Consider the following 72089-nt stretch of genomic DNA (forward strand, 5'->3'; position numbering starts at 1 on the left):
ACAAGCTCTACTATTTGGTCCTAAATGTGGACTCTAACAGCCAAACAGTGCTGTGGATGACTTTTTTATAAAAACTCGCTTATCACACCATTTTGGATTATAACTCCTCGTAGGCTGCCATCGTATTTGATACTCGTGTAAGATACAGACATGGGGCCGGCCAGGTGGCGCAAGCGGCTGGGTGTGCACTCCGCTTTGGCGGCCCAGGGTTCGAGAGTTTGGATCCCAGGCATGCACCTACGCACTGCTTGTCATGCCATGCCATGACGGCGTCCCATATAAAGTAGAGGAAGATGGGCACAGATGCTAGCTCAGGACCAATCTTCCTCAGCTAAAAAGATGAGGATCAGCATCGGATGTTAGCTCAGGGCTGATATTTCTCGCAAAAAAAAGAAAGAGAAAAGATACATAGATACTATAAACTTAAAAGGAGAAAAGTTAAGATCTCATGTAAGAAACCAAGGGAACATAAATACCTCCTCCAACCCTGTGCTTCGGTGAATCCTCAAATGCAAAATGGAGACAAGTCATACCTCATGGAAAGCTGAGCGGGAGGTGAATTAATACATGTCAAGCACTTAGAAAAGCGCCTGGCATACAGCACTCAACAAATGATAGTTAATACTATTAATCTCTGGGCAAAATGGTGATAAAAATAAAAAGGGGAGGGACACTCATGGTTCAACAGTATGAAAAAACTAAAGGTAGACAAGTGCAGGGTCAAGTGTAGGTCCTGGCTCTGCAAGTTACCAACCTGTCTAGCCTTAGGTAGTCCCACACTTATCCAACAGGAATAACATTAACTGCTTCATGTTTAAGGATTAAGTGAGACGATGTATATAATAATTTTGAAAACTGTAAAGTTCTGATGGATTCAAATTCCTTAATTCTGCAAGAAATTCTATGAAACTTAGTATCCCAATCTTGAAAAATGGGGACAATCATGTCACCTTTCCAATTGAATAAGGATCCAAAAATGTCAAGAATATTTTTTCAAGTGTTCAGGCCAGGTATGTTTAAGAATGTCCCTCAGGGGCCGGCCTCGTGGCTTAGCGGTTAAGTGCGCTCGCTCCGCTGCTGGCGGCCCGGGTTCGGATCCTGGGCGCACACCGACGCACTGCTTCTCCGGCAATGCTAAGGCCGCGTCCCACATACAGTAACTAGAAGGCTGTGCAGCTATGACACACAACTATCTACTGGGGCTTTGGGGGAAAACAATAAATAAAAAAAAAAAAAAAAAAAGAATGTCCCTCAGTAAGTAATGTGTAGGGAGATACTTTTAAGACAACGTAAATATTCTGCTCACCAAACTTGCACTTGCTTTTAGCAAAATGATGCTCTTCTAATGCCTCATTACTTTTACCTTTACTACCTGACATTCTACTTTAAGGAAGAGCTTTCCCTTCTCCCTTTTTTATATCAATATAGGAATCATGGATTCTCATTCGGTGACTCATGTTGCTATCATTATCTTCATAATATATTTGATACAGATCTGGCTAGTGGTTCCTGTGTCCTTTTGACATGTACCCCCTCATTTTTTGAGATTTCCTCTTTCTGACACAATTTTCATCTCGTACTTTCTCTGCCCCAGCCCTGAAGTGAGACATTTCTCCAAGCAGCCATGGTTTCTCAGTAATTAGAAATCAAGACCTGGGTGCTAGGTGTGCTCACTGCTACTGCAGTATTACAGGTTCTAGGCCCTGTAATAGGCCCCAGTGAACACAGCTGGGAAACAAATAAAAACAAATAAAACATTACATATATATATACACACATACACACAAAATAGTAAAGTCATGAAAGACAAAGGGTGAGGAACTGTTCCAAATTAAAAGACACTACACAGACACAACAACTAAGCACAGTGATCCTTGTGATGGATCCTGGATAGAGTGAGAAAAATGTTCTGTACGACACTGGGATAACTGATGAAACTGAACAGATTTAATCACAAAATTATGTCAATATTAAAATGTTCTGATTTTGATAATTGTACCATCATTACTAAGAGCATGTCTTTGTTCTTAGGAATATCTACATTAAAATATTTAGGCGTAAAGGGGGATGATTCTGTCATCTACTCTCAACGGTTAAAAAGTACATGTTTACAGAGCAAATGTGCAAAGGGTAAATGGGGCAAAATGTTAACAACTGAATCTGTGTAAAGCGCATAAGGGGGTTCACTGTACTCTTTGCAATTTTTTGATTCAAATATCAAAATAAAAAGTTAGAAAAAGAGAAAGTTTAAAAAGCACCTTGCAAACTGAAGGACTATATTAAACACAGGTTATTTCTAAGGGTATTGACTCAGGTCACTGAGATGACCTAGTATTAAGCTCTTCGCTTGTCGTGTTTGAACCATGATCTTATTATTTAGTAAATAAATGGGCAACTTGTTTCATCAATGAGACAAGGGAAAAAAGTTTTTTACCTTAACTCTGAGAATGAAGTTAAAACAATATCAAGATTTTTAACGGCATCAAAGAAATGTAGATATAAACACAAATTTTGCTATAGGCAAAGAAAGTTTTTGAGGGTAAAGTTTTTGAGGGTTAGTTACTGAAAGCAGTTTCATACAACTGTTCAATTTCATCTTAATATGGAATGATCTCCTACTTCCTCCAAACGAGAAACACAATCACCAAGTTGGAGAACTGAACTGTACACAAATCCCTCTAAAATCCAACCTGATTCTTGTCACCTTGAGCAAAAATGCTTCAGTATCTCATGATTTTCACAGAATAAGGCATAATCTGCAGATTCCACCCTGTTCCCTTTCCACTACCAATGGATGATTTAATCCTCTCCCACAGCTTTTGTCTATATTCAAGTGAATTCTAAAGGTCTCTTTACTCAAACTCTGAATAGGTCAGCTTCCTATTCAGTCACAGGCTTTCCATCATTTTCCTTTTGCAGAATGATCCTGGATTCCCTGCCTCCGATCTATTCCTCAATAAATTGTGATCCTTCCAAAGGGCACTTCCAATTTTGTCCATCCCTTTAATGGCTCTGCAGTTATTTTATTCTCTACCTGCTGTATTCAGCCCCATCTTTATTTCAAATTTTTCTTTTGCTGCTCCCCATCTAAAAAAACTGCTCCCACATTTGTTTACATTTCTAACTTACTCTTCCCAAAAGACCTGAACAATTCCAAGAGTCAGATGTCCCTGCTAGGTGCTCCCATAACACCCAAATGTTTATTCTTCACCAATAGTTACATTTTGGTATAATAAAACTGCTACCTCCTTTACTACACTGTAAGCTGTTAAAAGGGGATTGTCAGGGCCGGCCCCGTGGCTTAGTGGTTAAGTGCGCACGCTTCACTACTGGCGGCCCGGGTTCGGATCCCGGGCGCGCACCGACCCACGGGTTCTCCGGCCATGCTGAGGCCGCGTCCCACATACAGCAACTAGAAGGATGTGCAGCTATGACATACAACTATCTACTGGGGCTTTGGGGGAAAAAAAGGAGGAGGATTGGCAATAGGTGTTAGCTCAGAGCCGGTTTTCCTCAGCAAAAAGAGGATTAGCATGGATGTTAGCTCAGGGCTGATCTTCCTCACAAAAAAAAAGGGGGGGGGGGCAGATTGTCTTGGTCACTTCTGAATTCCCTGTAGCTGGCATAGTTCCTGACAGTCTAAAATCAATTCGGAATGTGCACTGATGCCAAAACAGCTCATTTCTTCAAACTCTTCAGCATACAAATATTTACATATGAAAAATGTGCACGACTGAAGTGATAAATCGCCAGGTAAAACAAAATCCTGCATTTAAATATCAGGCGATATTTAAATTATACACTCTAGTTGGACTCCTCACTATGAAGGACTTCCATCTATCAGTCTCTTTAAAGACTTTCGCCAACTTCACTTTATTCTACTTATGCAAAAATCGCCTAATTCAGGTGCTTTGACTCAGGTCTTGGGTGGACTGACACCAATTACCTCAACGCAGCTTCCAGTACTTAAAACGATATTACAAATATTTCTTCTTAATTTTGATCCAGATAGATGTACATGGCAGGCAATAGTAGGAGTTCCTCAAAAAAACCTCTTCAAGGGATCTGGTTTGGTAAAAGTAAAAGGTAGAATGAACCAAGTCACCCCACCAGGCTGAAAAGGAGCAGAGACCAAACAAGAATTGTGTGAATTCTCAGGAGGTCTCTCAAACTTGCTGAGTTTGCACTCCCATTGCAGAATTCTAGCCGTTGTGACTCTACAAACTTCAACCAACAGATAATGCATCCGACCAACAATTTGAAACATGTCTTGGACATTAAGCTCTAATAGCTGATACTGCTCAACATCTTCATTATACTTTTGCATTATGTCCTCAAAACTGGCCTGACAAGTCATTTCAGAAAACATATTTTACTCCAACAATGTTTGATGATTAAATACAGAATGCATCACTTGATTAGATCAACTTATACTTGATTCTTCACCACCTCCGGCTGATTCAAAAAACGAGAAGTATACTAAAAACCTTTACCATTATTAAATATATTCCAGAGAAGGAGGGGAATTTTTTTGGGGTGGAGGGGGAAATTCCTAAAGTGTTGTGAGCAATGGTAATGTGAATAAAAAGTAGTGTCTCACAAAATCTCACTTTAAAGGGGACAGCACATCTGAGAGACAAATTCTTTTATCTGTTTCTAATACTTTACTATACCTCACGCAGTCCTACTAACATCTGGGTCACATGGTTATCACTGTTAAAAACTGACAAAGAGAAAATCTAAAATATTGCTACATATCAGTTTGGCTCAGAAACAGTCAACTATCTCACAGACTACTGCTGAATATTCAGGAGCTGAGCTGAATGTCTAGACCACCTCTTCTTAGAATTCATTCATGGTTCATTCAAGTCAAGTTACAAGAACCCATTCTTGACATTTCAGCAAACATTAGGGAAAACTAGCTCATTGACTTGGGTTCTAAAATCCCTTTGTTTGGTATTTTTATTATGATGGAATTAAATTTATAATTATTACAGTATACTCTGCTTGAAACATAATAATATTGCAAAGACTAGTAGAAATAGGAAAATCTCTTAATATTTGTTGATGGGAAATAGCAAAAGCAAACCTCCAAAATCCCATTTGTAGGCCATAGGAGCATGAGCACAACCATATGGGAGGAGATAACCAGTCTCTCCCTTCATATATATTTTTTTATTTTCTTGTTATACCTTCCCAAAACAGAGACATTCAACAGTAGTTAGAATGGCCATCTCCCAACATTTAAAAAAACTGCACCCCCCAATGGGTGAACAAAGTAAAGAGTAGTAACCTAGAGTTCAGCTGAGTAAGCCACTGCGGAGCCTTAAGTGGTGAGGTCTTCCAATTTCAGAGTGATGTGTCTTCAACTTGTATCATCATTTTAGAGGAAAAACATAATTAATTTTGGTGAAATGAGATTCATCTCCCGACAGGATTAGTAACAGCATTCACTGAATTTCACGTTCTTCTTTTGTGAACTGTGAAGAAAATGAATGGTAGCTAGAAGATCAATGGGATTCCAATTCCAGCTGCAGATGGAATGACGATATACCAGGACAAAAACACCTATATTTTGATTTACAAAGCTAACAGCAGTTTTAAATCTGCAACTTAATTACAGACCAACTACACCACAACCTTTTCAAATGGCAAAAATACAAAAAAGTTAAGTGTTACAAAAATATTTCAGAAAAAGTGCATAGTCTAAGTGCATAGTAAATAAAAGCACTGAAAAATATCTTGCTAGAAGAGGGAGTTCAGCTTGGAAAAGTTATTACCAAAGCTAAACATTTTTATTTTACACAAACTATACTCAAAAATAGCTTTATGAGACTGATTTCTGGCTAAAAATATCAAAGGGTTTATTAGTCAAGAAACAAATACCTTAACTGACATGAGTGGATAGAAAAGAAACAAAGAAGCTGCCTACCCCAAAAGTTCATACTCATTAAGATTTCTGCAGTATGATGCTGCTAATATATTCTTTAATGGCAGGATGTGGTAATCATGGAATTAATTATTGCTAAAGTAGTTTTCAAATGAGAAAAGGAAGGAAAACAAATTAAGCTTGACACAATCTGACCAAACACGTGTCAAAGTTATTTTACAAAATACCTACAATTAACAACAGGTTCCTGGCAGCATTTTCAGACAAAAGTTCTTTTAATTTATCCTGACATGCCATAAATGAATAAATTACATTATTTAAACAATTATTGTCAATAGTTTTTCTTTCTCTTGGGTCAGAATGAGAAAATATCCTCATATAAGATTGAGAGAGGAAGCGCCAATAACTTAGAGTTGGGTGGGGGCTGGGGAGGGTCAGCGATCACTTGAACCTCACATGGTGTGATGCTCTCTAAGGTTAAGAGTCAATCTGGTCAAAGCCAATTAACAAGGAATTTAAAGAAAAACTTCATTTTATAGTTAAACCCTTTAACACTTTCATTCTTATTCAAAATCAGTCCAGCTGTTAGTCTGAGGCTGCAGGAGTTACAATACCAAGTCCTGGCAGCTGCAGCACTAGGTATTGTGCCTGCAAGTCATTAAAAAAAGAAAAGTGAAAGAATGCCTTTCCCCTTCAGACCAAAAAAGAAAAAGAAAAAGAAAAAAAAAAAAAAAAAAAAAAAATTAAATTAAAACATTTTAGGAAAAGTTATTAACACTAAATCTAAAATGATTTGGAAAGGAATATTATGTAACAAATGGCTTGAAGTAGTCTATTAAAAAATTGGGGAGATTTTGATTTCATAGTGAGTCAGCAAGGCATTTTTTTGTTTAAAAAAAATCTCATTTCCTTACAGAAACAGTTTTTAGTTTTTAATGAACTTGTAAACAAAAAAGCTCCCATTTCAAAATAAAAACAAAATCCCAGATCATATAGATGTTTACAGTGATTACATTTATCTAAGCAACATACATACATGTTCAGTTGTAAGATGTTAACTAAATTTCTGTGACAAATATGCTTTTTTTTTTTTAATACCAAGAACATTATAGAGTTAATGCAGAGTCCTAAGGATAATCTAGTAGTCACTAAGTTTTTCTTAAGTCTTCACTTTAGATGCTGTTATTTCTAGCACAGGTAAGCAGGCAGAGTCTTTCATATGCTCAAAACACTGGAATCTTTGGTTGCTACCATATCAGCTGGCTTGCAAACAAGAAGCCAACCATTTTAAGAATGTTTTAAGTGAACAACTTGCAAACCCCAGGGATGGATAAACCCTAAGAATGCACAATTGTGAGCATTTACAACCATCACAACTGTGGCTGAAGACTGTTCATGCCGTTCTTCTGAAATGAGATCTCAAAGCAGTATAGTTCAAAATAAAAGATTTTAACAAAAAATTGGCATATGCACAATTTCTCCACCAATTTGCGTGTCAACCATTTAGTTAACTTTTCCACTTGAAAAAATGCAATAGAAAACTGGACACCATGTTTCACTATCTCAGTTAATATTCACAATTACAGCGGCTACAACTCGGGACATAGCATCACCAATGCTGTCCAGAGTCAGTTTATACTGAAATTAAGTTCTTTACAGCAAGTAAATGGTTGTCCACAACCACTGGCTAGTGTACATATGAACTAAAATTTCTAGATTTGGGGAGAAACAAATGCTGCTCCAATCATCTGCACTGCTTCTTCTGTTCCTCGATTCATGCTTAGAAACCTGTTTAAAAAATCAAAACAGAAAAAATAACATTAAAATTCCAAGTTAAAAAAATTTAACTGCACCCAAAATAGGGAAATTGGGTGGAACTGGGCCAATAATTACTTTAGCATGGTGACTCATGTTGTTTTCATCTATTTGAAAATCACTAGCTCAATTTTTTGAGAGAGAAAAACATGAAACTTTCCTGTTCTGGATGCCTCTAGGTAGGAGTGATGTACAGTGAATTAAAATCTCCCAGTCACCATACAATTCTCAAGCTAGAGAACTACTGCTACTTCCAATGAGCCTGTATTGTTTACTTCTGTATTTCTAGTACCTAGAACACATTATGTGTTCGAATATTTGTGAAATGAAAGAAAAACAGATTGCTTGAACAACTAGTTTTAATCATACTATGAGCAGAAACTTTTCTGCACATTATTTCTGATACAAATAAGGAATAAGCTTTAATAATAAATGTATTCAAGGCATAATTATCTGAGTTATTCCACTGAACACAAACCTATTAAGTATATAATTTTTTGTTTTTGTGAGGAAGATTAGCCCTGAGCTAACATCCAATGTCAATCCTCCTCTTTTTGCGGAGGAAGATTGGCCCTGGGCGGACATCCATGCCCATCTTCCTCTACTTTATATGGGATGCTGCCACAGCATGGTTTGACAAGCAGTGTGTCGGTGCACGCCTGGGATCTGAACCTGTGAACCCTGCTTGGGCCGCCAAAGCAGAGCTCATGCACTTAACCGCTGTGCCACTGGGCTGGCCAAATATATAATTTTTATACAGAAATCTTAGGCCTTTAAAAATTCTTTACTTCCATTAGTTATATGAAAAAGGTTAGGTTTTGTTACTGATTTGAAAATGTAAACAAGCGATGCTTTTGGGCTTTATTTACTTTTCAAGCCTTCCCACCCCACATACTCTCCCTTCCTCCCCCACAATCAGACTCTAGGGCTTCCACATAAAGGCAGGCTTGAACAGAAGGCTTCAGGTAATAGAGCTGCATGTTTTATCTCAGCTTAAGGGCAGAGAGGAAATATGCCTCTCAGCAACAACAGAAAAACCCCATCAGCACCTTCTGCTTTCACCTACAGCCCTCCTTTAAGACATCAATGCCCCTTGGCCCGCCGTCTTCCAAACGCTTACAGCCGACCTAATTACAGCTCATTCTAGCCCACTCGGATCTCTCGCTTCTTTAGTACAAACTATGTTTTTGTCAATCATAAACCTCTCCTTTTTTTGTACTTCTCAAACATTTGTTGGACCATCTTCAATGGGCTTTAGTGGGATAAATAAAATACTTCTTTAATTTACTTTTCATGCATGTATGCCTTTGTTTTTTCAAAGATAATAACAAACATTTACATATCATTTCTTGGTAAATATTCTCACTTGTTAACTAGGAGTTTTTTCATTTGAGGGCAGAAAGTCATCTTCATTCATTTAATAAATATATTGTGCTAAGCCTGAGAACAAAGATGTAAGTGCTGTACATCTTTGTCTCTCCATAGTCCGTAACAGAGGAGATGCAACATAGACCTTTGCGGCCTGTTTAAGTACTAAGTTCACACAGCAAATGCCAAGAATGACAGATAATGAAACTTTGTGAAAACGTACTTTACCACAAGGAATATTACCTATTTGATATAAATTATTATATAGGATTTGCTAGGTAAGCATTAAAAAAAGAAGGCTGTCAAATCAAACCTTAATTAAACTAAAAATCTGACCAAATTCTGTAACCTAATTCCAATTTTAAAATACAGAATATTTTAAAGCAAACTAAAACTATGGATAAGCTAAATAGAAGTGACCTTTACCTTGATGAACATTGGGTTTCAAATCCTGCAAGTATTCTTAAATATGATAAAAAGAAAAAAGTCTTTACAACTACTAAAATTGTTGGGTTTTCTTTTATCATAGCTTGCTTATGCAATTACATTCTATTGGATAATTCCATTACTACGCTGAATATCCAAGCAGCTTTAAAACAGAAACCACTGTCACTAACACACTAAAAAGGAAACATTAGTTACATTGTCAGTCAAAAACATCAGAAAACTCTTGTGTCTTTAATAGGGATAAGAATTATATCTGTTCATCTTTTAATCTGATATATGAGGAACTGCTGGGTCAACTGACGACTACAGTGGTTTAGGGATTGGTTAAAGGCTAGGCTAACAATATTCCTGGTAGAATAGAGCAGTCAAATCCAGATTTAACTCTTCAGATTGGCCAACGGTAGGATACTCCACCCAGGGATCAATGTTTCTCAAGTCCTAAGATGTTACTGAAGTTTGTTTAGGAAAAATCTCAACAGGAGCATTCAGCAGGTATTCAACATTCAATCTTCAAGTACTAAGCATTCTTTTCCCCAGCATGCATTAGTCCTTGGTTTTCATCTTGTAGTTTAGGTGGCATCTCCTGGCTTCTAAAAGTCCATAAACCCATCTTCACTGCAACAGTTAAAATAAGGAATGAATGCCTTTGTTCCTAAAAAAGAGGGAGGGGAAAAAAAAAGTTAAAATAGAGTTGGAGGATTAATGTGACGATTTAGGAGTTAATAGCTACATTTAACTTTCTTTTCAAATCTGCAAAAGGAAAAAAAAAAATGTTTATTTTTATATAACTAACCAGGAGATTCTAACCCTCAATCTGAAAAGTATGCATCTGCTACTTGTGAATTAACTTCAGATATCTTTCAATTTTTCAATAGAAGCACAAACTAGTTCAAAGGGATACCTATGTAATAGTAAGGCTTGGAAGTTTGTGATGGGCTTTTGAATATTTAGGATCCTTTCATAGTATGAGATATAACTTTTTAAAAGTAATTTTGAATATAATATTCATATTCACTATGCAATGTCATTTACATTAATTAACTTTTCCTATAACACACTTCTGTGTTTTTGGTCGCACAGAATCAGATTGGCAGTATACAAGTTACAGAAAAACAAAAAATACTACAATAATTCTTCCTCCTCCAAAGAAACTAAAAAAGTATTAAGTTGGGAAAGATAAAGGAAATGGACTTTATTTTTATCACTACAAATAAGATAAATGACAACTTAAGTATAGCAGGTACACATCATCCCTAAAGTGCATTAAAAAAACAGACTGATGATCTGATTTCTTTTGTCTCCCCTATTACAGAATTCATTCTGATACCGATTTCTGAGGTTACTGAATTTTAAAATACCTGTTACAACTGATTCCTTCCCCAGCTGGTAGATGGTCCGCATTGTACACCACCGAGTCACAGCAACACTGTATTCTTCTAGGTCTTCTGACTGTTGTGGTATCATCCAGACACTCTGACAAGTTATAAAGTTTGATAGGTCCAGCCAGTCTTCGAGACATAGGCTTCAGATCACCACAAACTGACTCTTGTATGCTCATCTTCATTTCCTGTTGGGTTCTTCAGTTCTTTCCTCTCCAGCTTTATTATCCATAGTGAAAAAAGCTGACAAAAATTTCAGCAAGCAGATGCAGCTCCCTGGCACTTCTTTGGATTGAGTGTATTCAGAGCAGATCAGTCTCGTCAGATATTTCAAGGTCTTCCCCTGTGATTTGGGTTACGTTGCTGAGTGACCAGCCACGTTCCTAGCAGCAATTGGTGAAGCCAGAAAAAGTTAAGCTAGACATAAATGGTAGGTGAAGCCCAGTAAATACTGGAAGGTAATTCAAGGAAGACCATGGACATGGTAGCATAATGTGATGGAAAAATATTTCTAATCTCTTAAACGTCAACAATTGGACATCCATAAATATCATGATGATAAAACTATGCTTAGTATCGATGGCTGGAGTAGTGAACAGATGGGTTAAAGATGATGAGAATAGTAGAATTATGTGAGGATCCACCTTTGGTTTCACTACCTTCTGAAATTCTCCCCATCTTTGCCCTCAACTAAAGAAATGATGAACTTAATTGAATTCTGAATGTCCTAAAAATATTTCCTTTTCCTGTACTACTTCTTAAATATCTTGAAAAGTACTTTCCTGATAATCACATATATGTTTATTGGATGTGAAGCTTTTATGTTTCTCCTTAACATGTATGAAAACAATAATTATAATTTTGTGGTACTTGTGCACTGAAAACTAGTACAGATCATAGCGGGCAGTAGGAGAAATGCCTTGTTTCTTAGTCTTTTGATGGGCCTTGGAATAGAGTATTTCAAAAGACCTTTTCTTTAGAAAAGTAATTAGGATAGAAGTCTGTTACATCTAATAAAGCCTGTCTTAGCTAAGCCAGGCTTTAAAGAAACTTAGACATTCTTAGTGAACTACTAAAACAACTTATTATAGCTTTCCATGGAAGAAACATTAGATATAAATTTTTCAAAAATAAAGAGAATCATATAAAATATTTTAGTGAATGCCACTGCCTGGGGGATTTTTCCAGGAAATGGATATTCCTGTAATACAGAGATCTACTTGCTGAAGATTCACTTAAGAAACTAAATTCTCTGATGTGAAAACCTCTGGAAATATAAGTCTGTGAATAACAAATGATATGATGTATTAAAAAAGCATCTTCTAAAATTTTAACTAGGAAAATGTAATATGGTGTTTTCATTATCACTGAAAAGATTTCTTGGAATCAATGAATCATTGAGCTGCACGAGCTCTTCCCTGAATGAAAACTATTGTAGTGGACCCTACGTATGCTGTTAAACACCCTTATTACTCAGAGTTTGGAACCAAGAGTAAGTAACCTAGAGCAACTGTTTTCAAACTTCAGACTTCATAGGAGATTTCTTAATGGATTACCCAGATAATGAAGCTGGGGTAGAGGTTAGGTGAATAGGCTCCCTGTACTTATTTCATGCCACCCTCAAACCTGCTATACTTTCATGGCTTTATATATATATAGGGGGTTTCATGTGATATTTGTTTGCAGGCACTAAGTTTTATATCTAAAATAAAACAAATGTTTTCAAGAAGTCAAAGATCAAAAAGAAATTTTGTTGTTTGTATTCTATGGAATGGTACATTTTAGTAGCAAGCAGTATTTTGCTTGGAGTCAAAATATACTGCCTGGAAATGCATCTGTGAAAGTTCATCAGTGAATGATATGTACTATGTTTTACGAAAAGTCCAATTTTTCAAAATTTTGCAAGTCTGTGTTTATGCAATAATTTGTATAATCTCTTTGTGTAATAATGCTGTGAAATTTTTATGATTTTAAGTTGCTTTTATGAAAAATAGCTACAATACAAAATAAGGATTAAACAAGTTTAATCACAATTTTTTCCCAAGGAAAACATACTAACTCAGTGGGTCCAACTTCTCATCTTTAAGACCTGGATAAGGCAGGACAAAAATTCTGCTTGTTTATTGAGTAAGAAACACACAGTAAACTAACAATGGAACTTGCTCAAAATAAGGTAATTCTTTCTGAAGGCTGCTGAATGCCTGAAGTAAAATGTTCTAGGTCAGATGAGATTTCAATCTAATTTTAGTTCTAGAAACTGCAACTCGTGATGATCCTATTATCCCAGCTAGCTTTAGGCAAAAATTGGTTTCACTTTGTGAGAAAAAGTAAATACACTATAGTTGTCAGGTGTTAACAAGTCCTCAGTTTAGAGACTACGTGGTCTTAGGACTATTCCTCAGCAACACTAGCTACCTATCTCATTAAGAACTTCTTGGCACTATGATTAGTTATACAATGATTAAAACACTCAAAAGGGGCAATTAAGTCCCAACTGAGATGCAGAGGCAGAGCAGTGGGCAAGCATTAGTGTTTGCTATCCTGAGCCGAAATTTCATCAAAGAACCCAACTACACTAGACTTCCAACTGTGAATCCTTCCCAAATACAGAAACATGGAAGAGAAGTATCTCAACTTGACTCATAATAGATGAGCTGCTGGGATGAGGATGACATCAGTTAATTACACTTCTTGAAATGTATCCTCAGATTAGTCTATTTTTAAATTACAAAATAGTTTAAATACAACACTAAAAATATGGATCAAAGAAGAACAAGTTCAGACTAGAGCAGTCATTCAGAAATTAAATCATCAGAAACCAAAAACCAAACCTTACCTGCCCACCACGTCCACAAAGTAGGCAGGTACCAGGAGGTAAGCCCCAGAAAGGGGAAAAGGAAAACAAACAAAAAACATGAAACAAATACAGGAGTTGAACTGTATGGCAACAGCAATAAGAAATGGAGCTGTGCCCTAACAGTTCTACTCCTTAGTAGCACTAAGAGTGCCAGAGAAAGACAGAAAGGAAATAGACTAGCAGTTCAATGGCATTTGCCCCAGTTTTTTTCAATATTTAAGGCCTACCTACAGAATTCAATTCCATAATGGACCCCCAGACCCTGAATATTTGCAAGATTTTAAAAAATAAAGCCAAAAACAAAAGAATCATTTTGAAATTAAGAACATACATAGTTAAATAGCAACTAAAGGAGAGATTAATTTTTTTGACTAGCAAAGATGTGTCGAGCTTTTCAGTTATTTGAGCATTTAAGAGAGTAAATGAGATGCTCCGCAACTGAGAAGATAGACACTTTGGGGGCAATGCCAGACTCACCTCTTGAAATTAGATAATGTTCACAATTTTCCATTTTAAATGCTAAAGCAATAACAACATGCAGAAAAAATTCTTAACACTGTTAGTCTGAAAGAAAGTCAAAATACCATGGCTAACCAGACTCATTATTAAAAATCAACAAGTGTTAGGTCTAGGATTTTGGATTGATTTGATTATACCATATTCCCAACACCAAATGTTTATTTTGGAAAGGGTTAATGAATGAGTAAAAAAGATGCAGCTGTTAAAAATGACCCAAAATCCCAAGAGAAATGATATAATATATACACACATATATGTATATACAAATACATATACATATATATATGAACAAGGACATTTGGGTTTAAAGTTAGTAGTCAAATTTTCCAAGGACGTCTTTTTTTAAAAACATAGAGCCAAATTTTTATGTATTTTAAAACCACCTCCTCGATCTAACACTGTTAGAAATGAATGAATTACCCAATTTTGTGTTCAATTTTTTTCCCTGTAACGTCACTTGGTTCTTGGCTACTAACCTTTCATGTTACTCTTGGTTTTGTCAGTTTGCTTGCCTGTGGGGGTTTGGGCCTGCTGACCCTGCCCACTTGAAGAGGCTGCCTGCTGTGCTGCTTTCTGCTTTAACATTGTCCAGTCAAATGTGTAGTCATATTGGTGGTTCAAGGTCCTAGAAAACATAAAGTTCATACATTAACCCTTTAATAAGAGTCCAGTTAAATACTCTACTGAACTTTCAAGAGAGTGAGGGCCTTTTTTTGTAAGAAAAAGAATATCTTCTCTTAAGTGTGGTAGTTTCTAAAAGATTTCTTTTCCTATTGACAATTTATTTTTTTCTAGGATATTTTTTTTTTGGCAGGGAAAGATTCGCCCTGAGCTAACATCTGTTCCCAATCTTCCTCTTTTTCCCCCATTCCTCAAAGCCCCAGCACATAGTTGTATATCCTATTTGTAAGTTGTTCTAGTTCTTCTATGTGAGCCGCCACCACAGCATGGCAACTGACAGGTGGTGCGGTTCTGCGACCGGGAAATGAATCCGGGCCGCTGAAGCAGTCAAGCACCGAACTTGAACCACTAGGCTATCAGGGCTGGCTTGATGATTTTTTATTTTAACTGTTCAGTTAAAATAAATTCCACTTTTTACATGTCACTACTGGAGGAAAATGTTACCACTTTGGTTTGCTGTATTCAATAAGATTAAATCCTCTCCCTTTTCAAAAAGAAGCTGCCTTTAAACTTTCTTTAAAGAGGCAGGAGAATGGGAATGGAAGGCAGCATGAACTGCAAAAATACCGAGTCAAGGTGTCTGTCAATTACCTAGGGAGATATTCATAATACGAGGTACTCCTAAAAACAAATCAGAGCAGGTATGGGACTGTACGTTTGTGAGGGAGAAGTCTATCATGGTGGCTTGGGAAGACTTCTGGGGTTAGAGGATCACTCCCAATTCATATTCTCTGCCAACTAAGATTTCGAGCCATACTACTCTATTTTTCCCCTTTCTTCAAAACCAATTCTGGGTTGCACCTAGACTTGGGGCCTGCCTCCACACTATCACAGACTCCATAACTGTTTGATATTTTAACTGCTTTTCATTTTGGTAGTGAATTGGGCTCTGTACCAAACTTAGAGAGTTCCAAGGGCCATCAACAGTCACTTGTATCTACCGTGAATTGCAATTATGGTGAAAAAGTGAGACTCCACTTTAAGTTTGATTCAACTGATTCTCTATCCCAAACTAAGATAATTTCAAGCACATTTGCACACTGCACAAACGGAAAAATGACAAACTCACAGTTTCTTAAAATTTTATTCATATTGGTTAGATCCACTTTAATTTGGTACTTGTCAGAATAGATATGTTTGATGGATTTAACTCATTTCCTTCACTGGAGTTTACAGTCTTAAAAACACCTTAAAAACTGACCTGAAAAGAATGCGGAATAGCTGCCTCAGATACATGTAATCCGGGGCTTCCTCAAAGCGCAGCCCACGACAATAGTTTAAGTACATGGCAAATTCTGCAGGAAACCCCTAAAGTTTAAGAGTTAAAACACAACGTAAAAAAACAAAAAACTTATTTTAAGATAGAAAAATAAATGTATTTAAATACAAGCAAAAAATGTATTTGAGGAGGGCATTTTAATACTTTGCCAGAAGATCTAAGAACTAAAATAACTATAATATGACTTGGTATCCTCATAAATTTAATAAAATTCCATCATCCTGACCACCTTACTATGTACAATATCTTTTAATATTGGTAGATGAAATATGTACCCTTTTCCTACAGTATTATGTTCTTAAATAATTTAGATATCCCACTTGTTAATTTATTATTTTATCATTGTCTAATAATTTGAAGGCACCAATGAATAAATGGCAAAATAGAGTTCAATAATGCTCTTGCCAGAACAGGACAATGAACAGTACTTTCTCCCTACTCTGAAATTACTTTCTTTTTTATAACACTAGTATATACCTGTAAAAACAAAAAAGTAAAATCACCAAGAGAGTCATCATACAAAGCAACCACTGTTGTGATTACAGTTCAATCCAATGCTTCATCCTACGAAGAGACTGGGTTTGTCTTGTCTTTTCTCCGTAACCATTATCATGTCGCATACATAATACACTGTTTTTTTCCATTAACATTATTATTGCAAGCAGCCTTCTATGTTACTTCCAACCTCTTCATAAACTACTGAATGGCCGCATAATATTCGACCTAGCGAATACATCAGAATTAACTTCTTCTCTGTGATTAGACATGTAGGAGATTCCAATTCTTCTCTATTATAAACAGTACCAGTAAGTACATCTGTGGGCATAAACTTCTCCAGGTTCAGTTTCTTAGGAAAGATTCTCAAAGATATATATAAACATTTTTAAGGCTGTAGATTTTATTCACCAACAGGATTTGCCATCAGAAATGTAGAAATGCAAAGTATTAAAACAAGAAAAATTCCTACAAGAAAAATTCCTACATCTCCTCCTGAGTAAATGTGAATGTGAAGGGAGGTAAGTTAAAAGGCAGACTTCTCCCCAAACCTTATGATTTTGAGAAATTTTTCACACTCAGGAGGTCAAGAGAGGATAGAATGGATACACTTGCAACGTTTATTTTTATTGATTACACTGATATAAACATTTAATTTTTACAAAATACTTTTATGCTATTTCATTGTTTGGGCGGACAGCCTGAAACTAAAGCAATGAATATATTGTACATTTTTGTTTTTTTAAACTCTTAACAGGACTTTTTAATTTGTAATATACATTCATGGTCTGTGTTAATGGTAAGCAGCATTTACCAAATGAACTTGCTTTTACATGTATTATGAATTGAGTTTACCACAACCGAAGGTCAAATAGTATACCTCATGTATTACCACCTTATGAAAACAGGCAAAACCTTAACAAAATAAAACTACCAATATCATAAGCATTACAGATGTGAAATAAGAAGTACCAATGAAGCATCAGACTGAAAACAATCTCACTACTTTTCTCGGAATATCTAATACTTCTGCATTAATGGTACCCTGAATCAATTATACGTGGTTAATCCAGAAAGACATAGTTCACAATTTCTAGATCAACATTAAGACATAGACCACAAGCAGAGAATGTACTAAACCCTCCCATTCTCTTCCTATAAAAATGGCTGACTTTTCCAATAAACGAAATGAACTTTTCCATTGCATGGAAATAGTAGTGTATAGAAAATATGCTTTGCTTCCTGAAGTATACAGATTTTAAAGTTATTTGGGTAGACTATAACACATATGAACATTTTATTCATTAACCTAAGATGTATTTCATAATTTAAAAAAATCCCAAAGAGGGGCCAGCCTGGTGGCATAGTGGTTAAGTTCGCGCGCTCCGATTCGGTGGCCTGGGGTTTGCAGGTTCGTATTCTGGCGCAGACCTACAAAACACTTATCAAGCCATGCTGTGGCAGGCATCCCACAAATAAAGTAGAGGAAGTTGGGCATGGATGTTAGCCCAGGGGCAATTTCCTTAGCAAAAAGAGGATTGGCAGCGGATGTTAGCTCAGGGCTAATCTTCCTTACAAAAAAAGAAAGAAAGAAAAAAAAATCCCAAAGAGTCTCAGGAAAGATCATAGGCTCCCACCCCATCCCCTCCTTTATTGTAGAGATGTACAAAAGGGAAAAGCAAATTTGTGGATGGGGAGACACATAAAGATCTCACCATTTTCCCCCTTCCATAAAGTACTATTTCAACTCATGCCGATTTCTCCCTTCTATCACCCAACTATATAATTATGTACTGTTTTCTAATTATTTCAGGTATGCAATTGTTGTCTCAAAGATGAACACGTGATCTTCTTTCTAAAGAAGAAACCACGGTCATCCATCACGACACAAACATCTCTCCATTCCCAACTCATGTGCCCTTCCACGAAGTTTGAGATTTCAGAGAAATGAGTCTGATTCAAACTGTCATCTATGTTGTCGGACATTCGCTATTTTGGATTATTCTGATTTGCCTACCTTTGTCTCCCTATTCCTTGATGTGCCAATTGCTGATATCCTTTCCTTTCTAACACCAGTTTAGGGATAAGGAGAATATTTCTTAATTTAATTTTCCTCATAAACTGGTGAGGTTCTACTAGTAAAGTTTACCTGCCCTCTTATTTTCCCTCCAATTGTAAACAGATTATAGGGCCCAAACAAACCAGAAACATAAAACAAACACTTATTTTAAATGACTCATATGTTCAAGCCATTTTTTTTTTGCTGGGAATGATTTGCGTGAGCTAACATCTGTTGCCAATCTTCCTCTCTTTTTTTTTCCCTCCCCAAAGTTGCAGTATACAGTTGTATATTCTAGTTGTAAGTCACTCTAGTTCTTCTATGTAGCCACTGCCACGGAATGGCTACTGACAGACAAGTGGTGTGGTTCCACGCCCGGAAACCAAACCTGGGCCGCAGATGTGGAGCACACCAACTTTAATCATTAGGCCATCAGGGCTGGCTCCAAGTCCTTCTTTTTATTTATTTTTTATTTTTATTTTTATGTTTGTGAGGAAGATCAGCCCTGAGCTAACATCCATGCTAATCCTCCTCTTTTTGCTGAGGAAGACTGGCTGTGAGCTAACATCTATTGCCAATCCTCCTCCTTTTTTCCCCCCAAAGCCCCAGTAGATAGTTGTATGGCATAGTTGCACATCCTTCCAGTTGCTGTATGTGGGACACAGCCTCAGCATGGTCAGAGAAGCAGTGTGTCGGTGCGCGCCCGGGATCTGAACCCGGGCCGCCAGTAGCCGAGCTCGAGCACTTAACTGCTAAGCCACGGGCCCGGCCCCACTCCAAGCCATTCTTAAAGATACTTAAAATCATCAGAAACTGAATTTAAAATGGTAAATAGCTTGCTACCTAATAGGATGTTTAAGGGCTGGCAAGTAAAATGTTCCTTTTTGTTCTTGGATTATTTATATTAAAAAACAAACACTCATTATGCACACTTACCTTACATAAAACTTCAACAGGAGTGGACATCTTCTTTTCACTAATCTTTTCATATTTTTGTTTCTTTGTTGCAGCCTGAGGAAAATAAGAATTAAATCACACAGACATACTCAATACTGCTGAGAACAACCTTATTAGTTTAATACACTATACATAAACATAAACTTGAGATTCAAGAGAAATCATAACCTAGAATTATCAAGAAGTCCAAGTACCATATACCTAAAAAATCTTTTCCTAAACTGTTAACTTTTTATATGAGTTTCTACTTTAAGAACATTTTTAAATGTTCTTAAATGTATTGGGAAAGGGTGAGTCTAACGGGTATATCAAGATTATGATTTAAGTAAAAATGAGTGAAGTCCAATTTGAAATGAGTTTTCTTAACCCATATTCAACACAAAGGCAAAGATATAGGCAGATCAATACCAAAAAATGTGCCCATCATTTAGTGACATTAACTTAACTGATGTTAAGCCAAAATATTTATCCAACGTAAAAACATTTACATTGAATAAAACTACCCACACAAGCACTTAGCAATCTGTCTAGCTGACAGACGCTCAATACACACAGGGACCATTTTCCTTTAAAGGACCAATGAATATCAAAACAGCCATTAAATTCTAGGGCATAGTGACTCATTAACACACAAACAGTCAGAAAACGGTGAAACTCCTAGTTAACAGAAACAAAATTTTAGGATAATTAAATAATATAGCTAGTATTACTGGATAAACTAGTTTTACTGTACATAAAAGTGTATATTTTCAACATAATGGCAACATATCAAAACGAGAAAAGTCTCCATCTTTTTTAGCCCATGTCAACTTCCATCCAGATAAAGCTACTGGTTACCAATGGGTACCTGCTTACTGTCCCAAAGGAAACTGTTTTTCAGGTGTGACTGCGGGAGTCTATTAACTTAATTCTTACTGAAACAATCAGATTTTATTTTCCCAATAAAAGGTAAAAATAAAGTTAATTCACTCTCAGAAAATCTCATATTTGAAAAAAAACTTAAAGGTCATCTTCAATACTTATTTTTATTCTTAAAACAAAACAAAAAACTGATAATGTTAGTCTGGTTTACCTTTAGTCCTTGCCATGGCAGGCTGGTTCTATTAAAATACATCAAAACATATCCTAATGATTCCATGTCATCTCGGCGACTAGAAAAGAAAACGTAAATTTATGAGCTGGAATTATTATGGAAACCATATGAAAGAAAGCCAGGTAACAAAAAGAAATTTTCCCAAGTAGGAGAGGGAGCAATTTGGTATCTTGTGCAAGAAGGTACATAAAGGTAATAAAAAAGTTCATGAGTTACTTCTAAACAAAATCTTCTCAAAGAGTGCAAAATTATAAAATCCAACACCGTCTTGCAATTTAATTTTTAAAGAAGAGCAAAAGGATTTAGCTAAACAATTTTCCAAATGAAGTTAATGAGAATGGAAGAAGGAAGTAGCAGCACACATGTAAGTTTTGCAGAAGTTCACAAAAAATAACTTCAGGGATGCTGAAATAAATGGACATTTTAAAGCTAATTAAACATCTATATGAATATGAATACATATACACACATATACAAATATATCCAGATAGATACATGTATTTAAGGACTGATAATACTTTGGCCTACAGGAAATGCAAAATTACAGTTTAACCCAGGGTATTCAGATATTCATGGATATTCCTCAACTTAAAATTCTTCTCATAAGATTCCCTAACCTGGAAGCCTATCATTTGTCATTTCTATGCTTGTTTTAAGGAGCAAACAATGACTGATAAAAGATGAAAGGAATATGAAAAATTAAAACTCAAGTCAAGAAATAGAGTGTAGAGATCATGACAATGTTTACTTCAAACCAGATCCTATTTGTTTATGTAGCAGTGGAAGAGTAGAACAGGAGATGGTCCACCAACACCCCTTTTGGTTCATCAGAACTCAGATAACATTTTCCTTATAAAAATAACCAATATATTCTTCCCCAAAACTCAACTTGCATCATTAAAATATAAAAAGGCCAAGATCAGCATGAAGAAAATCAGTACTGTCTTCAGCTACGACAATAAACATTGAGACAAAATTGTATTTATGCTTCTAACTTTCCATCATGCAATCTTTTCTCCCCAAGAGGCAACTTTCAACAAAGAAAACCAAAAGGCCTCATTTAACTAGCTCCTCTGTACTTGGCTAAAGCAGCAGGTAACAGGATTAATAAGCATCCTTCAAATCCTCAGCCAAGAGACATCTTTAGATACTGTAAGAAACTACTTAAAATATTTCAAAAACCCATTAATGGCTTTTGCTATGGATTTCACAAACACATTCAATTTTCAAACTCACCTCTGTTCAATACCAAGATGTGCATTGATGCTAGCGTATCGGGCAGTGCCAGTGAGATTTTTATCTTCTCTGTATGGTATGTGTTGCCTTGTCCTGTTGTCTCTGTACTTTTTGGCCAAACCAAAATCAATAAGGAATAACTTTAAAAGAAAATAAAGAGACATTAGGTTTCCAACCTTGTTCAATTAAACTGTTTCTTGTTCATTAAATGGCATTTATTCTATTTTGTTCAACTATATAAAGTTTTATAAGCAGAACAGAAATGAATAAACTTAACACTCCAATAAGCCTTTACTAGCCCTCATCAATAAATCAAGTTAAAAAATACAGTTAAATAAAGTAGTTGATCCTTGTCAGCTGAACAAATTTCACAGGCCCAGTTCATTATACACTTGGGAGCCTGTCTTTAAAATAATAGTGGAGAAATGTATACATGCTTGAGAGCAGAGTTGACAAGTGTGCTGTGAGCCGTAATGAAATCTGACGTCCTGCTACTACTGGTAAACAAGCACGAGGTTTCAAAAACTAGACATAAGCTATCTGGAACTCTTCCATTCTACAAAGGCCACTCTTCAGTATGCCAACAGAATGCTCATTACCTAAAATAAGACAACTCTGAAAGGTTGATACTGACAACAAAATCAAGATTTTTTAATTAACAAAAAATAAGCATTTTTAAAACAAGCATGCATTACATAATAATACTTCCCATTGACATTTATGCATGTGATCAGGTTAAGCTTCTAGAAAATATAACAAGTTTATCTAAAATCTTAAAAAGGCATTTAGTATTTATTTAAATCAAGGTGGCTTACAATTAGCAGTTTAAATAAGCTAACTAAAAACCAAACTAGTGTCTTAGAACAAAATAATGTTTTGTGCCATCTTATTTATATGGTACACAGGGAATAAGATCTCGTTTATAATGCAGCTAATTTTTTCAAGTAATTCAGGTTTACTCTCCACGATTAAAACCTTTAAAAGAAAAAAAAAACAAATGAAACTATTTTCTGACCAAAAAAAAAAACAATATATGAATATTTACCTACCTTCTAAAGCAAAATAAATAATCTTCACTTAAAATTTTAGCCTTTATCACAAAAATCACTTATTAAAAGTTATGTCTACAAAGACTATTGAGCAAGGTAAGTTTATATGCCCTTACAATATACAGCCCTAGATTATTTTTTTCTAGTTATGCCTAAATTCTGTACTTCTTTCCATTAGGCTGACACTGGGTCCCTTCTGCCAGTTTATATCCTGTGATGAGCTGGAAAACCCAATCACCTAATCTGTTAGGGTTTGTGTCAAAATATAAATAAACCAAGTTATTAATTTAGGTGAAAAAGATGTGACCAAGCGCCTCTCTTAGTTATATGATGAAGGACAAAGGCACTGAGGTTTGAGCTTTTATAACCATTTTAACAGAGATACTTATTTTCACCTAGTCTACTATTAAAATCAAGATTAAATTTTTAGTAAAATGTAAGTGGATAATGAAAGTTCTCTGATTAAACTCACTCCCTAAGCAATCGAGTTATCACAGGAATATGAGAAAGTTAGCATTATAAAACACTAAGAGAAAGCTCATACTCTTAAGTTTCAAAAATCAGTACACAAATAGTAAAATGTGCAAAATACACTTCTATTAAGCAAAACAAAAAAATTGTTCCTTAGGTTCTGCAGATTCACATGGAAAGAAAACAAGGGAAAAATAAACACAAAAGGACATCTAGCTTCATGGTATTTTAAAAATATCCCTAAGAATTATGTGGGTTTTGAATAAAAACTGATTAGGACAGACTCTCCTCTAAGGGATGCTTTCTAGCACAGCTTCCTTTAGTACTTCAAAATGAAGGAGAAAATAGGAACAACTCAGACATGATTATGTCTGGATAGTTTCATTCACATCTCAATCTACCTTCAGTAGCTCAATTTGTAACTCAATAACCAGACACTTGTTCACAACTAAAAGATTGCTTTATAAAAACTCAGTGTTCACTAGAGAATTCTTTCCTTCTACAACTCTAAAGGATGAAATCTAAGTCAAGAAAATTAAAAATAACACAAACACTATCTTCTTAAATATCTCAATCTTTAATCAAAACAAAAACTACAAAGCAAATAAATCAATTTAAAATTTTCTCTTGAAAACTGAAAATAAGCCAGGAAGAGTAATGTCACTGCTAAACAAAGGTATTCTATTTTAAGGGCAAACAACTGAAAGAAAAACTATTTAAAACAAAATTTTTTAAAATCTCTTGGTAGTTCATTATCTTTGGTATCTATCAAGGTTCCTTAAGTAGCTCTCTATGCTTTGAATTTAAAAATGAATATAGGGACCGGCCCAGTGGCGCAAGCAATTAAGTGCTTGCGCTCCGCTACGGCAGCCCGAGGTTTGCTGGTTCGGATCCCAGGCGCGCACTGACGCACCGCTTGTCAGGCCATGCTGTGGCGGCATCCCATATAAAGTGGAGGAAGATGGGCATGGATGTTAGCCCAGGGCCAGTCTTCCTCAGCAAAAAGAGGAGGATTGGCAGATGTTAGCTCAGGGCCCCATCTTCCTCACAAAAAAATAAATAAAATAAATAAATAAAGAAAGAAAGAAATATAAACACATGATGGAAGTGTTTACATGAAACCACGTGATACCAAGGATACTTAACCAAACAGCCGCAACTACGTAAAGGCAGAACCCAATGAGGAAAAGACAATATTCAGTAAGTTGTAAGATAACTTATTTTTATAGGTTTGCATATGCAAAGAGGTCTAATCTCTTTGAGAGGGTCAAGCTACTTTTCTGTGGATTTTAATTGCATGTTCTAAGTAAAATTTGTGCCTGTTTGAAAGAATGCAGCCTTCCAAAGGCATGTGGAAACGAGTTAATGTTGGATATACTGGCATAACTCCATCCAGCAGAGGTGCATTTTCTTCAGAAACACTATTACCAATTTTAGTTTAGTATTTGCAGCAATTTTTCTCTGAATCAGGGGTCACATTCCCCTGCCCTTCCAAAAAATTCACAAGATCACTTTTCCTCTCAACCCAGCTAACCTGTATGTACAGAATATAAACTATTCAGTAGAATTTTATGGAAATTATTAAATGATTATGCTACAAAACATAAGTAAAATGTGTGAATGGATGGATAAGTAAAAACAGGGCACTAAAGTTGCCTTATAATGTGTCTAATTACCCCCCTTAACCAAGATCTAGTCACCAGTTGGTATTTTTTTATGAATAAAAAGAAATTTGAATTTCTGAAACTTTTTTAACAACAGGAGAAGGTGGTCCCTGGAATAACGCTGGGCAGTATGAGAAAAGATTAAATGATTACCCAGATGATGCATATGGTAATTAAGGAACTACAAAGTATGCTCACATATCAAATACAACTTTTTTTCCTTTTTGATTACTCATGCGAATACTTCCTTCTCAGTGTATACTAAATTGAACGATAAAGATTCATTTGTCCAGGAACTTCAAAATTTATGTAGCTAAATTTTCTGATTAAAAGAAAACATCATTTTCCCTTGTCTGAAAAGTCATACAGCAAGAAAGCTAACTTCTACAAAAGTAAAAGAAAATATGAAGAATTCTGCTTACATTTAAAAAATATTTAGAAAATTATTTGGGTGTTTATCTAGCCTGCCAAACACTAAATCATCAGGTTATGCATTCATTTAACTGATCTTATGTGTTACTAATAGTAATTGTTTGATAAGTGCTTCAGTTATGTTACTGCTATATCATTAGAATGAAATGTCTTATAGCTTCAGGGCACATAGTGCTCTTTAAGCATTTTATGCCATTGGTTGAAACTGAAAGAATTCACTGATTGAGGTAAATCAATTCTAGAAACACTAGATCTGAAATCTGATCTACACTTATCTGAAGTTCATTAGGGAAGGGGAAGAGAGTTGAGGCAGAATATAGTCATCATACAGCACTGATGCAACTGAATTTAGATGTATTTCATGCATTAAGTTCTGCAACTCCAAATACGTTTTTAAAAACTAAACAGTCTATCTCAAATTTACCATTAGGTAAAGAATTTCAATACTAGACCAACATATTATTTCCTCATGTGGATATTAGACATATAAACATAATCCTGTTTTTATTTATGTTTTCTCTGAACTTTACAAGCTTTAAGCAAAAGCCACAAAGAAACCTTAGTAATGTTATGTTTGCCAAGTATGTCTGAATAATGCCAACGTAAGAGGTGCTAGAGCAAGATCTATATTCTCCAGAATTAAAACAAAACAAAAATAATCAAAATAAAACAATAAAAAAGAAAAGCACATGAATTTGGGATTGAGGTTGGAATAGGAGACAGTTTCAGACCTGGTTTAATCCTGAGAAAGATGGGTCCTGAGAAGTACTAACAGTCATGCTTCTTTTCCTCTTCCCCACTGGAGATTCTAAACACTAAACAGACAATAGAGGGTGGCAGTGCATCAAACAGTATTGCTCACATTGCAACAATGGCCGGCGCAGACAGGCAACACCGAGGCATTAGAGAAAGAACAGGGTAGCCAAATGCCATCCTTCTTCCACCAAGCACTGTAGCTTCTCAGTTTTCCAAATAAGAATCACATGCTCAAGAACATTTGAATTCTGGAAAATACTCAGGTTTTTAATGCCACTATATTGTGTCACTGCCTGAAACAGGGAGAGCAATGGTGACATTTGGCTCTTTAATTTTAATTAAAAACAGGGAATTTGGATCTGCAATCTTTAGTACCACAATCTGCCCTTCCCCAAAAAGATTGTACAGGGGAAAAAAATCTTCAGTAAGGAAGAGGTAGAAGGCATTTAGTCACCTTAAAATTTATTTTCATAAGCATGCAGGGCTGATTACTGGACGAGATGAGCAAAGATTGGAGTTGCTACTCCTAAATATCAAATTCAGAACAATTTTCCAAATAAGAAATTTGACTTTAAAAATCAACCTCACAAGCCCCCCAAAACTTTTTTTTCCCAAGAATAGAAAACTACTGGAACAAGCTGACCAAGGAATCCAGTTTCATATAACTGGCATTTTTCAAACTCTAATACAGAAAACACTAAAAACCAACTACATAAACAAAACACTAATCTAAAATGTTCAACAACATTTAGAATTTGAATCTTAGTTAAGTAAAACACTGCGCTTCTACCCCTGAGTCTCTCTGAATCTGTATAACAGCAAGCAGCTCCACAATCTTCTTTTTAATATCTCTGAAGAGGACACAAGATCCTAAAAAGGTTTTCATCACTGGGCAATTTGGATTTCCTAACACAACCATGTGATTAACAAGCTATTTTTAAAGGGGAGGGGGGAAGCAAAGAGGTATTATCTAGGTCAGCATTTAATTTTAAGGCAAAAACCATGTACTGCAATGTCAACATGCAGAACACGGATCACAGCAGGATAATGGGTCTTTAGTGGGAAGAAAATGGGAAGGAGAGGGCTAGGAAACAGTCAAAAGATTAGGGTCAAACTGACAAAACTGCCCAAAAAATTAACACCAGTAATTTTTTTTCAATTCAATTACCAGGTTTTGCAATAACAATTAAGAACCTGGACGCTTCAAAGAGAGAACCTACATAATATTAAAAAAAAAAAAAAAAATGTAATTTGGGAATGGCAAGGTAAGTTATATGTAGATTTAAACACCTTTTATTATTTAAAGCTCAGCTTTCAACAAAAATTTTAATTTCCTAAAACTTGGTCAGACCAACATTAATGTCTCGTGTATTAACAACACCAGTTCTAATGGTAATGGCTCCAAGTTGGCATTCATACAGGCAAACAAAGGTAAACATTTATAGCTAGACCTAAAAACACCAAACATTCACTAATGGTTTAATTAAACAAATGGGAATCTTCCTTGTAAAAACAAAAGAAAAAAACACAAAAAACAAAAAAGCCCCCAAGTTGTCCTGAAGTTGAGAATTTCTATTAGGTCATCAGATCATAACATGCTTAGTGCATTGCCAATGCTGCCTGTCTGCCCGAGCTCAACATTGAATCGATAAATAAAGCAATTCACTCAATAAAACTAATCATTGCAGAAAAAATTTCAACACAATTAGTTTCTAACTGCAATCATGCATCACTAGCTAAAACCCAATTGCCCCATTAGTTCAACCATTCTGAGAACTCAAAGAATACTAATTTTGTTGTATAAATGTTCATTTCACTTGTCTGTATTTTCCTTTGAAAGGGGGAAGAGGGGTGGAGAATCCACCCAACTTGGCACCCAAGTAAGAAACTGTCAACTACTTTTGAAGAAGGCCCAGAAGCTATCCTTTTGAATAAACAAATCCAAGGACTGAAGAATTCTCATTATCAACTAGCTCATTCAGCAAATGTTATCGCCATGGTGACAGATGGGTCAGTGGTTCCCACGCTGGCACAAGCACATATATTGCAAAAACCCACATTTCAGAGACAAAGGTTAAAATCTGATTTTTAGTATTCAGGAAGAAAAGTATATGGGGTTTTTCACTATTTGAATGAATGAAAAACAGATACAACTGTTGAATAGTTAACATAGATATTACATTTCATTATAAAGCTCCTGGGAATTTTATATTTCCATATAGATAACCTCGGTGGGTAAGTTGGAGAGAATTTCTTTCAAGTTACTAAGTTAATCGAGTTAGCCAATTATCCTTCTAGCACAATCTTCTAAAGCAATTATCAACAGCAAATTCAATTTACTATGACTTTTTAAAGATTGCAAGTTTACCAAAGCAATTCTTGGAGTTTTTACTCTTTGTTCTTTCATGCAAAGAACATTTGACTAACCTTATTACAGTGACGCCCAATACCCATTAGGAAGTTATCTGGTTTAATGTCTCTGTGTATAAAATTCTTTGTATGCACATATTCAATTCTACTGATCATCTAGAAAAAAAAAAAAGGGGAGAAATAATTAAGTCATTTGAATTAAGTAATGAAAGAAAGCAACACATTATTTCTCAATTATTTTTTAAAATCACAGTATATTTTAATAACTTTATTCATAGAATTCACAAAGACAGTGGTAGACAAAATCAAACGGAAAGGGCAAGCAGGTTCTCCATTTATCCCTAGACTGATGCATATCTTTTCTCTCTAAATTGATGGATATCTAAGCACAAACCTGCAGCATCCTTTGGCTTGCTCTTCCAGTGTTAATGATTATAAACATGACAGCATCTAACGTGACAGGAAGAATTGCTGTTTGCAATTTTTAAATTACAAAAGTAATAAATTTAGAATTGTTTCAGTTGTTGTAATAAATTATATAAAGTAAAAGCTAAATCATCACCCAATTCTATGTCCCCTGAGGTAACCTGTGTTAAAACAGCCTGGCACCACCCAGATCTATTTCCATGCTCTTATATACACACTGCATAAAGTCAGACACACACATATACTTGGGAATAGGGAATTATGACCAATTGACAGACATAGCTATAAGTCATTGTTATTGTTTTAAATTGAAAAAGAAGCATTCTATTCACTTTATTGTTTCCTTTCTGGCATGCTTTTTGGACTCGCCCATGTTTTTTCTCCACATTTATATTATATAATCATATTCAAAAACTGAATAGTAAACATGTCTTTCTAACAAGCGGCTCTCAATTTCTTGGAAATTCTGCCAAGTCAAATAGCATAGGTCTTGGTCCTCTTTTCAATGGCTACAAATAGTCTGTGGCATAGATTTAAGTTTTTCCCAATCATCTCCCAACTCACAGTATTCTCATTGTTTCCAGTATTTTCCCACTGTAAACAATAATGCTACTAATATACTTAAACATATCCTTATCTTCTAGTGCTTTTATTTTTATGGGCAATACATCCCATACAATTACAGGGAGAGTTCCTGGGTTGAAGGGTATGTACGTATTTCATTTTGATAGGTGCCATCAGACTGCCTTTCAAAATAGGCTATAACAACTCATTTTTCCAACAGTATTTGAGAGTATTCTTTTTCCTGTTAGCAAAGTTATATTTTGCCAATTTGACAGGTATCGACCTCACTTGTACTTGGTCTTAATGCTTAGCTTGGAAATCTGCTCATTTTTACTGACCATATAAGATTTATTATTTTATGAACTGTCAATCTATACTCTTTGTCCATTATTCTTTCGGCTTGTCCTTTTCTCATCAATTTTTAAGAATTCCATTGCATACAATAGACAATCTTTTGTCAGTTGTGTAAAGATTTAAATTTTTAAAAATGTGTCAACTATATTGGCACCTCTTCTGTAAGTTTTAATTTTCAAATTATCAAATGTCTACCTTTTCTGTAAAATACTTAGAAGTTGTATTTGAAAATGTTTTGCACATCCAAAGACTGCCGACGTTATCTTTTTACCCATATGTTCTTGCTCTTTCAGTAGTATGTGCCAAGATTCTATTTTTTATTTGTCCCCATTTTCCCCAGAGCTTTTATTACCATGGATATACAGATTCTAAATCTTACTCCTCTACCTTGACAAATGTCTTTTTGTGTATGTGTGTGTGAGGAAGATTAGCTAGCCCTGAGCTAATATGCGTGCCCATCTTCCTCTACTTTATATGGGATACCGCCAGAGCATGGCTTGACAAGCGGTGCATCTGTCGGTCCGCGCCCAGGATCCGAACCTGCAAACCCTGGGCTGCTGAAGCAGGAGCATGGGAACTTAACCGTTACACCACCAGGCTGGCGCTGACCAATGTTCTTTTGAAGTTAAATCTGTAATCCCTGGCTTAAACTATTTCTACTTACAAGGAAGTAGATGTATATAATGTCCAAATACCACCTTTAAGTACAGCAGCACCTTGTACATTAAAGGAATTAAAACATTTGGCTCACTTAATGTATGTATTTATCCTAGGTAAGGAATACCCATCATTAAACTGTGATTATTAATTCACTGGGAAAAGGTCAGGCAAAAGATAGTTAACGGCACAAACTACTTCAAGTGTTGCCTATCATCTACAGAGCAAGACTTAGCTGTTACCTCCTTAAACAAACGCATTCTTGCAACACTCTTTCCTGAAGTACATTCTTTCTCCTACGTTACCAGTGCACCCAATATAAACTTCTATCACAGAATCTTAAACACTGTATTTTTCCATTTTTCTCTACTCAACTCTATGTTCCTAGAGAGAAGGAACTAATTCCTATTCTTCCTTGCACCCCCAGTGCTAAGTAAGTACAGTGGTAGGCCCCGAATAAATGCTCACTGTAAGAATGCCTATGTGTCACTAGGCCTACAGAATACAAACTTTTACTAGAATTCACTCACATGTTAGTTAAAAGACACTAAATGGTTTTTAACCTTTTAATACCCGAGTTCGTAACGTGCCACAAATAGAACACCATCATTTGCTAATAATATTTGCTTGAGCCACTCAGCGGTATTATGTTAAGCTTAATACATGGTGTTGATTACAGAAAATGAGCACTATTTTCTAATCACTTGAATTTATACTTTCTAAATTTCTACCTTAAATGCCAGTTCTGTATATCACCTCATTTTACTTTATTATGACATCAAATCTAAGTTATAAAATGTCATTCTCTTCCACAGCATTTTTAGAAAGACACTGAGTTTGCCTTGAAGCATTTCCAACATATACCTGCCCTTAAAGGTACCCTGACCAAAATTTAAAATTATAAATTCCTTGACATTTACCTATTACCTTTTACCGTATTATCTGTTTCCTCAAGGCTTGTTCCTGACCCCATTCCCCCATCTTAAAATTCTTTAAAACTAATTTTCTTTCTTATTTTCTTAAGATCGAAAAATCTAAGCTCTGGCTTTAAAACACTGTAATCTAACCTCCAGCCAATGCATGAATCTAATTCATGACATCTCCAAAATTTCCCTAGTTTTGCTTAAATACTACCAACAGCTGAGAATCTATTGCTTCACAAGAAGCATTTATTTGGTCAAAAATTCTTCCTTAAACTATTTCAGTACCTTATTTTCCTCAAAAATATAGCTTTCATTAGGGTCTCACACATAATATATAGCATTCAATTTGCTTAATTTAACCAAAATTCCAATATACAGTCAAATATCACTTAATGATGGAGATACGTTCTGAGAAATGTGTCGTTAGGCGATTTTATCGTTATGCAATCATCATGGAGTGTATTCACACAAACCTAGACGGTATAGCCTACTACACACCCAGGCTATATGGTGCTAATCTCATGGGACCAGTATATGCAGTCCCTTGTCGACAGAAACGTTATGTGGCACATGACTGTATATATTTATCTATACTTATATACACTGAACCCTTTCTTCAAACAAAATCTTATAAAGAAACCTGCTATATTCAACACTAAAACAAATACACTCCATCTGATGAGCAGCTTGAAAACTACTAGTCTACAGGTGAGTAATAAACCAAGATAATCCGTTTTGTCCTATATCCATAGGAAAACATCTATAAGTCATATTATAGTAGTACACTTGAATGAGTATACCATACTATCATCTTTTTTTCTTTTTTTGCTAATCCTAAGGTTAAATAGTAACAAATAGGATTATAATACTCTGGTTTATAAATATTTAAATTACTGTTAAATAGTGGTGAACAGCAGTATTCTCAGTTTTTATTTTCATTAAAATTTCACGTACCTGGTCAGCTAACATAAGTACAGTTTTCATTGTGAACCTTCTCGAACAGAAATTGAAGAGGTCTTCTAGGCTGGGTCCGAGAAGATCCATGACTAGCACATTGTAGTCTTTTTCCTGACCATACCACCTAACGAAAGGGGAAAAGTAGAAGGGAGGGCGTTATGAAAAGTTAATTATCACTTAATATTGCCAAATTTAAAAAATTCTTAAACCCTAAGCATAAGATAGTTTTCCCTCTATTCAGATGATGAACCCACTGACTGACTACATTGCCCAACACAAAATAAGTGTAAGGAGACTTTTTTTTTTCCTGTCAAGTGACCCCATTGTCCTATTGAGAAAGAACTTGCATGGCAGTCTTAACAGTTCTCTTTCTAGGGCAGTTGAATTCTATACCGTATCTGCCACTGATTCCTGTGACTTTGGGCAAGTTTCTTAATCTCAACTGGTTTTATTTCCTATTGAAGAAATGAAAGAAACTATATCAGTCATTCTAAAATGTTTCAGAAGGCAAAGATCCCTTTTATTAAACTCCTGTCCCATTTCCTACCAAGTTGTAGCTAATCAATAACTCCTTGTCCTTTTTTAAAAAAGGAGTCACATTTTTGCTTAGTTTCAGATTACAGAAAATAACCACTATTACCACAAAGATGACATTTACTTTTGATTGGAATCATGTTTTAATTATCCAGTGCTGTGTTACCATGGATAAATATACAATTTGTCCCCAATAACTCAAGAAATATCTACTGCTAATTTCAGACTCCAAGGACTGGGAATCACTGCAATAAATGATTTCAAGTTTCTATATGCCTATAATTCTGGTAAGGGACTTTCCTAGAAATAAACACTACCATTTTTAGTTCAAATTTACCTAGATTACGAATTCTGCTTAAAATGAAAATTGGCCAACATTTAAAATGTTAACAAAACAAACAAAAAGCACAAGCTATTTTAAAAGCCAGACTGCAGCTTCTTTGTTAACTCCAACAAGAACTGATATCAAAATTTACCATATTTGAAAAGTATGAGGATTTAATATTTTAATAATTATATTTTTCTAGAAAATGCAAAGTTAACTACATAGGTGTGGTCCCACATTTAGATACAATGAATATGCTCCCTAGAATTTTATGTTGAGAGTGAAAGATCAAAAGGCAATGAGGGGGGCCAGCCCCGTGGCTTAGCGGTTAAGTGCACGCGCTCCACTGCTGGCGGCGCGGATTCAGATGCTGGGCGCGCACCGATGCACCACTTGTCCAGCCATGCTGAGGCGGCGTCCCACATACAGCAACTAGAAGGATGTGCAACTATGACATACAACTATCTACTAGGGCTTTGGGGGAAAAAAAAAAAGGAGGAGGATTGGCAATAGATGTTAGCTCAGAGCCAGTCTTCCTCAGCAAAAAGAGGAGGACTGGCATGGATGTTAGCTCAGGGCTGATCTTCCTCATAAATAAATAAACAAACAAACAAACAAACTCACTTCTATTCTCCACTTTCTAGATGCCTTCAGCCTAGAAACTCGGGTCTTATCTTCAGACATTTTTTATGTGAATACAAGAGGTATTGCTACTAAGTACACTGTGGTAAATAGATGTGTACAATGTAGGTACTTGAATTATCTATGAGATTAAGAAAAGAACTCTGGTTTGACCGGGACCTTATTCTTCCTAATAGTTTGAAAACATGCAGAAGAATCAAGTAACTTAATGGATGGAAGTGAAAAAAAAAAAAAACAAGTGCAGGGGTTTCATTTTCCATTTGTTTCAAATCAATGCTTTTAAACTTAGTCTTGCCTGACCAATCAGGAAGTGGGCTGAAGAATGAGTTCCCAATTTATAAAACCATCATTACTTACTTAAAGCATAAAAAAAAGTACCTTCAGGTCTGAAGATGCTAAGAGAAGGCAAGGTCCATCTCTTTGCTCTCATCTCCTTTCCTGTAAACCCATATCCAAACTAAATCTAGCTAAAAAATTAAAACACTCATAAAAAGTAGAAATGTAAGATGATACATGCACAAGTCATTGAGGCTGACAAAAAAAGCTGACAGAATTCAGAAAACCAAAAGATCAATAGGAACTCAATCTGCCCAAAGCCTTGTGAAAATGCTGTTACCAGTCAGGGATATTTTGATAGTAAAAGTGCTAGGCAGGCTCAGGAACAGACCACGGTCTCCTATAGAGGGGAGAGTCAAGTTTGGTTGATAGTTTGGGGCTATATTAGACTCTTGAATGCCTGGCTAAAGAGTTTTAAATTATATAAATAACTGGGGGAACTATCAGTAGTGTGTGGCTAGGACACAATGTCATTAAATCAACGTTTTAGGATCAGCCTTGGCATCGGTATGCAATATGGAAATCGGGGAGTAGGGGAAAGAGTGACAATGACATGGGGACCAATTAGAGGTGTTATAGGTGGAGATGTGAAGTAGGGGTTTCTTTTCTCTGAGAAATCTCTTTATGAAAATGGAAATATCTTAGAAAAGAAATAAAATGACTGAAATGAAATATTTTAAGTATTGCTATTGATACCGGCTCAAGACAAGATTGATATAAGGGAAGCCATACTGTAGAAAAGAAAAACTCTATTGTAACTTTGAATGACCTCTGACAAACTAACCCAGCTGGATATGCACCCTCCAGGAGATCTGACTGCTCTGTACATTTTTACAACCCCTGCTTGTGCATGTACCTCCCAGCTGCGATAAGATGATAACTTTGTTTTTCTGAGTTCCTCAGGAATGTGATGACCCCCCGAACAGAGAATCTGTGCTGATAGCCATCATCAGTGAAAACTGAAAGGTCTGGTGTGGCACTCCCAGTCTGTAACACCAGAAGGTCAACATTCCTAACCCCCTCCCCAATAACCCAATGGCCTATATAACCGCTGTAAGATTTCGTGCCCCCTTAAGGTGGTTCTTTTGGACATGAGTCGGCCATCTTCCCTCTTGCTAGTTAGCTGTAACAAAAACGTCCTTTTTCTCCTACCACCTTGCCTCTTGACTATTGGCATGTCTTGTGGCGAGCAGAAGGCCCCACATTGGGTGGTAACACTATAAGGCCTAAGGACTTCTAAGAACAATAAATCAGTATAATTATCATAAGTATGCAGTTCTGATTAAAGCACCCAAATATGTTCCATCCCTATGACTAGGATAATAACAACAACAGAAAAATAGATACTTGTTTATTGTATGTCCTCCCCTTCAGACTATCAGCTTGACAGGTGTGATGTTTAATTTTGTGCATCAACCTGACTGGGCTAAGAGACACTGGGAGAGCCGGTAAAACATTACTTTGGGGTGTGTCTATGAAGGTGTCGCTTGAGATTAGCATTTGAATCAAAAACATTGGCATCTGAATGACAGACTAAGTAAAGAAGATCCACTTCTCCAAGGTGGAGGGCCTGAATAGAACAAAAATGCAGAGGAAGGGAGAATTAACCCTGCTAGAGCTGGGACATCCATGCTCCTGGTTCTCAGGCCTTGGGACTCAGACTAGAACTTAAACGACTGGCTCCTTTGGTTCTTAGGCCTTTAGGCTTGGACTAGAACTACACCACTGGTTTTCCTGGGCCTCCAGCTTGCAGACCACAGATGGTGGGACTTAGCCTCCATAATTATGTGAGCCAGTCTCTATAATAAATCTCTTTCTCTCTGTCTATATGTGTGTGTACATTCCATTGGTTCTGTTTTTCTGGAAAATCCTGACCAATATAATAGGGGTAGCCATTGTGTGTGTCTTGTTCACAACTCTATTTCCAGCATCCAGCACAATGCCTTACATGCAAGAAATGCTCAGTACCATTTGCTGAATTAAAGAATGAAAAGCCATATTAGAGACTATAACAGGGTAGAGAGTGCTTGATTTGGCAGATGAGGAAAACAAAACAAGGAATACAAAAACACTCTCTGTACTTTTGAAAGTATAAAGTCATCAAGAAGCATCTACTCATCTTTGATTCAAATAAGCCAAATAATTATAAAAGTTTAAAAGCAATAGTTTTAACAAGCAAATATCTTTTCCTATGCCATTTATCTTCCCATCTGTAGGCTATTAATGTCAGAGTCTTCACCGAATAACTATAAAGTATAAGCACTGAATCAGTGCTATAATATACCCATTTTCATAGCACCTACATTCTTAAGACACTGTCTATCAAACTTAGACTCTTGTCAAGACATCATCATCCAACCTTTATATTCCTTTTTATGAGAGTGAAAATAAGGACCTGGTCTAGTAAAATCTGGCTAAACTCTAAGAATTAACTCAGATTCCCCCCTTTAGGCTGCTACTGCTAATAGTTCCAGCCACCCTGCTCTCTTTTGTCCAAATTCCTTTCAATGTTTCTATACATTAATATTTATGTGTACCATTCTTAACAGTATAATTTTGCCATTCATAATAGAAGATATATTCTTAAAATTATAGATACTCCTTAAACAGCGCCCAAACTACCATGGACTGAAGAAATTACCTACAGGCAACTCTTGTTGATCTCTTCCTATACCCTTTTCCTTCCTGCTTCTCATTGTAAATCATGCCGTGTTGGCTTCTTTTCCCTTTTTTGTTGTGTTTGTTTTTGGTGTCTCTGTGTGTGTTGGGGTTAATAATTCATTTACAGCAGTTAAGAAAGGCACTTCCTTCTCCCCCTCTCCTCCAATTATCAGATTCTAACAGTAGGGCACTCTCAACCACAATACAACCCCTCTATTCTCAATTTAAATTCCTGAGTGTCCTAAGTCACCAATCCTTCTGGTACCACATTCATTTGTTGATTACTTCTGGAAGATGCAGGCATCTATGAACTTGAGTCTTAGACACTTGAACCTAAAACTGTCAGTACTTACACTAAGCTCCATCTTACTATGAAAACAGAACCAATAAGGCAAGACAGGTTTGACTACATTTTGATTCATGGTAACTCTTCAGTCCTTCTGAAGGAGAACTAGATACTAGAGTAAATGTGAGTTACCTCCTGGTTTTGTATTAATTCTTGGTAAACAAGATTGCCATGTAACTATCATTCTCCTTAAGCTTCCCCGTCCACATTTGCTCCTTAGATTTTGTGGGCTTCATTTTACTCTGAATACAAGGCATCTAGAATTTAATGATCTAAACTTGATTTCTCCTGCCATCAAAAATGTAAAAGCATCAATCTATCCTTCTCTTGCAATTTCACATTTAAAATACAATCAGATTTTAAAAGGTAACACATAATTTTTATCCTTAATGCTTTGGATTTACAACTTGCAGAAAAACCTTTGCAACAGTTTGGGACCCGGAGCATTATCACTACAGAAAGACACTCAATGCTGCTATCTGGCTACTGCAGGACACTGGAGAATCAGGTTTAATAAAGAAAACAAATACTGTAGAATACAAGCAACTAGAACCATAAACACAAATACAGATTAGATTGATTTCTCCACACTGACAAATGATTTAGACATGAAGTAACTGAGAAAAGAACCACAGTTTTTAGCTGTGGGTATGGGCATCAAAGTAATAATTCTGATAATGTGATGATTTCAAAATTTTTTAGATATTAATTATATATCTAATATATCACACTCCTTGGGCCGGCCTCATGGCTTAGCGGTTAAGTGCGCGCGCTCCGCTGCTGGCGGCCCAGGTTCGGATCCCGGGCGAGCACCGACGCACCGCTTCTCCGGCCATGCTGAGGCCGTGTCCCAGATACAGCAACTAGAAGGATGTGCAGCTATGACATACAACTATCTACTGGGGTTTGGGGGGGGAAAAATAAAATAAAAAAAAAAAAAAAAAAAAATATCACACTCCTGGGGAGGGCATTAACAAGCATGGAAGTAATGTAAAATTGAAAAACAATACGAAGGGAAAAGGAAGTAACTATTGGAAATCTACCAACTAAAAGAGCAATCCTGCACCAATGTATTTAGCCACAATGACCAAGAACTTGTCCAAACAACTTGGGGTGGGGTGGGGGGAGAGGGGCAGTGGAGTGTGGGGTGTGGGGGTGGTTGGAGTAACTCATTCTACACCAAGAGTTCTAAATCTTTTTGGTGCCATGGATTCCCTCCCCTCCCCACCCCTGCCACTTTAGTAGTCTGATGAAGCCAATAGACCCACTCTCAGAATGTTTTAAATGCATAAAATAATGCATAGCATTATAAAGGAAACCAATTATAGAGAAATTCAGCTACCATAAAATTACTTAAAAAATCAATTTTGATATAGTAATGTACATGCTCTTTATTAATGCATTAAATAATAAGATATAGGGGCAGGTCTAATTAATACTATAATTTTGTAGTGTAAACAATATTTTGAGATACCTGCAACAACAATGTGATATGAAAATATCTGTGATTTCTCTTGGTGACAAAGCCATAGGTACTGCTAAAATTAGTGGGGAGGCTCTTGCCTACATTTATAATTTATAATAGAAAAAAATGCTAGATCCAGTTTGAGGTTCATGAAAATAAAGATGTTAATTTTTTCCCTATCCAAATTCACCATCCTCTTGGAGGGTAGAGGTGGGGGAATACCCCTAAACCAGGTTAAGAACTACTGCTCTAACGGATGTTAGATCAGGGCCAGTCTTCCTCAACAAAAAAAGAGGAGGATTGGCACAGATGTTAGCTCAGGGCTGACAAAAAAAAAAAAAAAAAAGAAAGAAAGAAAAAAGAACTACTGCTCTAAACAGATTTTTAAGGTAAAAAGACTGCAGAATAAGATCTAAAACTTGGGCATCATGTGTATGTTTTACTCAGAAATAACACTGTCAACTAAGATGATGTTTTCCTTCTTCATCCTAACCCCTCTCCTAACTGCTACTACTAATCCTTTGTTCACAATATTATCCCTATACCCATGAATTATGCTGTAACATTTTCATATTTTTCAGTCTCCTTGTTCCTTGCCCTTTGCCTTTAAAGATGCATAAATGCTCCTTAACCTGAAAAGTCATAAAAACATAAAACAAAAAAAATGTGCTTTGAGGGGCCAGTCCAGTGGCGCAGTGGTTAAGTTTGTGTGCTCTGCTTCGGTGGCCCGGAGTTCGCAGGTTTGGATCCCAGGCACAGACATATGCACCACTTATCAAGCCATGCTGTGGCAGGCATCCCACATACAAAGTAGAGGAAGATGGGCACCGGATGTCACCCCAGGGCCAATCTTCCTTAGCAAAAAAAGAGGAGGACTGGCAACAGATCTTAGCTCAGGGCTAATCTTCCTCAGCAAAAAAAAAAAAAAAAAAGTGCTTTGATACTTATCACTATCCATTACTAAAGCTACTACTCATTTATGCGTTCAATATTTATGGTGGCTAACAAGACAAAACCAAATAATTCCTGCTCTCATAGCTTACAGCCCAGTGTGTATAGGCAAATAAATAAATAACAAATGTGATGACAGTGAGACCAGGGCTGAGAGGATACAAACGATGGGGACCCAATGTATCTTTTAGAGAGAGGCATTAGGGAAAGCTACTCTGATCAAGTATGGTTGATTCTTGAAGCACAGCAGATGACGGCTAGGTGAAGGGGCGGATGGGGGTTAGGCATGTGCCTGAAGGTTGATATTCATGAGAAACAAAATAGCCAACGTGGTTGGTACATAGTGAGACAAGACGACCTTATTTTCTGGTGCACCAAGTACACTTGTTGAAAACCCAGGTTATACCTGCCATCTTACTTTCATTTTTCTCTTGGTTCCCAGTAAAATGGTTATCATTCTACTCAAAATTATATTTCAAAGATCACAAATGATCTGCTTTTTGTCAGTCCTTGTCGTCACTGCTCTAGTACTGGTAGTGGTGATACTGGAAGACAGCATGTGGAAAACTGGAAGCTCTAGGGCGATACAAGCATTAAAATGTACTTTTCCACTGGGAAGTGGACAGTATACCTATAGTTTTCACAATACCAATTATAAAGCCTTCATCGAATCTTTTCTAATAGGCAAATATATAGAGACAGAAAGTAGATTAGCAGTTGTCGCGGGTTGGCGGGATAAGGAGAATGACTGCTAATAGGTTCCAGGTTTCTTTTTGGGATGATGAAAATATTCTAAAATAGGATTATTGTGATGGCTGCAGAACTCTATACAAAGACTAAAAACCAATGAATTGTACACTTTAAATGGGTGAGGTTTTATTTATGTAAATTATCTCAATAAAACTGCTAAAAAGTTTTTACAAAATCTGCCCCTCCAGTCTCGGATTCAACACTTACTAAGTACCTACTACGTGTCTGATACTGCAGATAAGTGCCATAGACGTCTTAAGGTGTAGAAGAACAGGTATGTGACCAGCGCAACTTAAAAGCAACAGTATTATAAACAACATAACTACAGGAAGTCATGTAAAAGCACCTGTACAATGTTTAATCTAAAAATAACTGACAAACTACATAATTGATGAAACACGTCGTCCCCTGTTAACATACACCTCCATGGTTGTCCACTATATCTGACTACTTCCCCCAACGTGGTTAATTGGGCAAATAAATGAAATAAAAGCCTAGTACCAAGGGACACGATGGACCCAGGGCAGGCAGCAACCACCTGGTACCGAGGGACGTTTTGATCATCAATGCTTTCTCTCGAAAGATTATTGACCAAAAGGGGAAAATGACAAGAGATTTTCACATGTTGAGGTATATGGGGTAACTACTTGCATTCAAAACTGATTTGGCTTGAACTAAAGCCTGACTTATGGCCTATCAAACATACATTGTACACCTGCTTTAACCGTTAAAGAATGTACTCTCTTAAGATAAGAATGCATACTTCCCCTCCTACACCCTATCGGTTAACACCCTACTGGCAATGCCAGGATTAGTCCCTTTCCTGACATCAGAGTCATGTTGACCTGCTAATTTGCAACTAAATGTCTCTTTGAAACTTTGATGAAAATGTATCCTGGGTGTGTTTAATGTATCTTCTTTGTTCTAAAAAGATATAAGACTACCGAAAATGATGATTCTCTGGAACACTTTCTGAGGCCTTCCCAAGTTATAACCCTCACTCTGGCTCAAGTAAAACTCACCTTATTTCTCTTAAGAAACAAACAAACAAACAGGGGCCAGCCTGCTGGTGCAAGTGGTTAAGCACGCATGCTCCACTGCGGCAGCCCGGGGTTCCTGAGTTCGGATCCCGGGTGCGCACCAACGCACCGCTTGTCGAGCCATGCTGTGGCGGCGTCCCATAGAAAGTGGAGGAGGATGGGCACAGATGTTAGCCCAGGGCCAGTCTTCCTCAGCAAAAAAAGAGGAGGACTGGCAGATGTTAGCACAGGGCTGATCTCATCAAACAAAAAAAAAAACAAAAAATAAATAAATAAAATAAATAAAAGCAACAATAAATACAAAATATAGAGGAGGAAAGATTTCCTAGAAAATTCAGCATCTGGGCTAAACTTTGAAAGATGCCTGGATTACTACATCAGCTTCCTAAATATTCCTAGTTCCAGTTGCTCCTCTATGGTTTCATTGTGCCATCTCTCTGCTAGGAAAACCACTGCGCCATCTCTCTGCTAGGAAAACCAATGTCCCTCCCCCATCACCTACCAAATAAAAGCAAAAGTTTTATATATAGGAGGAACTACGAAATCTAGCCTCTGCTTATCCTTTAATTTTACTTATTCACCTCACCAGACTGCCCTCAGACCATATCATTGAGTTAACAATTCTTTACTAAGCATCACTGTATACTGGGCTCTATTCCAGCCAAACCCCCAATTCTTTAAAAGTCTCATTTCTTGTCTATCTCTTGGATGTACATTACCTTACTCCTAAAAACTGACTTCCTTTAACTTCAACAGCTCATTATCCCAACTGTCCTCTTGCTAACCATGAATTTCCACCAAGCGGTTTAGTCCTCACTTCTCAATTTACTTTCTCCACTATCACTTCTATGCTGATCTTGCTCACGTCTAACCTCAGCCCTAATTCCCCGGCCTAGGTTTAGTTCTGTTATTTTCCACTAACTCCACTAACTCAACTATACAAGAGCTAAGCTGGGCATACCCTCTCACCTTAAATTCAACATGTCCAAAGCTACAGCCACCTACTCTACTTCCAAAATGTCAAAATTAGGCCCCCTTTTCTGACTTCCTGACTTAAATTTCAAATTCTCAAGTGGCTTACCTTCACTCCTTAAAAAGAAAATATGGCACATACATTAAAACGTTAGAACAAGAAAATAACGGAAGTCAAACACACTTCTTACAAAATATCCCTTACTACACCATTCAGAGATCAAATGGTTTCCTTTAGGGTAATTTTTGCACTATAGGCATGCATCACTTAACGACAGGAATAGATTCTGAAAAATGTGTCACTAGGCGATTTTGTCATTGTGCGAACTTCATAGAGTGTACTTACACAAACCTAGATGGTATAGCCTACTACACACCTAGAATAGTCTACTGCTTGCTCCTAGGCTACAAACCTGCGCAGCACATGACTGTACCGAATACTGTATGTAACTATAACACAATGGTAAGTTTTTGTGTATCTAAACACAGAAAAAGTACCATGAAAAATACATATAAAAGATAAAAAATGGTATACCTGTATACGGTACTTACCATGAACAGAATTTGCAGGACTGAAAGTTGCTCTGGGTGAGTCAGTGAGTGAGTGGTGAGTGAATGTGAAGGCCTAGGACATCATTGTACACTACCATAAACTAATAACACTACACACTTAGGCTACACTAAATTTATTAAAAAATATTTTTTCTTCAATAATAAATTAACTTCAGCTTATTGTAACTTTTTTACTTTATAAACTTATTTTTTTTAACTTTTTGACTCTCCTACAATAACAGCTTAAAACACAAATACACTGTACAGCTGTACAAAGATATTTTCTTTCTTGATACCCTTATTCCATAAGCTTTTTTCTGTTTTTGAAATTGGTTTTTTTTTTTTAACTTTTTATTAAAAACTAAGACACGAACACACACACATTAGACTAGGCCTACACAGCGTCAGGATCATCAACATCATTGTCTTCCACTTCCACATCTCATACCACTGGATGGTCTCCAAGCAATAACATGCTTGGAGCTGTCATCTCCTATGATAATAATGCCTTCTTCTGGAACACCTGAAGGACCTGCCAGAGGTTCATCTTGAGGAGGTGTCACTCTTTTCAGAAATATGTCCATGGTGGTTAGCTTGGTTTGTTTCTTTTTTCATCATAGATTTGTTTATAAGCAGATAATACACCATGAACATTCCTCTCTAATTATGAAAACCTTTAGGTGTTGGGGTCCATGTTTTCTTTTTAAGCTTGTTGAGATCTGCAAAAACTTCTGCTAAACCCTTCAGTGAATTTTCTTCTGGGTTCTTCTTTTTCTTCTGCAGTTTCCTTTTCTCTTGCCTCTTCTTCAGCTATGCATTCCTGTTCCAGATCCAACAACTCCTCACTGTCAATTCTTCAGGAACCACCTTCGGGGGCTCTTCCCCGTCATCCTCACCCACATCCAGTTTTAAGTTGTTTGCCATCTCAATCACAGCCTTGTTGATTTTTGCAACCTCTCCATCCTTGGCAAATCCTTTGAAGTCATGGACGAACCTCTTGAGACTCTTCTTCCAGACACCATTCATACACTCCTTGGTGACATCACCCCAAGTCCAAGCAAGGTTCTTATGTTTTTTTTTTTTTGTGAGCAAGATTAGCCCTGAGCTAACATCCGATGCCAATCCTCCTCTTTTTTCCGAGGAAGATTGGCCCTGGGCTAACATCTGTGCCCATCTTCCCCTACTTCATATGGGCTGCTACCACAGCACAGCTTGACAAGCCGTGCATCGGTGTATGCCCGGGATCCAAACCTGCAAACCCTTGGCCGCCAAAGAGGAGTGCACGCACTTAACCGCTGCACCACCGGGCCAGCCCTCCAGGCAAGGTTCTTGATACAGTCATAGATGTAATGCTTCCAGAACTGCATCAGTGTCTCCCTCAGTTGCAACAGCCTGTAACTAGTTCATCAAATCAAAGAGATAGTGTTTGGAGGGAGAAACACCTCTTTGACACTGTGATGAAAATCACCAAAAGAAATCACCTGGAACATTATCAACAATAAGCAAAATCTTGACAGGTATGGTATGTTCTTCTCCCAACAGTACGTCTCCATTTGGTACACAGCAATTCAGGACGGCATCTTGGAAAAGGAACTGTTCATCCATGACTTTCTACTGCTCCTTGTAGTACACTGGCAGTGTGTGGTTACTGATATGCTTAAAGGTCCTGGGGTTCTTACTGTGCCAGATCACAAAGAATTTCAATTTGTAGCCTGTGATACTGCCCCCAAGCAACTGTTATCCTGTCCTTAAAAGCCTTCAAACCTGGCATTGACTTGGCCTCCTTACAGATGAAAGTCTTTTCAGGCATCCGTTTCCAGAATAGGAAGGTTTCACCTATATCGAATATTTGCTCTGGCAAGTAATTTTCCTCAACAATCAGCTTATCTAGAGTTTCCAAAAATTCTTCAGCTGCCTTCACATCAGGACTCACAGATTCACCACTCACTTTCACATTATATAATGAAAAACAATTCTTGAATCATTTAAGCCACCCAGACCTGGCAGTAAATTCAACATCGTAGTCAGGTCCAGCCTTTTCTTTCAACATTGCAAACAAACTTTTTGCTTTGGCCGTGATGGTCATGGCACTGAGAGGGATACACTTCTGTGACCGGTCTTCAATCCAGGTCACTAGAAGTTTCTCCATGTCTGATATAGACCCTTCTCAAATTTTTGTTAGTCTTGTTGCCTTCAATCAAGCAGCTTCTATCACTGCCTTCTTGTTCTTCAAGATCGTAGCTATGATGGAATGGGACATGCCGGACTGGCAAGCAATAACCCACTGATTTTCCACCTTCGTAGTCCTTAATCACTTTTAATTTGATTTCCAGGTCAATTACTCAACATGGCCTCTTCCCAGCAACATTAGCAGTGGATTTTATATGCTCAGGGGCCACAATGAACAAAACAAGCACAAGAGAAAATGACACACGCAATCAAGAGATGCAGTAAGCATGAGATAGATGTATGAGGCTGCTGCCAGTGGTAACATAGCGTAACTGTTTTACAGTAAAGTTTTTTTAATAAGTGGAAAGAGTACACTCTAAAATAGTGATAAATAGTATAGCAAATACATAAATCAGTAACAGTCATCTATTAGCATTATCAAGTATTACATACTGTACATAATTGTATGTGCTATACTTTTACACAACTGGCAGGACAGGTTTGTTTACATCAGCAACACCAAAACCACATAAGTAATGTGTTGCATTTACAATGTCAAGATGGCTACAATGTCACTAGGCAATAGGAATTTTTCAGCTCCATTATAATCTTCTGGGACCACTGTCATATATGTAGTCCATCATTAGCCAAAACATCGTTATGCAGTGCACGATTATATAAGATCACTTATGTTATAGATAGTTTTATGTATAAAGACCTAAAAGAACAAATAATTTTGGATGTATGGAACATTTTTTCCCACACTCTGCAGTAGTTAATTTGCTTAGCAAAGTATTCTAAGTTAAAAAAAAACTACCTGAAAAGGTTACAGAACGACAAAATTAACTCAAATTCTCTCTATTAGCAAAGAAAATGAACACACAAACAAAAAAAAACAATGAACGACTCTAAAGTCTGACATAATTTTTTTTAGTAGAATAGAAGAAAGAACACGATGTCTGGGCTTGAAATGTTACATAAAATATAGGAAAGGGGAAAATGGAAGCAGCAACACAAGCTACTAGAAAGCAAAGATACAACCTGAAAGAAAAAAAAACAATGAATAAACACATGAATAGCTATTCATAAATTTAAATTCTGTGCAAACCTGACCTAATAATACAGAACTATGTAATAACTCATAAAAATATGCCCTTCAGTAACTACACAATTAAAAAGAGATCCAGGGGCTGGCCCAATGGCGTAGTGGTGAAGTTCATGTGCTCTGTTTTGGCAGCCCAGGGTTCGCAGGTTCGGATCCTGGACACGGACCTATGCACTGCTCATCAAGACATGCTGTGGCAACATTCCATACACAAAATGGAGGAAGATGGGCACCGACTGGCTCAGGGCCAATCTTCCTCACCGCCCCCCCCCCCCCCCGCCACAAAAAAAAAAAAAGTAATCCAGTAAACCAGCAGGTGTATTTAAGAATGGGAAGCTAGCTAAGTTCACAATATATGTAATATAGTGCAAAGAATATTGGACCAGCAGCTGACACACAGGTTTTAGTCCTGGCTTTGCCATTTTCTTGCTCTCTGAATCCATATAAACCATTTTCCCTCACCGGTCAAACATTCTTAATATAGCTTATCTACCTATCAAGAAGTGTTGTAATAATGAGACTGTAAAATTTGTAAATTGAAAAGCATTACACAAATATAAAGATTACCTTTACTACAAAAAGCAGTTGCCCAACAATTATGAAATGGCAACAACCAAGACAATAGCATTTCCTACAAGTCACAGCTCTCTCAGCAAAATAGTTACTATGCTCCAACAGCTCAATACAATGGAGTGTCAAAACCTCAGCACAGTACTTCTTGAAGTGTGGTCCTCTGGTCTTTAGCAGAAATTATTTGGGGGTACGTGTTACAAATACAGACACTTGGGCTGGCCCCGTGGCTTAGCGGTTAAGTGCTCGCACTCTGCTACTGGCGGCCTGGGTTCAGATCCCGGGCGTGCACCGACGCTCCGCTTCTCCGGCCATGCTGAGGCCGCGTCCCACATACAGGAACTAGAAGGATGTGCAACTATGACATACAACTATCTACTGGGGCTTTGGGGAAAAGAAAGGAGGAGGACTGGCAATAGATGTTAGCTCAGAGCCAGTCTTCCTCAGCAAAAAAGAGAGGAGGATTAGTACGGATGTGAGCTCAGAGCTGATCTTCCTCACAAAAAAAATAAAAAATAAAAAAATACAGACTCTTGGGCCCCACTCCAGAACTTGTCAAACAGAAATCTTCGGGTAAGGGAGTAAAACTTGCATTTTTAACAAGCTCTGCAGGTAATTACTATGCATGGTTAAATGTTTGAGAAATGCTGACTAAGCAGGATCCCCAGGGAGCCTTAACGGGATCTCGCTGACCTGACCAATCAAGGCAACCTCTGGATGGTTCAGGGTACCGTTTGGGGCTCATACTCAGTACACTATCCCTCTGATGTTAAAGAAACATTCATGTCCTCACACAGTTTGAGATTTAGACATCTTTCCTCCTAATTTTCAGCAAGAGACAAATTCACAACTATTTGCCAAGTACATGGTATATGCTCAAAAAGAATGTAAGCCTCACAAAATTTTTGTCTGTTCAATGAAATTTGCCCAGGGCCGGCCCCGTGGCTTGGCGGTTAAGTGTGTGCGCTGTGCTGCCAGCGGCCCGGGTTCAGATCCCGGGTGCGCATCGACGCACCGCTCCTCTGGCCATGCTGAGGCCGCGTCCCACATACGGCAACTAGAAGGATGTGCAGCTATGACAGACAACTATCTGCTGGGGCTTTGGGGGAAAAATAAATAAATAAAATCTTTTAAAAAAAAATGAAATGTGCCCAGTATCTTAAACTGTACCTAACACGTAGTGGGCACTCCTATACATATTTGTTGACTGAATGAAAGAAACGCTTGCTTATTCTCTAGAAGGTACTGTACAAGGTGTTGTAAAGTACATTAAGTTGACCAAGACACTCGAACATCAGAGCTTTCATGTGAAGAGCAGAAGCTAACAGTGCTCCCTCCTTTAAGAGGGATCCAAAGTATTAATATTATGGAGGTTCAAAAAAGAGAACACTAGTATTTCAGTAAGTGGATCCTGGTGGTAAGAATAATTTCAATCAAGCTAGAACAGCCAAAAACAAAACAACGTAACCCGAATATATAGTGAATAGCATAGTAAAGGAATGGAAAAGGGAAAGAATGGTGTTTATGTACAGGTATAAACTCCAGTCTGATTAGAAGAATTTCATTATCTCAACTGTTACCAAGGACAATGTATTAGACACTTCTAATATAACTAAAAGAGTTGGAGAATCTGGAACTTAAAACAAAGCTTACAAAAATTTCATGCTACTACTTTCCAACAAACAAAGCAGCTCTAAACCAGATCTCACACTCCCCTTTCAATAAAGCCACTTTAGGGACAGACCTGTCTGGCAGTCTAGGGAAATGAAACAGATAAGTACTTAGAGCAGCTTCCAGATAAGCTGAAATACACAACAACCTCAATTTCAGAAGGTTAATTTGCAAACTTCTCCACTGCATGCTTAATGACGGCACAAATGAAACATACGGATGATGTATACTATGTATGCTTAGCCACTGTCACCATCTGTTCTCGTAAAAAAAAAAAATCCTCCAGTACAAAAGTTGCAACTTCCTGATGCTGCTGAACTAGAACCAAGACATTCAAAAGGCAACACCACTAAGAGATGCTAATAGATACTTAAGCTGAGGAACATCCACAATAGCAAGCCTTTACTGTGAAATTAATGGACATTAGCATTTAATGACATGGTAGTATCTTTACACCAGCATTTAAAAGCTAAATGAACTAGTACAGCCACATTTCCATTTGTAAAGTGGCTGCCAGCTGGTGAGTTCAGCTGAATAGTTAAGAAATACTAAGCACTACAGAGATGACGAATATTCCCATTAGGAACTGAGGAACTATGCATGCATGCAATTCTATAAATGTGTAGGAGCCACAACTTTCTATACGGTTCCATTAAAAAAGTAAATGAACATAGATAAAATAAAAGCAGATTTCCTTATTATGAATCATTGGTGCCTTCTTTTTACCCAGCACTATGCTAAGAAACATAAAAGATATTTCCATCAGCCAAGACCTGGTTCTTTCCCTCAAGGAGTTTCTAGAATGGAGTTTCTAGAATGCTTTCCTGTAGGAATGCATGAGACATGTGAATAGGAAAATGATTTTACATATTGGTTTTAGATACTTTTCAGAAATCAAAGCATTTGATTGTATGGGATTACAGGGCACTTTCCAGTACTACATTTCTTGGTATAAGATTTCCCAAATTAACCTCCTAAATCATAGGAGATGGTGAATAAGAACCCAGCCTTATCAAGTTGTAGTTCTAGGAAAAGATGGGGGTTGGTGGGTGTGGGCAGGGAACACTATTATTAACCTCTGAAATATGGTACAATACAGTGGTTCCTGACCTTTGTGGCACATCAGAATCACCTGAGGAGCTTTTATAACTAGCGATGCCTAAGTCATACCCCAAACCAATTAAATCAAAATACCTGAGGTTAGGAGCCGTGTCAATATTTTTTAGTTTTCCACACGATTCCAACGTGCAGCAAAGTTTGGGAACCATTGGTTAAAAGATGCAATAACATCTATTCAAATAACACATTAGCTGTGTGACTTTAAGCAAATTAATCACTCTGACTCACACACTTTATAAGAAACCCCAATACAGGATTGTTGTAATAATTAAATGAGACCATGCGCAATACCTGGATAAGTCTGCTCTTATTTTTTTTCTTGCACATAGATGGAAAAAAGAATGTTTAGCCACACTGAATTCAACCAACCACCCACTTATTTCAATAGTACATATCAATGTTATGAATAAAAGGCAACTACAGGGCCGGCCCCGTGGCTTAGCGGTTAAGTGCACGCGCTCCGCTGCTGGCGGCCTGGGTTCGGATCCCGGGCGTGCACGGACGCACCGCTTCTCTGGCCATGCTGAGGCCGCGTCCCACATACAGCAACTAGAAGGATGTGCAGCTATGACATACAACAATCTACTGGGGCTTTGGAGGGAAAAAATAAAAAATAAATAAAATCTTTAAAAAAAAAGGCAACTACACATTAAAGTTGGAACAAATCATTATTGCATCAGAGAATAAAAGAGGCATCATTTAGCCTACTGATCCCAATAATTCATATAATGCGTTAAAAAAACTCTTAAGACCTAGTCAGTCTTACAAAAATCCTTTTTATAAATGAAAGCTGACATTACAAATTACAGAATTCATTCTAGGTTCAAATCTAAATGACATCACAGAACCCTAAGTCTCAACTCTCAACATAACACTCTTTCCATTTGTCTCTATATTGAGGGTCAGAATGTACTCTCCAATTAAACCTTTTTGTACAGCACTTCCAAAGTCCCTATTAAAATAACACACCCCACTGATGACTTACAGTATTCTAGTTCTTCAAAGGAAGAGAATAAGGTAAAGACCTCAATTACCAGCGAGTAGTCACAACCCCCACCTGATTATTTTATGAGGTAAGTCTATTAAGTGTACTTCATGGTGATAAACACATTGCTAATCTGTAGCCTTGCATATGGACAAATCAACATAAAGTCCAGAAAAAATACGTAACTCAGATACAAAAGACCACATAAATAATAAATAAAACCTATGTTGTCACAGAATCTATCTTACCAAGGATTAGTAGTTATTAAAAAAAAAGCAAGGGGCCGGCCCAGTGGCGCAGCAGTTAACTACGCGCTCTGTTCAGCGGCCCTGGGGTTTGCAGGTTCAGATCTGGGGCACACACCGACACCACTTGTCTAGCCATGCTGTGGCGGTGTCCCATATAAAGTAAAGGAAGATGTGCACGGGTGTTAGCCCAGGGCCAATCTTCTTCAGCAAAAAAAGAGGAGGACTGGCATCGGATGTTAGCTCAGGGCTGACCTTCCTCACACACACACACAAAAAATCAAATATTCTTTATCTCAACAGGAGTTGTGGGTTACACCAGTGTATTTATTTGTCAAAACTGATTCAATGGCACATTAAGATCTGTGAATTTCACTGTATGTAAATCAAAACTCATTTTTTTAAAATCTCCTTAAGACAAGTATTAGTACATGTTATGTGATTACTGGTCATTCAATATTGCCAGAGCCACCTGAGACTGTATTGGAAACAAAAACAGTAACATAAAGCATCATTTAAACTAGGTATTCATTTATATTACGAAAGCTATTAAGGTACCCATTTAACCTCAGAAAAACTTCTGTTAAACTCAAGGACTGATTTTAAGACTGTAACAGAAAGATTAAATGAAAAGATTAAGTTTATAACATTTGTTTCAAACTCTAGTTTTCTCTCTTTATAGACTTCTTGACATTAAAGTTACTCACTAAACATTGACAGATCATAAGAAAACCTTACTAAATGATACTTTAGGTACAGATTAAATATACTTTGAAACAAAATGATCTAGTTCTAAAAACGACTAAAGCCGAAGTCCAATTTAAGATACTAATTAATAATGTCCAACAAAAGTTCTCATCCTGCAACCCATGGATTCAAAAGGGAGAATAAGGATTATAAGCATCTAGTTAAATAATAATACAAATAGGTTACTTACATTTATAGAAGGACTTTTCAGTTTCTCTGTAGGAGGCCAAATGTCCTAAAGTGAAGGAGGCAAAGTACTGCTCTGCAGCATCAAATGAAAAGGTGTGGGGTACGTGAGCAGGCATGATTTGACCTTGACATAAAGGTGAACAATGCTCACAGGAAAATTGGGAGTTAGGAGACTCTAGTAACTCCTCTGAGATTCAACAGTCTAATCTGTATTATGAGATGTTTGGGCAGGTATCTCTCAGGTTTCATCCAGCTCAAAAATCCTACCTAAGCATCATTACATTATTCTATAATAAGAAATCCATTATAAGTCAATATAAAGCACCTTTAGTGCTTTATAGACTCAGTTACTCTGAGTTAAAATCACATTTCTCATGCATCCAGTGATGTGTATCTCTCTAATAAAGACAGACCCACTGCAGATGTCATCTTTGTTCTCTGATAACAGCATCTGAACTTATTTACAGGATATATCCTCCGTGCCAAAAAGCTAAGATTAAAATTTAAGCTGCTTTGAACACTGAAGAGTAAGGATTAACTAGTACTTTATAAATATCTTCTAGAATACCCAATATTCAGAGGGCAAAAAAAAAAGTGGTTAAAAAAACAAGGCAACAATTCTCCCATACTCCTCCCATCCTCTTTATTATTTCCCTATAAAAGTATATTCCATTAATTTAATTCCTTCTAAATGGTAACCTATGGTTTACCTGATGCAGACAGCATTTTTAAGAGTCTTGAATAATGCCTCATTACTACAGTAACATTCAAAGGTTAAGATCTACATAACATCAAACTGTGATGAAACGCTTTCTAGCTACTATCATCTGAAAACAAGTCTTAAAATTTCAGAGCTGAAAGTTCTGAGATAACTAGGCCAGTGACAAAAGTAGGGAACCTTGTTCAAACAAAACCCTACCCAAAAGCTCAGTAGGCAGAACTGTTTTTCCAGAAGAGTAGGAAACCCTAAACCTTTCTGTCCAGCACTCTCCTTCCCTACTCCAACAAAATTAGAAAATTACTAACTTGGTAAAATCCTTTTTATTTCATAGATGAGAAAACTGATAGGCCCAAAGAGGTTAAAGGACTGACCCCAGACCACTCGTTAGGTGCCACACGGCTGATCTAGAGCTTCATTATATCATAATTGCTTCTTTAGAGAACACGTTAATTCCAAGTGGCACAAAGAAAGGGAAGGTGGTAACAGAAATACAGTAATTTTAAATGAACTCCCAGAGGTCAATTCACAAGGTCCAAGGATTTTAGTCTCTTAAAAACATCAAGAGACTGAATGTCATCCTCTCATTCTTGGTCTTTACAGCGGATGCTATCCTTCTGCGCAACAAAAGATCCCTTAGTAAGGTCCTTACATATTTACATAGCAAGGACCTGATTAGGAAGGTCTGCTAAGTAGGCCAGGTAATCTTCAGACCTTGTTTTAGGATATCCCAAAGTAACTTTAAGAAAATGGGGTTGCGTGGGGGGAGGAGGGAGAGAGACAAGTGAAGCGTAAATGCGACAAAATCTAAATTTTTAAAATTAGTGCCAACACTTCTAAAACAATGGATAACACAAAGACTGCCTTATTTAACCTAACTAAACAGTCAATTTAATTCAATATTTACCAAGTAAATATTTATTGAATGTATACTCTATATATAGGTGATGTGGAAATATGGGGAACAATCTGAGGGGATGGGAAGATATTGCCACCCAAATAAAGAATGCTTATATAAATCTTTCTTATCCTTTCTGCTTCAGTGGAAAAACCGTTCTCTCACACTTTACCTTAAAACCAACGAACTTCAATGAACTACTTTTGTTTCTAACTACCAGACTCTACCACTCCTAAAACAAATTTACTCTTTCCCCACTCTCATCCAATTACTACATTTTGCCTTAAAGACTACTCCCAGAAGCCACTCTATTCTTGGATACCCTCCCCCACCAGTTCACCAAGCTTTCTTCCTTAGAGTCAGATCCTGAAATTCCATCTCCTCTCCCAGGAAGCCTTAACTTGAAAGCCAGGTAAATCTCACTTTAGCTCTACCCACAGAGTGTGTATCACTACCACAACTCTCTCTGCATTCAACATCTTATAATAGATGCCTATTATTTTGCTCACAGGTTAATTTCATTTATTCATGTGCTTACTCAGTATATTAACTATTGCCCTTGTTGGTCTGTATCAGTGCTGTACACTGATAAAAGCAACGAGATAAAAGAACATATATTTGAGTTTACCACTGAAAATGCCAGATGCCTAACCTTTTTTGAAAACGGTTTCAAATACATTAAATTCAACCTGATTTGTGAAATTTGTAAAACCTCCCAACATAGATGAATCTCAAAAGCATTATGCTAAGTGAGAGAAGCCAGACACAAATGACCTCATACTGTATGACTGTATTTACATAAAATTCTAGGAAAAACTACAGTGATGGAAAGCAAATCAGTGGGGGCCTGGGGTGGAGAGACAGGATTAAACGCAAAAGGGAAGGAGTTTTAAATTTTTAGGCTAGTCCAACTGATATTTTTTATTTTGAATAGGAAAAAACTAGATATTTTAATCAAGATTTTCATTCTTCCACAATAACATTTTCCCACACATCAGGGTTTTTTTTTAGGGATGGGATCATTTAAAATCTCAAATCTGGATCACCTCAGATTTCACACTAATCTTTAGCTCATAAGATAAACTTGGAATTTTCTTTCAAATAATTTACTTTATCATTTCCAACCAACAGAACATTTTATCATTCAATTTATCCATTAAAAATGTCTATCAGCATTGGAGATTTTTTAAAGGATAATGTTACTTGGTTTGTTTCCACATCAGAATTAATGTATGTAATGCAATCCTTAAATCAAGACGTGAAAATAGAAACTATAATAGAAAAAGAGGCTACAGCCAATACCATTCCACTTAATTCTCAACTATTTCTGGATCTTTTTGCAATTGAGTAATTTTTGGCAAATGGCTGGGTTTTAAACTCTATTTTAGTCTCTAGTCTAGGAAGAGGCTCTTTAATCTACAAGTCAAAATACTCTAAAACCCTTTCAAGTCAACCACTTAAAAGAATCCAATGTCTTTTTCAGGTCATCTTTTACCCTGATCATTCTTACTATTTGCCTTCAATAATATCCTACCTGAAGAAAAGGCCACAATTTCCCTGATGTGATGAGTTACTGACCAAGCAACTCAACAGGTTAAAGTTACTTATCAAACTGTGGTTACCTGATTAAGCTTTCTCGGAATACAACTGATTGGAGTAAATTTCAACACAGGGCTAAGTGCCTCTGTCATTATCCTTAAAAATTTAGTACGCAGACTTAAATGCAGCAAACATCACCATTCGTGAAAGAGTAATTAACACCCTTAAAAGGACTATGAAGGATTTTACATAGTATAATTTAACAATTTCACGTCGCATCCGCTTCGGAGATCACAAACAGTCTGTCATAATGCCATCTCCCTTCTTGAACCCCACCGCCGCCTGCAGCTTTATTCTTGGCTTTTCAAAGGTTAATCCACTCAGGACTGCTAAAGGAGGAATCAAGGAAGCATAACTTGTGAACCCAGGCAGAGGAAAGGGCAGGAATATGCGGTTGAGTCACGTCGTTCCGCCATTTTCTAAGCGGAGGAGGAAGACATGTTGGAACAAAAACACAACAAAAGAGCAGCCATTTCCCAAGCCAGCTCCAATAGCAACCCGAACTGGCCGAGCCCGGTCACTTCGGCACCTTCAAATCCATTTCACTGGACAGACCTAAAAACATCAGAGGTGCCGACGTAAAGAAAGCAGCAGCAACCCTTCCGCTGGGGATCAGAGAAGACCCGCACACTTAACTGCAAATGAAAGCCTCGGGAAGAATGTCGGAAGCCAAGTGGAGCACAGTGTTAACACACTGAAATTCTACACTTAAGGTGGCAAACTAAAATTTACTCAGTGATTTTGGTGACTTACAGATCACGGAAACCAACCGGCTATAGGAAACGCAGGTAACACCAATACCAAGACCCGGATTCAGCTGGGCCTATTACCTGCCTCTGCCCACTTCCCCCATTCCGTACTTTCCCTCGGAGAATCGCCTGTGCTCATGGGTTCTTACCGTATGTGCGGGATGCCAACCCCACCTTGAAGAATCTTATAGAGTTTGCTCTCGTACAGCAACTGGGGATGCCTGGCCTTCTGAGATTCTAGCTTCACTGCCACTTCCTGCAGGGGAAAGAGAGGGTGATGGCATCAACATCCCTATGGATTCAATGTCACTTGGGAAAAGGAGGGGAGACATTAGCAAAGCTCCGACTCGCGACCAGAAGGTGGAAGTGAGAGGCTGGGAAGAGAAGCTCTCTTTGTAATTATAAAACGAGGCAACTAGCCTCAAAGGCCTCTTCAGGGGGTAGTGACGAAATCCGCTCGTCCTCTAAAGTGCAGGAAAACGATTCCCCCAGAAAACGTAATGAGAGGTTATGAAGGAACCAAGAGATCGGAAATTGTCCTAATTGGAAAGAGAACCCCAGCAGGATTAAATAGAGAGAGAGAACGGCATGGGAATCACAGATTTTGCCGTTCTCACCTTAAACGGAGATGTAAAAAAGTTCGACTAAGGTACATTTTTAACAAGCTGGGAAACTTCCTAGCTCACCCAACCCTTCCATCGGGTTCTTTCCCTTTTAGGGAAAGAGAGCGGGGGAGGTTCCAAAGCCAGGAAACCTGGCTCCCAATGGACTCCCCAGTGCGTGCGTGCGGGGGGAAAAGGCCCCAGCGGTTTGGGGGTTGGGAAGGGGGTGAGGAGGGGCGCAGCGCTGTCGTGAACCCCACCCCAGGTGATTACCTCGCCGTTGGTGATGTTGATCGCCAGATAAATGTCCCCGAAGGAGCCGGACCCGATCTTCCGGACCAGTTTATATTTCCCTCCAACAATGAATTCGGCCTTGGAGCCGGTGCTGCTCGCCATCCTGAAAGACGAAGATGGAGGCTGGGGCCAAGCCCCGACACCTCTGAGGGGAGGACGGAGGCCTCTGGGGCTCGTCCACCGAGCAAGGCTGCGGAGGAGGGCGGCAGGAAACGGAAAACGTCGGCTCTCTCGGCTTTACAGGGCCCAGAGTCGGCCAAGGGGAGCCCGATCACCGCCCTCAGTCAGGTTTCTTTGGCCAGGCCGCAGTTTCTGAGGAGGTTCTCGCGGTTACCAGGCCGCGCCACTTGTTTCTGGCCGGCCGACGCTGCCTCGCTTCCGCGGCGCCGTCGCGGGCTGGAAGAGGAGCGCGGTGTGTTAGGGCGACGATCCCACTGCCACCGGCTCCCGCCCGGGGGGACCACTGTCACTCCGCCGACGACGCCATCTTGTTACTCCGGCTCCAGCCAACACAAAATGCCCCCAGTCCCCGGGAGCCGCTTCTTCACGGCGCAGAGCACTCTGGGAAAGGGATCTCGGGCGCTCGCCCCGGAGGGACGGCCGCGAGAGGGAGGGCGGAACCGGATCCGTGAGAGTCGCGGCACACGCTCCGAGCGTCACGTCGTCCCGCCCAACTGCTCATGCGTACTGCAACCCTGCTGACTGCGCAGGCGTGTCATGGCTTCTCCTCACCCCCGCCCCGGGGCTCACTTCTACTTCCGGTCGTTGGCTGGTCCAATCTTGTTACCTGTTGGTTAGTCACCTCGGAGCCGCCCGGTGTCTGGCAGGCCGCGGGGCCCCAGGCCTCGAGAGCATGTTAGGGAGGAATCACCTTCCTTTTTCGTGGAAGATGGAAGCTTCAGGTCTCTTTGGGAGTTGACTGTTGACCTTTGCTCTTTGTTTGAGGCTGTTTTTAACCTTGATCTTTCCTAGGGCCACTCCCCCGGACCGGCCTATTCCAGCCGAGTTTCTGTTTTGAAGGAGGCTGTCGCCTCTGGTGGAGAGGAAGAGAAAAGCAGCCCTGGGCGGGTTGGGTTTGTTCAAGGCCCCTTGTTTTATCAGAGTCTAGCTGATTAGTCTTAATAATTTATAATCGTGCGCTTTACGGACTGTTGGAGACCCTTTTTTTACGGGAGGGGAAAAGAGAGAAAGGAGGAATTACCCTGCTGCCCTATATCTTTGTGTTGTTTCTCCACTGATACATTTGATCCCCGAGGAAAAAACGCAATAACTGAGTCATAATTTTAGTGGCAGATATGGTCAACATAAAATTTACAACCTTGAAAAAACTGCACATAATGAAAGTTGTTATCCGCCCCCCCACCCCAAAACCCCAGAAGAATCATATCTTGGTGGCGTTGACCCAAAATACACAGGGTAGAAATAACTATACAAAATAAAATTCACGGCGTTTAAAACTTCACACAGCAAGATTTTTTTACTAAAAATTAATAAAAGAATCAAATCTTGACCACATTTTGGTTTACAAAATTTGATCTGGGAAAATTGGGCTTGGTAATAATGATGATCACAATAGAAAGCTGCTTGGTTGATGGTATCGTCTGTAATATGAATCAACTCCTGATGAATGCATGAGTCAAACCTGAGTTGTAAAAAAATTTAAGCAGAAAAACCTATCCCAAACAAAGAAATTTCGTTAAATTGGAAATGGAAAAAAATGTAGACTTAACTGCAACTTTACAAGCTGATCAAGTAATTGGTAATGGGGTTCATCCTGGAAGATATGTTAACTAAAATTCCTCCATGTTACTCAAATTCTGACTTAAATATTTGTATTCATGAAGTTCTAGTCTAAATGTCTTGAATTTGAAAATAGAGAGGAAGAGATTTCCCCTAAGGTTTAGCACGAAGTTTCGAGGCATTACCAAAATCCAGGCTGCCTGTCTTCCAAATCAGCAGGTTTAGACAGTCTCCTTTGGTGACTCTAAAGCATGTTTGGCCTACTTAAAATTCTCTGCTGTTAGATTGTTAGATTCCAGTCTTAAAAAAAAAAGCCTGGTTTAAGCATCTTGAAGTTTCCAGAGATAGCTACTATTCTGCTGATTTTCTATCACAGCCCTCCAAAATTTAATGAATTCCCCAGCTTGAGGAGTTCCCCATAAGGGGTGGGGTGTACATTTAAAGGAAGTGGACTAGATTAAGGATTCCCAAAGGTGTATGGGCAGGGACAAGGCTAACAAAGTTTTCCATAGAGATATTAGAAAATGAGAGCAGTATAATGCATTTTTTCTTTCATTTATCTAATTTCAAATTGCACTTTACTCTGAGGTTTTATCTTCCTACATATGTGTCATTAATGTGCCCTTTTATAAAATGGTGCTGATGGTAGACAGTTGTTTTGTTGTTTTGTTAATATCCTTAGTTGGCAAAATTAAAAGTTGACGATTTATGTCTGCTCTCCTTTTTTTTTTTTTTTTTTAACTTTTATAAGGTTTTGAAATCCTACATCCTGGGACCCACTAGTCTAAGTGACTTTTAGAAGCCTTTCCAACTCTGAGAGTCAATGATTTTATGTATATCTTTGGTGTGTTTCCTCATTTGTTTCATGCCTGCTGTAGTCACTATTCCAGCACTGATAATATCCAGCAAAATGCAGTAAAATGCCATGTGAGTGGTCATAGCCTTTTCAAATGTGATTTCAATTGATTCTGTCTTAAGATTTAAATTTGTCAGATTTAAGAAGAGCAAAAGTTTTTTTTTTAACATAGAAAATGAAGTTTTTAGGTGTTGGCTATGACTCAGCTGTCTCCTTCAAATCATGTATCATCTGTGGTAACTTTCAGCCTCAGCAATTGAAGGATTACCTGTTTTGGGTGCTGCTATTTTAGTTATAAATGATTCTGTACTTTTGAATCAGTAGCAGCTTTTGGTGTAATGGAAGGAGTCTTCTAAAATGTGCCAGAATGCAATTCCTGACTCGTAAATCAGATGAATTCACTAAAAATATAACCAAAAGGTTAGAATAAGTATTTTAGATCTTGAGGGACAATTAGAGATCATCTAGTTCAATAATTATATTTTTTAATGCTTTGCAATTTACAGAGTGCTTTCACACATATCACTTGTACCCTACTAGGACAAAGTGGCTTGCCCAAGATCATACAGATCTTAGTGGCAAAGAAGGGACTAGAACCCCAACCTCTAACTAAAAGAAAGAGAAAAAGGAAAGAGTAGAAGGCAAATTGGGACAATCATGCCTCAGTGATTACTTCTGTGTTCATAGAGAGGTCAAGATGAATTGAAAACATTTTTTTAAAGCCACAGTGTGTACCCAAGGAAATGTCACTGGTAACCAGAGTGTGTTTTGAGTAAAATGATAAGGACAAGCACAGGAATTATAGATGGATGCTGTCAAAAGGAAAATAAAAACACAAGAGTGGCCCGCCCATCTCTAGAGTTGTTTGGTACAAATAAGCAGGAAAATGGAGTGCCTTAGAATATGTCAAACACCGTCTCAGGTGTTGTTTAACTGTCACACAGCCTTGTGCATGAATTAGCGGAGTGATTGAAAACTTGAGAACACAGAAATGTCCTGTTGGGTCAGAGTGATAATCCATTCAGTCTGTTTTCCCATCCTTGACAGTGACAGCAATTTCTGTGTCCCTTTCTTGTCTCAATTCCTGTTCTCTCCCCCTGCACTGTTCAGGAAGTTTTGTGAAAGTGGATTGCTGCATCTATGAGAGCAACTTTAAACACACTTGAAACATCCTGCAAGCATTTCTTACGTAAATTTATTTCAATTTCTTCCTTTCAACTTATTTGTGATTTTGAGCCATATGGCTTCAAGATTCTAAAGATTGAGCCAGCCCAGATGGCCCAGTGGTTAAGTTCAGCGTGCTCCCCTCGGTGGCCTGGGTTCGGTGCCTGGGGCCAGACCTACACCATTTGTCAGTGGCCATGTTGTGGCGGTGACCTGCATACAAAGTAGAGGAAGATTGGCATAGATGTTAGTTAGCTCAGGGCGAATCTTCCTCAGCAAAAAAAAAAAAAAAAAGATTCTAAAAAGATTGATAAGTTCCATATGTATGCTACCCAATGATCTTTTAATAATCGTATATATATATAAAATGTTTACTGTTCTTTTCCTTATAAAAGTGACAAATCATTCATTTGAAAAATGTACATGTCAGAAAAAAAGAAAACAAAAATCTCTTAGCAATAATCACCAAATGTTAACATTTGCTGTATATAAATGTCCAGTCTTTTTTTCTATGCATATTGTGTATGTGTGTGTATATATATATGTTGGGTGTGTGTACATCTATCAGTATTTGTATATACACATATTTAATTTTATTTCTTAAAATTTGCAACAAGTGGGGGCTGGCTTGGTGGCATAGTGGTTAAGTTTGAGCGCTCCACTTGGGCGGCCCAGGGTTTGCAGGTTTGGATCCCGGGCACTGACCTATGCACTGCTTATCAAGCCATGCTGTGGCAGGCGTCCCACGTATAAAGCAGAGGAAGGTGGCCATGGATGTTAGCCCAGGGCCAATCTTCCTCAGCAAAAAGAGGATGATTGGCAATAGATATTAGCTCAGGGCTAATCTTCCTCACCAAAAAAAAAAAAAAAATGCAACAAGTGGTTATAGTGCACAGTTTTGAGACCTGGTTTCTTTTTTTTTTTTTAAAGATTTTATTTTATTTATTTTTCCCCCCCAAAGCCCCAGTAGATAGTTGTATGTCATAGCTGCACATCCTTCTAGTTGGTGTATGTGGGACTCGGCCTCAGGATGGACGGAGAAGTGGTGCCTCGGTGCGCGCCCGGGATCCGAACCCGGGCCACCAGCATCGGAGCGCATGCACTTAACCACCAAGCCACAGGGCCGGCCCAAGACCTGTTTTTTTACTTAATGATTTGTTGGAGATATGTTTCCATATAGCTAAATGATCTTCCAAAATATCATTTTTAATGTCTGTAATATTAAATATGTATCATATTGATGGAACAACATTTAACCAGTCCCAATTGAGTATTCCTGTTATTTCCAAACTTTTGCTAGTATAAACAATGCTTTAATGAATTTAGCTGTAGCTAAATCTTTGCTCACATCCAAAATCAATTGGTTAGGATACATTTCTAGAAATGCTACTGGTCTAAAAACCCCTTGATCGTAAACAACAACTTCGAATTCTGTTTTGGTACAGTGTGTGATGATTAAAGCCATATTCATGGGTTCTCCTATCTTCTCATTTCTTAAATTGATCTTTATAAATTTAAATCCAGGGGCCGGCCCCGTGGCTTAGCGGTTAAGTGCACACGCTCCACTACTGGCGGCCCGGGTTCAGATCCCGGCTGCACACCGACGCACCGCTTGTCCGGCCATGCTGAGGCCGCGTCCCACATACAGCAACTAGAAGGATGTGCAACTATGACATACAACTATCTACTGGGGCTTTGGGGAAAAAAAGGAGGAGGATTGGCAATAGATGTTAGCTCAGAGCCGGCCTTCCTTAGCAAAAAAAAACAGGAGGATTAGCACGGATGTTAGCTCAGGGCTGATCTTCCTCACAAAAAAAATAAATAAATAAATTTAAATCCTAATCTTTTCATTCTATCCTTAAAAGAGGTTGTTAGGTTTTGTTTTCTGACCAGCTGTTGTTGTAAAACCTAACAAACAATTAGAAGAGATCTTTTCTTTGCAACTCGCCTATTCTCTTCCCCATCCATTTCAAAATCTCAAGAATTTTGCAAGTTTGTGGTTTGCAAGGATGTGCTCATAGGATTGAAAATGTCCCTTTTATGGACACAGCTAACAAAACACATTTGTTAGCCATTAGTGAAGCAATTGTGTTCTACAGATATTTAGATTTAGTTGAAGGAGGGGGGAAAATTAGTTTCCTGTAAGAGAGAATGGAGGTCAAAGGACCCTCAAAATCAAGAATATAGTTAAGCAAGTATGAAAAACAGAGTAATCTCATATATGTTAAAATCTCCCATATTTTACATGAGCTCATGTATTTCCTCATAAGTAAATGTGTGCTCCCACAAAAACAAATGTGTGAGGTTTTAGAGATGGGGAAGAACTCAATTTGTCACTGTTTCAAAACTGAGATTAACCCAGACTTTACTACAGAAATCTTTTAAATGCTTGAGTTAGGCATTTCAGTGTGCTTTGTTAAATGAGAATGTGTCCCTTTCCACCTATGTAAGTAAAATGTTGCCATCTACATTTAGAGTAGTAGAAGACTGGGAATTTTTCCTAACTTTAAGTAAAAGCCTGTGGAAACAATACTTGAATAGTGGAAATTTATTTTATTCTTAAAAAGTGGTTTGGGGTGGGAGAGGAGAAACCAAATTATCCCTTTACTTAGGTATTTGAGGGCTAGGTTAAGTGGTTTAAGGAAACGCATCCTGACCTAAGTAGTCAGGAAATCTGAATTTTAGTTGTGACTCTACCTTAAATATTTTCCCGGGCTTCAATATTGTAATCTTTTAAAAGAGAAGTCAGATTCTAAGTTTCTTGCTAGCTTTAAAAATATTGTGCTACTTACTGAAGATGATTCCTATATTTTGAAGTAGAAGGAGCAAATTAACATGCTCTTTTCATTTTACAGCTTCTTAAAATTCAGAAAATACATAAAATTCTGATGGGCAGGTCTTTACCCATGCTCCTTAATACTTAATTGTTAGGAAAATCACATTCTCTAACAGTGAAACATAGCAATAGACAGTCAGAATTAGAAGCGACTCCCAAATTAGAAGAGATTGGGAAATATCTTCTTTTAAAATGTTTAAGAAAGGCAATAATTGTTTTAGTTTTAGGACTAGCTCTCCCTGGAGGTGGAGGAGGGGTCTCACTTAAATGACCTCTGTAGCTCCCTTTTAGTCTAAAAAAAATCCTTGCTTAGGTTCTCATAGAGGGAAAGCTCAAAATGATTCTACTGTTTAACACAGTCTCATTCTTGGCAAGGAATGAGATTCAACAGCGAAAATCAAGCAAAGCTTGTTTCATGTCCTCTTATAATAGTGTTTCCACTAGCCCCACCCCTCCCTCTCAGAGTTGTTTGAAATAATGCCTGAGGCTTTAACGCATTTGTCTGCAATGAACATTCTGTAGTGTAATATTTAAATACCGGAGATATGTCCTGACGGAGGAAGTTCAAATCATATTCCATGTACTCAATGAAAACCTTACTAAGGCCAGGACTTGAAAGGCACCAATAAAAGATGAAATGCCTGAGTTTCCCCTGTTGTCTCCACTCTACCCCTATTATCTTATTCTGGCCAGTGTGTGTGACCTGGCAATATTTAGATAATCAAATTATATTTTAAAATTTCTATTTTAATCACACGACCCATTAATTCCTGGAAATGCACTATCATGCATGGCATTTGGGGATATTTGTGTTGGCTATTTTTGTTTGAAAGAATTTTATTCGTGTTTTGGAGTTTCTGCAATTTCTATGTCCCTTTCTTAGCCTCTGTTCTCTTCCTCTGCATTGTTCATTAGCAAGGGCAAGAGACTGTGCTCCCTGTGACTCATTATTACTCACTACAGCAATCTACTCTTCCTTATGAAACTAAATTTGGAAGATGCTTGAGTTGCCATTCCTGAGGATAGCTGGTCCTAAGAGCACATCCTGTTAACTCTCAACTCTCCATGCTAATGCCAGGAAGCACTGACACTGATCACAGAAAATGCTGCTCACTCGGGCCTTACCAGTGTTAATTTCTCCCTTTCAGATTCTAAAGCCACCTGACTTATTTAAATCTTAGCTACCCACCGGATTTACCAGAGCCTCCTTACTTCCTGTTGGACTTTGAACCTGATCTGAACTCCTAAGACTACTTCTTTTCTGTGTTCTCTAGGCGAGGCAAATGATAGACAAAAGACTCTCCTTACCTTCCAACTCCCTCTACCCTATATGAAACTCACGTATTTTTTATATTTTCTTTTGTTGCTTAGAATTTCAATTTCTGTTGACCTTCTTAGCCTGTGTTTTCTTGCCCCACACTCTATCATTGATTACCATCGCTTCTGCCCTAGTTGAAATAGGATATGTAAAAGCACTTTGCGTAAGCCATAAACCTCATACAAATATACTCTGCTGGTGTTATTATTAGGCAATTCAAGCCAGAGGTGACTTTCTGATCTTTCTGGTGAAGGAAGACAGGCTGTCAGCTGAAATAGGAGCTTCACAATTATTGTCCAAAACCAAAAAAAAGAGAAGTGTAACAACTATGACACTACCACAACTGATTTCTTTATATAAATGATTCCTTTTGACAAGGTCACCACCATGGGCTTTTAAGATGTGTCACAGGAAACAGAAATCAAATATTCTAGGCTATTCTAAAGGCCTCAGAACCTTTCTTCTAATCAACTTGAAGACACTGAGTTTTCAGATGGCATCTACCCTGATTGATTTTCCCATGCTCAAGTAATAATTACTTTAAACGTTTATACAACATTTCGTATAGTATTATTCTTACCTATATTATCTTAAGTCATAAAAAAGATTTTAGGGGGGCCGCCCTGTGGCCTACTGGTTAAGTTTGGTGCACTCAGCTTCAGCGGCCTGGGTTCAGTTCCCAGGCATGGACCTACACCACTCGGTGGCCATGCTGTGGTGGCAACCCATATACAAAATAGAGGAAGATTGGCACAGATGTTAGCTCAGGGCGAATCTTCCTCAGCAAAAAAAAAAAAAAAGAGAGATTTTATAGGGAAAGTAATTTCATCGTTTAAAATTTTTAGATAGGGCAACTGAGGCCCAGAGATCTTAGTTAACTTGCCCAAGTGCATTAAATGAGCCAGGAGTGCATCTTGTGCTTGAACTGAGATTTTTCTGACTTCAAAGAACCTGCTTTTTCATTTCTCCAGTCCATCCATCTCAGAACTGTAAAACACTGTAGGAAAAAAACTGCTCATTTATTTCAAGATTAAGTGAAGATATAAAAACAGACATCCACTCAATAGATTGAAGGATGTGCCACCAAAGGGTATGGTCAGGAGCCCATGCAGGATCATGGTTTTCAATAATGATACCATGCTGCCATCTTGTGGATGTGCTCCTTTGCTGTTGTTTTAGCTGGTTTCTGTAGCCCAGCATCATGCGTGGCCAGAAATACCTAGTTGGATCTGAATGGTCAAATGTTAAATGCCCAGGAAAGGGCTGGAGTCGGGAAAGTTAGAATAACATTTGAGGGGCTAGGCAGGTGTTAGGAGATTGAGGAAACCTATGGCGCTTTCTGAACAGGATCAAGCATTGCATTGTTTCTTGTTAACAATACTTGAATGCTACGACATAAAGTCAATGCATCTTGTGTTACATAAGGGGATAAGAGAGGGAAGAAAACAAAGATATAGTCTATGTATGTTTATATTCCATATGGATAACCAGTTATTCCAGCATCACTGGTTGAAAAACCTTTCCTTTCTCCACGTCTTAGTCAGTTCAGGATGCTATAGCAAAATACCATAGATAGACTGGGTGTCTTAATGGACAGCGATTTATTTTCTCACGGTTCTGCAGGCTGGAAGTCTGAGATCGGGGGCCAGCATGGTGGAGTTCTGGTGAGAGCCCTCTCCCGGGTTGCAGACTTCCTGTGTCCTCATATGGCAGAGAGCAGTTACGGGATATCAAGGAGAAGAATAAACATCACCCAAGGACTTTGTACCCTCTTCTGGGAAAGAGTTAGTGTGTTTTCAGTTGTATACTAGATAGTTGTATCATGATAGTTGGAAGTATGACCTTGTGATTGTCTTCATTTGGAGACTAAGTATGGTTTAAGGAGATGCTTATGGGTGCCAAGTTGACAAGGGATGGGCTTGTGATGGTTAATTTTATGCATCAACTTGGCTGAGCTATAGTTTCTAGATATTTGATCCAACATTATTCTAGATGTTTCTGTGAATGTGTTTTTTGGATGAGATTAACGTTTAAATAGGGGGACTTTAAGTAAAGCAGAATACCCTCCATAACATGGGTGGGTCTCATCCAATCAGTTGAAGGCCTTACTAGAACAAAGACTGACCTCCTCCAAGCAAGAAGCAATTCTCCCAGCAGACAACCATTAGACTCAAACTGCAACTCTTCCCTGAGTCTCCAGCCTGCTGGCGTACCTGCAAATTTTGGACTGACCAAGCTTCCACAATCACATGAGCTAATTCCTTAAAATAAATCTTTCTCTCTCTCTATACACATCCTAGGTTCTCTTTCTCTGGAGAACTCCAATACACCCTCTCACTTTATTCAGGTCACCGCTAAAATGTTCTCTTCTTAGAAACACTTTTCCTGACCAAATTATTTAAAATAGCCCCTTATGCACATCCCCTCACCAGACACAGTTACTCCTCAGCTCTTTACCCTATGTTATTTTCCTTCACAGCACTTACTAGTATCTAAAATTATATATATATATTGTTTTACTCTTATATATTGACATAACCTCCTTCACTAGAACATTCACTCAATGAGACAGGAGCTTTTCCTGTCCTGTTCACTAATGTATCCCCAGCACAGTACCTGCCTCAGTAATATCTTTTGAATGACTGAATGGATTATATAGATTTGCATATGTACATATTAAGCATATGGCTCTGAAACCCGGTTTTTTTCAGTTAACCATATATCATATCTATAACCTGGACATCTTTAAATGTCCACATCTATAGCTAAACTTTGTTCTTTTTATTGGCTGCATAGTATTCCATGGTATGGACATCCTGGAATTTATTTAGCTCCTGCTGATAGTTATTTGGGGTAGTTCTAGCTTTTCACTTTGATTTTTTTTTTTTTTTGGTGAGGAAGATTGGCCCTGAGTTAGCATCTGTTGCCAATCTTCCTCTTTCTGCTTGAGGAAGATTGTCCCTGAGCTAACATCTGTGCCAGTCTTCCTCTATTTTGTATGTGGGATGCCGCCACAGATGAGCAGTGCGTAGGTCCACGCCAGGGATCCAAACCCACAAACCCCGGGCCACTGAAGTGGAGTGCACAAACTTAACCACTACGCCACCAGGCCGGACCCCTTGATTTTTTTTTTAAGTCACAATAAACAACCTTATGCATGTATCTTGGTGCACTCATGTGTGGACTTCTATAGGATAAATTAATAGAAATGAAATTTCTGAGTCAAAAAGGTTTTATCAACTTAAACTCTTACAAATTACTTATACCCTTGCCCACACAATTGCAGGTCCTTAAATGTACAGCAACAAGCCCTTGAGGCTGTATTCCAGGGTAGTGAATGCATATTGCAAGAAAGGGACTTTGTTTTTCTTACTAGACTTTTTTCTCATGCAGTTTCCAGGAAAGCATTGCACTGACAGAGGGGACTTCCAAATAGAAACCAATGAATAAAAATCAGATATTCCAATAATTCAAGCAATACTTGAAAGGGTATTGATAAACATATTAACTGTAGTTTTACTTAGTGTGTGGGGGACCAGATGAAAACACAGCATTTGAAGGGAATTGTTCATAAGGAAGTCTAATAAAAGGCTGGCTCTCCTCTCAGCTCTATCTGAGTCCTTCTGCTCAGTCTTTTTTGCCAGCTCCCCTTTCTCTGCTTGCCCCTTGGTTGTGTTCACCAGGTCTTTGTCCTTAGCCCTCTTATTTTTATGCCCTTCCTATTTTCCCAAGGTGAACTTGTTCACTCTTATGGCTTCACGTATGATAGGTATACCAGTGACCTCCAAGTCTATATTGCCAATCCAAACTTCCCTGTCCTGGAACTTTACATCCATCTTCCCACCGGACACTGTCACTTGGATAACCCACAGGGGTCAATTAGTCCCAAACTGATCTCATTACTTTCCCCCAAGACTTTGCCCCAAACCTGTTCCTTCTCTAGGATGCCTTTTCTTTAGTGAAGGCTACCACTATCCACCTCGTTGCCCAAGACAGAAATCGCAGAGTCAGTCTAGGCCACCCATCCTCTTACATCCTGTAGGTTATCAAATTCGATAGATATTCCTTCAACATTTTACACTTACCCTCCCCTCCTCTACTTCACTATTACTACAGCCTTAACTTGAGGCCTTATTATCTCTCCCCTGGCTGAAAGCTACAACTTTCTAACTGGTCTCCCAGCTTGCAGCCTTATATCCTTCTAGGATCCATTTCCCATTTTCTGGATAGATGATCTTTCTAAAATTCAAATAATATCATGCTATCCCCATTTCTCAACGGCTCCTCCATTGCCTACAGATAAAGTTTAAATTCCTTAGCATGGCATACATGCCTTGCATGATCTGGTGCCCGCCTACCTCTCCAGTCTTATCTGTCACTGCACACTCCAATGTATATCATTCAATCCAGTTATAATGAAATGATTGCAGTTTCTGAAAAACACAAGGTGGTTGCATATTGTTATGCCTTTGCATGTAGTCCCTTCTACCTGGCATAACTTTCCATGCCTATCTATTTGGTAAGAATTCTCTCTTTAAAGACTCAGCAGGAAGAGTCACCTTATTTTTGGCTCCCCAACTTCCCTGTAGAATTGCCCACCCCCTCCTGTAGCAGATACTGTTGGCTGCCTACCCAAGAGCATCCCCTCTTGTCCTTCCTCTTTCCCAACAAGACTCCAATTTTGTTAAGGCTATATAACTATATGCTTCAGAAGGGGGCTGGCCCAATGTTGGGTCTTCATTCATCTAAGCCAGTCAGTGATTGCTTCAGGTATGGTTAGGTATGGACATGCTATTCTAGTCAATAGGATAGGAGCAAAAGTCCACTGGAGAGCTTTCTCTCTCTTTCTCTTTTTCTTTTTCTTTCTTTCTTTTTTTTTTTGAGGAAGATTGGCCCTGCGCTAACATCTGTTGCCAGTCTCCTTCTTTTTTCTTTTTTTCTCCCCAAAGCCCCAGTACATAGTTGTGTATCATAGTTGCAGAGTTGTAGCTCTTCTATGTGGGACGCTGCCTCAGCATGGCTTGATGGGCTGTGAGTAGGTCCATGCCCAGGATCCGAACTGGCTAACCCCAGGCCACCAAAGCAGAGCACGCGAACTTAACTGCTACGCTACTGGGCCAGCCCCACGGCTTACTCTCTTGAAGAGACACACAGGCAAAGATGGTCTTTTCTTCTAATGGACTTTATCGTTTCTGCACGAGTTGGATTTCTGGCACTAGAACCAAACAAAGGAGTTCTGACTAATACAAGGAGTACGGTAAAATTAAAGCAAGTTCCCCAAAACTGGGCTACAAAATCGTGATGGTCACAGGTTAAAACCAATTGCTAGGGTCGGCCCCGTGGCTTACCGGTTAAGTGTGCGCACTCCACTACTGGCGGCCCGGGGTTCGGATCCTGGGCACGAACCGACGCACCGCTTCTCCGGCCATGCTGAGGCCGAGTCCCACATACAGCAACTAGAAGGATGTGCAACAATAACATACAACTATCTACTGGGGCTTTCGGGAAAAAAAAGGAGGAGGATTGGCAATAGATGTTAGCTCAGAGCCAGTCTTCCTCAGCAAAAAGAGGAGGATTAGCACGGATGTTAGCTCAGGGCTGATCTTCCTCACACACAAAAAAACAAAAAAACCAATTGCTAGAACAGAAGCACTGACTCAGTGATGGAGTTCCAGCAAGGTAGACTTGGAGGGAACCTCCTAAGCTTCAAAGCTAAGGCTCCACATATTTCTGCAGATTAAAAACAGGACTGTTCCAGAGCTCAGGGCTGAGACTGTGTGGGGAGGTTGTGGCCTTGCCTGTGGGAGGAGGGAGCTGGAAAGCCTAAAGGGAAGAGAGAACAGCTTTGTTGTTACAAGGGTTATTTTACCTGCAAAGAGCCAGGAACCCAGAGGGAAGCCACTGGAAGCCGGGAAGAGAAAGAAATAGAAGAGATACTAAGTGGTATTTCTCAATACAAATTATAAAACCAGCCCAGAGTAGGTATGACACACTGGAAGAAACGCAGGCTTTGGAGTCATCCTGCCGAGGCTGCAGTCCCGATGCTGCCACTTCCTAGCAGCCAGGCCCTGGCAAGTTTCTGAATCTTTCTAAATCTCAGGTTTCTCATTTGTAAAAAGACGACGGTAATACTTATCTTTTAGGACTGACTAGCAGAGTATCTGGCTTATAATATGGCCCAGTAAAGCAGACACTCTTGTTATAAAAATGTTTATACTTTAGTAATGAGGTTACTACACTTGCCTGTTATCTAATGAAACTTTAATTCTGCTAAGCACACTGTGTTCAATAATTTCTTGACTTGTCTTTCTGACAACTTAATATCTCAGAAGATGGAAGAAATAATTCGCAAAACTTACATTTTCAGACTTAGTAGAATTAAAAAAAAATGATGATGGGCATCTTTGGAGAAAGCAACCACGTGAGCGACAGTATGGCATAGTAATAGATTTGGCTATGAACTTGTCACCTAGGAGCCATGTAATCTCGCATGGTTTACTTAATCTCCCTAAGCTTCAGTTTCTTCATCTGTAAAATGCAAACAATATCTATTATATAATGGTGATTGTCAGGATTAGAAATAACCCATGAAAAATTTCTGACATGTATTGGGCACTCAGTAAGTAGTACCCGTTTTTATTGTTACTGTAGAAATTAGAGTGGTAGATTTCACAAAGTTGAATGAAAAAAAGGTATGATTCCAAGACTGAGACTCTAAAAGAGGTAGGCAGTTTTTTTTTTTTTTAATTTATCAGAAAAATAAATTGGATTTATGAGGCTCATGGCACTGCCTCTATTGCACTAAGTACACATTTGGCACAATTACCTCTTTCTTCTCAACCTTTCTTTGCTCGACTCTGCAATTATAAGTGATTCCAACAAGAAAGAAAAGGGGAAGCTTAGGAAGAAAATATTGGTGCGGTAAAGAAGTTCTCTGGCTAGCTAAAGTTTTAAAAGGTTGAGTAATAAGTATGACAGCCACCTCTTCTGGGTTTTGAGAGTTCAGCTAAAGTGCCGTATTAAGTGTTTTATACAGATTATACTCTTTAATTCTTGTAGTTTTTGGCCTACAAATTATGAGAAGATGACTGCATGGTGGACATTTGTCATATTCCTGGTTGCCCAGCCTCCACGTTGCCTTTATGAGTTTGGGAAACAGGCCCTTGTGTGAGCAGGGCCCTGCATCTCACTCATGGAAGCCAAACGTATCAGTTTTTCCTAATTGATGACTGCTGGGGACCCA

At 38.0% G+C, this 72089-nt stretch overlaps 1 protein-coding gene across 7 annotated transcripts; it reads right to left on the reverse strand.

The window, feature by feature from the left end:
* Window positions 1-6809: 6809 nt before the first annotated feature.
* On the reverse strand, window positions 6810-57541 carry CSNK1A1 (casein kinase 1 alpha 1). 7 transcript variants are annotated; one of them, XR_009220478.1, is made up of 12 exons: window positions 56912-57541; window positions 56186-56292; window positions 32696-32822; window positions 28875-28973; window positions 26423-26506; window positions 22076-22215; window positions 20819-20897; window positions 19726-19800; window positions 16158-16264; window positions 14752-14900; window positions 10879-11282; window positions 9325-10172 (listed from the first exon to the last, which is right to left on the reverse strand). XR_009220478.1 is itself a non-coding variant. In XM_058543717.1 (11 exons), exons 1-11 carry the CDS (start codon window positions 57032-57034, stop codon window positions 7671-7673), a joined length of 1098 nt encoding a protein of 365 aa, XP_058399700.1. In that variant the 5' UTR covers window positions 57035-57538; the 3' UTR covers window positions 6810-7670. The 7 variants fall into 7 exon arrangements, 5 of the variants coding, with proteins under 5 accessions (XP_058399700.1, XP_058399719.1, XP_058399689.1 ...); XM_058543717.1 differs by lacking the exons at window positions 9325-10172; window positions 10879-11282 and adding an exon at window positions 6810-7678 and having other exon boundaries at window positions 56912-57538; XM_058543736.1 differs by lacking the exons at window positions 9325-10172; window positions 10879-11282 and adding an exon at window positions 6810-7678 and having other exon boundaries at window positions 14788-14900; window positions 56912-57536.
* Window positions 57542-72089: the final 14548 nt, after the last annotated feature.

Source organism: Diceros bicornis, chromosome 1, assembly GCF_020826845.1.
Source record: "Diceros bicornis minor isolate mBicDic1 chromosome 1, mDicBic1.mat.cur, whole genome shotgun sequence".
Classification (NCBI taxonomy): Eukaryota; Metazoa; Chordata; class Mammalia; order Perissodactyla; family Rhinocerotidae; genus Diceros; species Diceros bicornis.

Coding starts and splice junctions, on each gene's coding strand:
- CSNK1A1 (XM_058543706.1), bottom strand. CDS start 57,034: ATGGCGAGCAGCACCGGCTCCAAGGCCGAATTCATTGTTGGAGGGAAA. Junction 32,823..56,185: donor GTTGGCATCCCGCACATACG/GTAAGAACCCAT, acceptor CCCTTTCGTTAG/GTGGTATGGTCAGGAAAAAG. Junction 20,898..22,075: donor CATCTTGGTATTGAACAGAG/GTGAGTTTGAAA, acceptor TTTCTTTTCTAG/TCGCCGAGATGACATGGAAT.